This window comes from Somniosus microcephalus, unplaced genomic scaffold (assembly GCF_052327205.1).
Source record: "Somniosus microcephalus isolate GS21.2 unplaced genomic scaffold, FLI_Smic_1.0 scaffold2, whole genome shotgun sequence".
NCBI lineage: Eukaryota > Metazoa > Chordata > Chondrichthyes > Squaliformes > Somniosidae > Somniosus > Somniosus microcephalus.
Genome location: NW_028225189.1, coordinates 1,026,299 through 1,098,387, shown reverse-complemented (window position 1 = coordinate 1,098,387; position 72,089 = coordinate 1,026,299). Strand labels below are relative to the sequence as shown.

General features: G+C 49.4%; 1 protein-coding gene across 1 annotated transcript; it reads right to left on the bottom strand.

Annotated features, from left to right (window-relative positions):
• Positions 1-20,030: 20,030 nt before the first annotated feature.
• Positions 20,031-70,064, bottom strand: LOC147084072 (uncharacterized). Its single transcript, XM_085979891.1, has 6 exons — positions 69,720-70,064; positions 69,527-69,618; positions 64,447-65,295; positions 62,994-62,998; positions 23,409-24,477; positions 20,031-21,069 (listed from the first exon to the last, which is right to left on the bottom strand). The coding sequence occupies exons 3-6, from the start codon at positions 65,184-65,186 to the stop codon at positions 20,577-20,579; spliced, it is 2,307 nt and encodes a 768-aa protein (XP_085836017.1). The 5' UTR covers positions 65,187-65,295; positions 69,527-69,618; positions 69,720-70,064; the 3' UTR covers positions 20,031-20,576.
• Positions 70,065-72,089: the final 2,025 nt, after the last annotated feature.

Genomic DNA, 72,089 nt, shown 5'->3' with positions numbered 1-72,089 from the left:
CTGTGGGTAGCGGAGCAGGCCCAGGGGTCGTGTAGCCTGATCCTGCTCCTATTTCATGTATCTAATTCTGTTAGATTCAGGAGATGGTTCTGTGATAGTAGATTGGCGGTTAGGATCAGATCAGCCATGATCTTATTGAATGGCGGAGCAGGCTCGAGGGGCCGATTGGCCTACTCCTGCTCCTATTTCTTATGTTCTTATGTAATCTCCCATGTGGGACTTTGTCAAAAGCCTTACTGAAGTTGATGTAGACTACATCAACTGCACTACCCTCATCCACACACCTAGTCACCCCCTCTCAAAATTCAATCAAATTGGTTAGACATGATCTCTCCCTGACAAAGCCATGCTGACTATTCTTGATTAATCCTTGCCTCTCCAAGTGGAGACTAATTCTGTCCCTCAGAACTTTTTCCAATAATTTCCCGACCACTGATGTTCGGCTCACTGGCCTGTAATTCCCTGGTTTATCCCTACTACTACCCTTCTTGAATAATGGTACTACGTTAGCTGTTCTCCAGTCCACTGGCACCTCCCCTGTGGCCAGAGAGGTTCTGAAAATTTGTGTCAGAGCCCCTGCAATCTCCTCCCTTGCCTCACCCAGCAGGCTGGGATACATCTCGTCTGGGCCTGGGGGTTTATCCACTTTTAAGCCTGCTAAAACCGCTAGTACCTCCTCCCTCTCGATGCTAATATGTTGAAGTATATCACAGTCCCCCTGCCTGATTTCTATGCCTACATCATCCTTCTCTATAGTGAACACAGATGCAAAATATTCATTTAAAACCTCACCCACATCTTCCGGCTCTACGCACAGATTGCCACTTTGGTCCCTAATGGGCTCTACTCTTTCCCTGGTTATCCTCTTGCCCTTAATATACTTATAAAACACCTTGGGATTTTCCTTTATTTTGCCTGCCAGTGTTTTTTCATGCCCTCTCTTCGCTCTCCTAATTTCTTTTTTAAGTACCCCCCTGCACTTTCTATACTCCTCTAGGGCTTCCACTGTTTTTAGTCCTTTGTATCTGCCAAATGCCTCCCTTTTTTCCTAAACCATTCTTGTATATCCCTTGACATGCAGGGTTCCCTGGGTCTGTTGGTCCCACCCTTGACTTTTACGGGAACATGTTTGTGTTGTCCTCTCACTATTTCCTTTCTGAAAGATTCCCACTGCTCCGATGTGGATTTTCCTACAAGTAGCTGATCCCAGTCCACTTTGGCCAGATCCTGCCTTATCATATTAAAATCGGCCTTCCTCCAATTTAGAACCTTTATTTCCAGTCCATCTCTGTCCTTTTCCATGACTACCTTAAATCTCACCGAATTATGGTCACTGTCACCAAAATGCTCACCTACTGACACTTCCACCACTTGCCCGGCTACATTTCCTAGAATTAGGTCCAGTACCGCCCCCTCTCTTGTAAGACTTTCTACATGCCGCCTCAAAGAGCTCTCCTGGATGCAGTTGATGAGCTGGAGTCCGAGCTTCGGACACTGCGATACATCAGGGAGGGAGAAAGTTACCTGGACACTTTGTTCCAGGAGGCAGTCACACCCCTTAGGTTAAATCCTTCAGATTTGGTCCGTGGTCAGGGACAGGAGGGTGTGACTATGAGTGAGGCAGGAATGGGGATCCAGAAGGTAGCATTGGAGGAGCCTCAGCCCTTGCACTTGTCCAACAGGTACGAGGTTCTTGCAGCCTGGGTGGGCGAGAGCAGGGACTGCAGGGAGGATGAGCAATCTGACCACAGCACCATGGGACAGGGGGCCATTCAAGTTGTGGGAGTAAAAAGGAATGTGGTAGTGGTAGGGGACAGTATAGTTCGGGGGATAGATACTGTTCTCTGTAGCCGAGAGCGTGAGTCCCGAAGTCTGTGTTGCCTGCCCGGTGCCCGGGTTAAGGACATCTCCTCTGGGCTGGAGAGGAACTTGGAGTGGGAGGGGAAGGATCCAGTTGTCGTGGTCCACACAGGTACCAAGGACATAGGTAGGACTAAGAAAGAGGTTCTACTGAGGGAGTACGAGCAGCTAGGGGCTAAATTAAAAAGCAGAACCACAAAGTAATCTCTGGATTACTACGTGAGCCACGAGCAAATTGGCATAGGGTCAATAAGATCAAAGAGTGGCTCACAGATTGGTGTGGGAGAAATGGGTTTCAATTCATGGGGCACTGGCAGCAGTCCTGGATTTGCTGATGATACAAAGATAGGTCGGAAAGTAAATTATGACGAGGACATAAGGGGGCTACAAATGGATACAGATAGTTTATGTGAATGGGTAAAGATCTGGCAAATGGAGTATAATGTGGGAAAATGTGAAATTGTCCATTTTGACAGGAAGAATAAAAAAGAAGCATATTATCTAAATGGTGAGAGATTGCAGAGCTCTGAGATGCAGAAGGATCTGGGTGTCCTAATGCGTGAATCGCTAAAGGTTAGTATTCAGGTACAACAAGTAATCAGGAAAGCTAATAGAATGTTATTGTTTATTGCGAGGGAAACTGAATACAAAAGTAGGGAGGTTATGCTTCAGTTATACAGGGCATTGGTGAGACCACATCTGGAGCACTGTGTACAGTATTGGTCTCCTTATTTAAGGATGGATGTAAATGCGTTGGAAGCAGTTCAGAGAAGGTTTACTAGACTAATACCTGGAATGGGCGGGTTGTCTTATGAGGATAGGTTGGACAGGCTAGGCTTGTATCCGCTGGAGTTTAGAAGAGTAAGAGGTGACTTGATTGAAACATATAAGATCCTGAGGGGTCTGGACAGGGTGGATGTGGAGAGGATGTTTCCTCTTGTGGGAGAATCTAGAACTAGGGGTCACTGTTTAAAAATAAGGGGTCGCCCATTTAAGACAGAGATGAGGAGAAATTTTTTCTTACAGACGGTCGTGAGTATTTCGAACTCTCTTCCTCAGAGGGCGGTGGAAGCAGAGTCTTTGAATATTTTTAAGGCAGAGGTAGATAGATTCTTGATAAGCAAGGAGGTGAAATGTTATCGGGGGTAGGTGGGAATGTGGAGTAATCAGATCAGCCATGATCTTATTGAATGGTGGAGCAGGCTCGAGGGGCCGAGTGGCCTACTCCTGCTCCTAATTCATATGTTCATATGTAACCTGTGCAGCAGCTGGGGCCTGAAAATCAGCTTCACTGCCCCTGGGCTGGGAAAGGGGGACATGAGGCAACATTCTCCCTCTTACCCCTTTCTACACTCCTTTTACAGGGATTTAGAAGTGGAGCATTTACAGACAGGAAGCTCAGACCAAACATCACGTCAAGAACAGACAGAGTCGCTCGATTCATCAGGACCTGATTCAGTCGCTCCTCCAATCTGCTGGCACACCAGCGAGTTCACACTAATGAGAGACCTTTTAAATGTTCTGAGTGTGGGAAGAGCTTCAAAATCTACAAGTACCTGAAGCAACAGCAGTGGCTACACACTGGGGAGAGCCCGTTCACTGGCCCCGTGTTCCAGAAGAGATTCACTCAGTCATCCGCTCCGATGATACACCAGAAAGATCACACTAGGGAGAGGCCTTTAACCCGCTCCGTGTGTGGGAAGGGATTAATTGCACCCTCCGTGCTGCTGAGACACCAGCTTGTCCACACCAATGAGAGACCGTTGACCTGCTCTGTGTTTTTGAAGCGATTCTCTCATTCTGCCACCCTCCTGAGACACCAGCTTGTTCACATTAAATGTTCTGACTGTGGGAAGAGATTTAAAACGTCCCAGAATCTGAAGAGACACCAGCTGGAGAGAGCCGGAGAGATTCTGTTCACCTGCTCCATGTGTGGGAAGAGATTCACTCCGTCATCCCACCTCCTGACACACCAGCGAGTTCACACTGGTGAGAGACTATTTAAATGTTCTGCCTGTGGGAAGAGCTTTAAAACCTCTGGGGATCTGAAGCAACATCAGCGAGTTCACACTGGTGAGAGGGCGTTCAGTGAGAGGGCGTTCACCTGCTCCGTGTGTGGGAAGGGATTCACTCGGTCATCCAACCTGCTGACACACCAGCAATATCACACTGATGAGAGACCATTTAAATGTTCTGACTGTGGGAAGAGCTTTAAAACCTCTGGGGATCTGAAGGGACACCAGTTGGTTCACACCGATGAGAGACCATTTAAATGCTGTGACTGTGGGAAGAGCTTTAAAACCTCTGGCAATCTGAAGGAACACCAGCGAGTTCACACTGGTGAAAGGCCGTTCACCTGCTCCGTGTGTGGGAAGGGATTCACTCGGTCATCCAACCTGCTGACACACCAACGAGTTCACACTGATGAGAGACCATTTAGATGTTCTGACTGTGGGAAGAGCTTTAAAACCTCTGGGACTCTGAAGGAACACCAGCGAGTTCACACTGGTGAGCGGGCATTCACCTGCTCCGTGTGTGGGAAGAGATTCACTCAGTCATCCCACCTCCTGACACACCAACGAGTTCACACTGATGAGAGACCATTTAAATGTTCTGACTGTGGGAAGAGCTTTAAAACCTCTGGGAATCTGAAGGAACACCAGCGAGTTCACACTGGTGAGAGGGCGTTCAGTGAGAGGGCGTTCACCTGCTCCGTGTGTGGGAAGGGATTCACTCGGTCATCCAACCTGCTGACACACCAGCAATATCACACTGATGAGAGACCATTTAGATGTTCTGACTGTGGGAAGAGCTTTAAAACCTCTGGGGATCTGAAGGTACACCAGCGAGTTCACACCGGGGAGAGGCCATTCACCTGCTCCGTGTGTGGGAAGGGATTCACTCGGTCATCCCACCTGCTGACACACCAGCTTGTTCACACTGATGAGAGACCATTTAAATGTCCTGACTGTGCTAAGAGCTTTAAAAGCTCCGGGGAGCTGAAGAGACACCAGCGAGTTCACACTGTTCTGTAGCACAGGGCCCTGAAGACAGCTGGGGTGACATGAACATGGAATGGATGAATGTTTTATAAATTCTTGGACTGCTGTTTAATCTTTCAATCTGTTGTGCTGATGATTCCCTTCGATTGACTGTTGATGGTGTTACATAGAAATGTACAACACAGAAACAGGCCATTCGGCCCAACTGGTCCATGCCGGTGTTTATGCCCCACACCCACCCTACTTCAATTAACCCGATCAACATCTCCTCCCATTCCTTTCTCCCTTGTGTGGCTTCCCCATAAATCCATCTGTGCTGTTCACCTCAACCACTCCCTGTGGTAGTGAGTTCCCCATTCTCACCATTCTCTGGGTAAAGACACTTCTCCTGAATTCATTACTGGATTTATTAGTGACTATTTTAAGTTTGTGGCCTCATAAATATGATGAGATTCTGTTAAGCTGACCAGTATGTTGTTGTACTTTGTCTTTTTCTGATGAATTAAACATTACTGAGCCCTTGTACGCGTGTTATGGGATGAAGTTTTTTTTAATTCGTTCATGGGATGTGGGCGATTATTGCCCATCCCTAATTGCCCTTTAGAAGGTGGTGGTGAGCCACCTTCTTGAACCGCTGCAGTCCGTGTGGTGAAGGTACTCCCACAGTGCTGTCAGGGAGGGAGTTCCAGGACTTTGACCAGCGACGATGAAGGAATGGCAATATACTTCCAAGTTAGAATGGTGTTTGACTTGGAGTTGGTGGTCATAGAGTCATACAGCACAGAAAGAGGCCCTTCGGCCCATCGTGTCTGCACCGGCCATCAAGCCCTGTCTATTCTAATCCCATTTTCCAGCACTTTGTCTGTAGCCTTGTATGCTATGGCGGTTCAAGTGCTCATCTAAATACTTCTTGAATGTTGTGACGGTTCCTGCCTCTACCACCCTTTCAGGCAGTGAGTTCCAGATTCCAACCACCCTCTGGGTGAAAAGTTTTTCCTCAAATCCCCTCTAAACCTCCTGCCCCTACCTTGGTTATTGACCCCTCTACTAAGGGGAAAAGTTCCTTTCTATCTACCCTATCTATGCCCCTCATAATTTTGTACACCTCAATCAGGTCCCCCCTCAGCCTTCTCTGCTCTCAGGAAAACAACCCCAGCCTGTCCAGTCTCTCTTCATAGCTGAAGCGCTCCAGCCCAGGTAACATCCTGGTGAATCTCCTCTGCACCCTCTCCAATGCAATCACATCCTTCCTATAGTGTGGCGAGCAGAACTGCACAGTATTCCAGCTGTGGCCTAACTAGTGTTTTGTACAGCTCCATCATCACCTCCCTGCTCTTATATTCTATGCCTCGGCTAATGAAGGCAAGTATCCCATAAGCCTTTTTAACCACCTTTTCTGCCTGTCCTGCTGCCTTCAGGGATATATGTATTCTATCAGGTGTTCCCATGTGCTTGCTGTCCTTGTTCTTCCAGGTAGAAGAGGTTGTCGGTTTGGGAGGTGCTGCCGAAGAAGCCTTGGCGAGTTGCTGCTGTACATCTTGTAGATGGTACACACTGCAGCCACGGTGCACCAGTGGTGGAGGGAGTGAATGTTTAAGGTGGTGGATGGGATGCCAATCAAGCGGGCTGCTTTGTGTTGGGTGGTGTCGAGCTTCTTGAGTGTTGTTTGAGCTGCACTCATCCAGGCAAGTGGAGAGTATTCCATCACACTCCTGACTTGTGCCTTGTAGATGGTGGAAAGGCTTTGGGGAGTCAGGAGGTGAGACACTCGCCATGAATACCCAGCCTCTGACCTGCTCTTGTTGCCACAGTATTTATGTGGCTGGTCCAGTTAAGTTTCTGGTCAATGGTGACCCCCAGGATGTTGATGGTGGGGGATTCAGTGATGGTAATGCCGTTGTATGTCAAGGGGCGGTGGTTAGACGCTTGCTTGTCGGTGTTAGTCATTGCCTGGCACTTGTGGGGTGCGAATGTTACCTGCCACTTATCAGCCCAAGTGTTGTGTCTCAAGGGGTTTTATACCCTTATCTATATAACAATTAAGAAGGACTCTGGGGTGGAGAGTTTAGTTAAGGGCCATTTTATTTACAATGTGCTTCTTCACTCTATGCACTACATTTCCCATAGTGCATTGCAAATCACCACTACGGTATCCCATGTGGGACAATTCTAATACACATTCAAAATACACAACATATTTCCTCCCCTTAAAATAGAATGTCCACAAAACAGAGTAACTGAAAATGACTATAACTTTGGAAGAGAGGGTAGACTGCCTCTACATTCCGCTAACCCTGGGGATTATTCTGCCCCATACACACAGGTTAGCACTAACTGTAACTAAGGCGCTCTGGAGGCTGCCTTTCTCTTTGGGGGTAACGCCTAGTCTCAGGAGCAGGCTCTGGCTGGCTCTCCCATGACCCTGCAGGCGTGGCTTCCTCCCTCGATGGCACAAGAGTGGATGGTGCCACCGTCTCAGGGTCGGACGACCAGTCCCTGCTGGAGCCCCCAGCAGGTCCTTGATCCTCTGTTTCTTGGGTTACCTGTGGCGACTGTCTTGGCAGTAACTGGTCTACATGCAGTCTCCATGTTCGGTCGTCTCCGGTGCGGACTCGGTATGAAACGTCTTTTGAATGACCGTAGCCGGGACCGACCACTCCGGGGTGGTGTAGTTATGCACGAGGACTTTGCCCCCCACCACAAAGTGTCATTCTTTGGACCTCTGAGCTCGTCTGCTGACTTGATCCTGCTGATTGGCGTGCACCACTGTTTCTGTGGACGTTGGCCTTAGCAGGTCAACGCGTGTCCGTAGCTGCCTTCCCATGAGTAGGTAAGCAGGAGATGCTCCAGTCGTAGCATGAGGCGTGTTTCGGTATTTCAGCAAGAAAGCATTCAGGCGCTGCTTTAGAGGAGCATCACTTCTTGCAGCTTTCAACGCGCATTTCAGCGTTCTGACAAATCTCTTCACCAATCCATTCATGGATGGATGATAAGGCGCGGAGAACATGTGCTGGATTCCATTGCTCTTGAGGAACTCCTCCATCTCCAGAGATGTGAACTGTGTTCCGTTGTCGGTTACGATCTGCTCCGGCAGACCAAATTGCCCGAACATCTCTCTGAGTCTCGAAGGTTTTCTCCATAGTGGCAGTGGACATTACTGCAACCTCCGGCCATTTGGAATGGGAGTCCACCGCGACCAGGAACATCGCTCCTTCCACTGGTCCCGCGAAGTCCAAATGGATCCGTTGCCACGGTGTCGCCGGCCATTCCCATGGATGCAGTGGCGCTGCTCTTGGCGTATCCCTGGTTGTCTCGCATGATGGGCATGATTTCGCTTCAACTTCAATTTCATGATCCAAACCGGACCACCAGAAGTAGCTTCGTGCCAGCTCCTTCATCCGGACAATACCACAATGTCCTGAGTGCAGCTCGTTGAGGACATGTTTCCACAGCTTTGGTGGTATGATCACTCGCATGCCCCAAAGGAGGCATCCTGACATGACAGACAACTCCTTCCTTGACAGGTAAGGTAGGAGCTTAGGTGGTGCGTCTGACACCCGTGATCTGTCTCCTCGTATCACCCGATCCAGCACCTTGGATAGTGTAGGGTCCACTCTGGTCTCTTTCTTGACCTGCCGGGCCATGACAGGGGCATTGCTCACCATGTCAAAGTAGAAAATCTTCTGCTCACAGCCTTCAGAGGGCACAGGCAGCGGAAGTCTTGAAATCCGTCCACATTGCCATGTGCTGCTGACCTCCGGTATTTGATGTTGTAATTGTGAGCGCTTAACATCAGCGCCCAGCGCTGCATCCTGCACGCTGCCAGGGAGGGTATTCCTGTGTGTGGACCAAAGATCGATGTCAGAGGATGATCCGTCAGCAAGGTGAATTTCATTCCGAACAAGTAGTGATGGAACTTTTTGATTCCAAAGATGATGCCCAAAGCTTCTTTTTCGATCTGCGGGTATTTCACCTCTGCCTTGCTCAGGGACCTTGACACGAATGCAATCGGCTTCTCTTCGCCTGAGGGAAAGATGTGGGACACGACCACGCCGATGCCATAAGGCGACGCGTCACAGGCCAGCTGAATCTGCAACGGTGGGTCAAAGTGCGTCAACACTCTGGGGTCAGTCAAAGCTGCTTTGGCTTTCTTGAATGCAGCTTCGCACTCCTTTGTCCACGCCCAGGCCTTGCCCTGACACAGCAACTCATGTAATGGCTTCAACAGTGATGCCAGCTGTGGAATAAACTTTTCATAATAGTTCAGGAGACCTAAGAATGACTGCAGCTGGCCGACATTTGTAGGTGCAGGAGCATCGGCAATGGCTTTCACTTTCGACGGTGCTGTGTGTAGGCTGTCCGCGTCGATGTCATGGCCTAGGTACTCCACTGATGGCTGGAAAAATTCGCATTTTTCCTTGCGAACGCGTAAGCCATATTCTTCAAGTCTTCCCAGTGTCTTCATCAGGTTCTGCAGATGCTCGTTGTCGTCCTTTCCTGTGACAAGGATATCGTCGAGATAACATTGTACCCCTGGAATGCCGCTTAAGATCTGGTCCATAGCCCGCTGAAACAATGCTGGTGCTGACGTTATACCAAAGGGTAGGCGGCAGTACCTGTAGAGGCCCTTGTGGGTGGTGATGATGAGGTACTTCTGTGAGTCCTCTTCTACATGCATCTGCAAGTAGGCTTGGCATAGATCAATCTTGCTAAACTTCTGACCACCTGCTAGACCCGCGAAAAGATCTTCAATGTTGGGGAGGGGGTACTGTTCAGCTGAGAGCTCAGGATTCACTGTTACTTTGAAATCTCCACATAAGCGAACCACGCCATCACTCTTCATCACTGGTACCATGGGCGTGGCCCACTCACTGTGCGAAACCGGCACCAGGACCCCTATCTTGATCAGACGCTCCAGGTCAGCCTCCACGTTTGGTCTGAGGGCGTAGGGAACGTTCCTGGCCTTCAGGAATCGTGGCTGGCTGTCAGGCTTCACCTTGAGTTTGACCGTAATCCCCTTCATACTCCCCAATTCTCCATCAAAGACAGCCGCATGCTTAGTCAACACTGCCGCTAGCCCCGCCTCTTCAACTGACACCGCATTCACTTTTTTCCAATCCAGATGAATTTTCTCCAAACATGGCCTGCCCATCAGGGATGGATAGTCACCCTTGACCACGTAAACTGGCAGCATCACGGTTTGCCCATTAAGCTCCACCTTGACCTCCGTCTTACCCAGCATTGGGACTGTTTCCCCAGTGTAGGTCTTTAAGATGAGCTTGGCCGGCGTCAGTGATAGGTGGTTCAGTTTTTCTTTGAATAGCTTCTCTGAAATTAAGGAGACAGCGGCCCCCATATCCAGCTCCATTTTGACTGGTATTCCCTCTAGTAGTGGAGTGACTCCATAGCCTGATGAGCCTCCATTCACCGTTAACACATGGAGATTCAGCTCCCCATCAGAGTCTGTGTCACTGTCTTCCTGTTCTTGTTTCACCATGTGTAGGTTTTTCTTTTTAGAATGCCAGTTGGATGTGTTTCCTTGTTTGTTTTTGTGTGTCTCTGTGTGGGATTGTTTGCTTTGCCCTTTACACACACGTTCAATGTGTCCTTTCTTTTCACATTTCCGACAGGTCAGGTCTTTACACCAGCAGTCAGATGGCTGATGACCTGACCTTCCACATCTGTAACACTCTCTGGCGCCCCTTGCATGCTTATCTGGTGTAGCTGCTACCCTGTGCACTCTTGTTTCAGCCCCCAACAGCTGTGCATCTTTAGCTGCTAACTCCATAGACACAGCGAGCTCCACTGCTGATTTAAGTGACAGTTTGTCAGTCGTGAGCAAGCGCTTCTGTGTTGCTTCACATCTTAATCCACACACAAACCTATCACGGACAGTGTCATTTAGAGTTTCACCAAACTCAGTGCTCAGTTAGCTTCTTTAGCACTGCAACATATTCGGCTATGGACTCACCCTCCCCTTGGTTTCGTTTGTGAAACCTGAACCTCTCGGCAATCAGCAGCGGCTTGGGTGCGAAATGTGTTTCCAAAACTTCCACAATCTGATCATATGTCTTGGCACCGGGCTTAGCCGAGTGCATCAAACTCCGTAACAAGCCAAATGTTTTTGCTCCGATCACACTGAGGAACGTTGCCACTTTCACGTCATCTTTAATGCAATTTGCAGTCATGAAAAATCCGAAACACTCTGTATAAGCACTCCATTGCTCCGCGGTTTCATCAAATGGTCCAAACGCTCCGCTGGTTAGCATAGCCATTTTTTTTTTACAGTCCTTTTCCTCCACTTCGTTTCACTGTATCGTTACTCTCCCCCTTCTTATTTGTGTAACACACAAACCGCCACCTTTACGAGGCGATTGCATCAGCACTAAACTGCGGGCACGCCATTAAGGAAAGACAGGAACTTCTTACTTTAAACATCACCGATTCCAGTGCAAAGTGATGCGCAAGTCCGTCGTCCTCGTCGCCAGTTTTGTTGTGTCTCAAGGGGTTTTGTACCCTTATCTATATAACAATTATAAGGAGGACTCGGGTGGAGAGTTTAGTTAACAGCCATTTTATTTACAATGTGCTTCTTCACTCTATGCACTACATTTCCCACAGTGCATTGCAAATCACCACTACGGTATCCCATGTGGGACAATTCTAATACACATTCAAAATACACAACACCAAGCCTGAATGTCGTCCAGGTCTTGTTGCATGCGGGCATGGACGGCTTCATTATCTGAGGAGTTGCAAATGGAACTGAATACTGTGCAGTTATCAGCGAACATCCCCACTTCTGACCTTATGTTGGAGGGAAGGTCACTGATGAAGCAGTTGAAGATGGTTGGGCCGAGGACACTGCCCTGAGGAACACCTGCAGTGATATCCTGGGGCTGTGATGATTGACCTCCAACCACCACAACCATCTTCCTTTGTGCTCGGTCTGACTCCAGCCAGTGGAGAGTTTCCCCCAATTGATTAGCATTGGGGTAATAGTGAGAGTAATAAGGGAAGCAAAACAGGACATTAGAACTAAATGAGAGACAAGGAAAGAAAAACTAAAGATCAAAGTAAGAAAGAGACAAACGAAGGAGATGAGAAGAAAAGAATTTGAGGAGAAAGTGAGTGATGATAAGAAACATTGACATTTCAAAAATGAGACAGGAGAGAAGATAAGTACGAAGAAAGAAAGATCTTGAATATGTATCGCACCTTTCACAATTTCAGGACATCTCCAAACGCTGTGCAGCAATTGCAGGACTTCTGACATGTGGTCATGTAGGAATGTAATGTAGCAGCCAATTAGAGAGAGATGTGGAGAGGAAAGGCAAGAAGAGAAAGAGCAGGAAAGGAAAATATACGGACAAAATCAGGGAGTTTGTATTTTTTTTATTCGTTCATGGGATCTGGGCATCGCTGGTAATGCCAGCATTTATTGTCCATCCCTAATTGCCCTTGAGAAAGTGGTGGTGAGTCGCCGCCTTGAACCGCTGCAGTCCGTGTGGTGAAAGTATTCCCGCAGTGCTGTTCGGGAGGGAGTTCCAGGATTTTGACCCAGCGACGATGAAGGATCGGCCGATATACTTCCAAGTCAGGATGGTGTGTGACTTGGAGGGGAACGTGGAGGTGGTGGTGTTCCCATGGGCCTGCTGCCCTTGTCCTTCTAGGTTGGTAGAGGTCATAGAGTCATAATGGCACAGAAGGAGGCCATTCGGCCCATCAAGTTTGTGCCAGCTCTCTGTAGAGCAATCCAGTCAGTCCCATTCCCCCGCTCTATCCCCATAGCCCTGCAAGTTGATTTCCCTCAAGTGCCTATCCAGTCTCCCCTTGAAAACATTGTGTGTCTCCGCTTCCACCACTTCCGTCAGCAGCGAGTTCCAGGTCCTCATCACTCGCTGTGTAAAAAAGTTGTTCCTCACTTCCCTCCTGTATCTCTTGCCCAAAACCTTAAATCTGTGTCCCCTAGTCCTTGTACCATCAACTAGTGGGAACAGCCTTTCCCCATCTAGCCTATCCAAACCCGTCATAATCTTGTACACCTCTATCAAATCACCCCTCTGTGGAGGAGCCACAAGAGACTCGGAGTAACTTAGAATAATCCCCTTAATTGCATTGTTGTGCAGCTGGGGACTGCACCTTTAAACTGATTGTTACCTTTACTGTATGTACTTGCCTGTATCCTGCGTGGTGATGTCATGACGCCGATCACATGACCGCCAGTGGCGCGAAGAGCATGATGACGTCATGACGTCAGCCGAGAGAACTTTCCAAGCAGTCTTTGACTACCTGGCATCCTGAGCAGACGTATATTGAAATCCTCCTTGTATCTTCCAGTTAACTTTGTTATTATTAAATTCCAGTCTTTTGATTCATCGAGTTGAACTCAGTTATTTAGTTAGGAACCTCCGTTCCTACATTGGTGACCCTGATCTCGTCGAACAACCATCAAAGAGAATTCAACATGAGCACAAATCCCATCGCCCTCAAGTTGCCTCAGTTCTGGGACCAGCAGCCAAAAGCTTGGTTCCTCCAGATGGAAGCACAGTTCACCCTGCGGGATATCTCAGCGGATTCGACCCGTTATTTTTATGTGGTCTCTGCTCTCGACAGCGCCATGGCCTCGAGGGTCATCAGCCTCCTGAGCAATCCACCAGACGAGGGCAAGTATGAAGCTCTTAAAGCTCGTTTGCTGCAAATTTTTGGCCTTAATAAGTCGGAGCGCGCACGCAGGCTTATTGCCATGCCAGGCCTCGGGGACTCAAAACCTTCGGAATTAATGAGCCAAACACTCACCCTGCTGGGTTCGGAAGCCCAATGTTTTTTATTCCGGGAACTTTTCCTCTGCCAGCTACCTGAAGCTGTTCAGACAGCCTTGGCCAAGTCTGAGATCACTGATTGTGCTGAGCTCGCGGCAGAGGCAGACAAGATTTTTACGGTTACGCAGCAGTGCTGTGCAGCCACGAGGCACCCTCCTCCTGCGCGTGCAAAGCCCAGCCCTCCTCCAGCAGGCTGGTGCACATACCACGCCCGTTTTGGCACCAAAGCTCGATGCTGCCGGCCCCCCTGCAGTTTCTCCCCCCCCAAAAGAATCCTTCAACAAGCCATCGTTGTTCGAAAGGGATGAAAAGGCCGGAAAAACACGTTCAATTTGCCATGGCGGTCGGTTCAACAGGGAAATTACTTTATGTTGCTGATTCCACAATGGGAAGACGATTTCTGTGCGACACTGGGTCCCAGTGCAGCATTCTGCCAGCTTCCAAGCTGGATCAACAATCCGGCGGTCGCGGTCCTGCACTCGAGGCAGCCAATGGCGCGGCTATCCGCACTTTTGGAAAGCGGACTGTTAATGTAACTTTCGGCGGTCAGCGGTTCCTCTGGCAATTTATCACTGCCACAGTGTCACAGGCCATACTAGGTGCCGACTTCTTTTGTGCAAACGGCTTTCTTGTCGACGTCAAAAATGGCCACCACATTCACACGTCCACTTATCACATGGTGCCCTGCCACCGCAGCACCGCTGTGTCCTGGTCGGTTGCCTGTGCAGTACCAGTGCAAGATGGGTTTACACGCCTATTCGGCGAGTTTCCAGAGCTCACCAGGCCTACCTTCTTGGCAGCAGTCACAAAACATGGTGTGGCACACCATATCACCATGAATAGTTCACCGGTTTACGCCCGGGCGCGAAGGTTAGAACCCGGCAAACTCGCAGCGGCTAAAGCGGAATTCCAAACAATGGAGCACCTCGGGATCATCCGACGCTCCGACAGTCCTTGGTCATCTCCACTGCACATCGTCCCTAAACCAGGCAGAGGGTGGTGGCCTTGCGGTGATTACAGATGACTGAACGATGCCACGACACCAGACAGGTATCCAACACCTCATATCCAAGATTTCTCAGCCCATTTGGCTGGCAACTCAATATTTTCAAAAGTTGATCTCGTCCGCGGGTATCACCAAGTTCCGGTGCACCCCCAAGACGTTCCCAAGACGGTGGTCATCACACCGTTTGGCCTTTTTGAATTTCTCCGAATGCCTTTTGGGTTAAAAAATGCAGCGCAGGCTTTCCAGTGGCTCATGGACTCTGTGCTACGGGATTTACCTTTTCTTTTTGTATATCTAGACGATATCCTCATCGCTAGTAAAGACTCCAAGGAACACTTGGTGCATTTACGCAAGCTCTTCACCCGGTTTAGCCAACATGGCCTCATCGTCAACCCAGCTAAATGCCAATTCGGTCTCACCAGCATCGACTTCCTGGGGCACAGGATCACCTCGGGCGGCGCCGTTACACTAGCCACCAAGGTAGAGGCCATTACAGCTTTTCCACAACCTCTCACGGTCAAGTCCTTGCAGGAGTTCCTGGGGATGGTTCATTTTTACCATCGTTTTGTCCCCAAGGCAGCTCAGTTGATGCAACCACTCTATGAAGCACTGAAAGGGAAATCGGGCAAAGACCTCATCGACTGGACTCCCCAGATGGACCAAGCTTTCCTGGATACCAAATCAGCGTTGGCAGATGCAACCATGCTGGCACACCCCATTCCGGGCACAACCATCGCTCTCACGACAGACGCCTCTGACTACGCCATTGGGGCAGTGCAGGAAAAATGGGTCAACGGGACTTGGCAGCCGCTGGCCTTTTTCAGCCGCCAACTGTGCAAGAACGAGCGCAAGTACAGCACGTTCGATAGGGAGTTGCTGGCCCTGTTTTTGGCCATTCAGCATTTTCGGTTTCTGCTAGAAGGACGCCCGTTCACCGCGTTCGTGGACCACAAACCACTCACTTTTGCAATGGCCAAAACGCCTGAACCTTGGTCAGCTCGGCAACAGCGTCACCTCACCTTCATATCGGAATTCACAACCGATTTACGACACGTCTCGGGCAAGGACAACCTTGTGGCCGATTGCCTCTCCCGCGCTCCTGTCCTGGCTGTTCACCTGGGTATCGATTTTGCTGGCTTAGCGGAAGAGCAGTTAGCAGACCCTGAGGCAAGTTGCCGACGTTAAGTTCCAGTCAGCAGGAACCACCCTCTTGTGTGACACGTCCATGGGAGTGCCTAGGCCCATAGTGCCGGTCGAATGGCACAAGAAAGTCTTTCAGGCAATACACGGGTTGTCGCACCCAGGGATGCGGGCTTCACAACGTCTAATGTCCCGCAAGTTCGTGTGGAAAGGCATGCACTTAGATGTCCGAGATTGGACAAACAATTGTATTGATTGTCAGAAAGCGAAAGTCAACCGGCATGTTAAAGCCCCATTGGCTGAGTTTCCAGTGACAGAATGACGTTTTGACCACGTGCACGTGGACCTAGTGGGTCTTCTCCCCACCTCACGGGGTTTTACGCATCTCCTCACAATAGTGGACCGTACCACCAGGTGGCCAGAGGCGATTCCATTTGTCGCTACCACTGCAGCTGATGTCTCCAGGGCATTCCTGTCGTCGTGGGTGGCTCGCTTCGGCGTCCCATCCGACATTTCATCGGACTGAGGTCCACAATTCACTTCCGAATTATGGAATGCCGTTGCACACAGCTTGGGTACCAAGCTGCACCGTACTACCACCTACCATCCGCAGGCGAATGGCCTCTGTGAAAGGTTCCATCGGTCGCTCAAGGCATCCCTTCGTGCCAGCCTGCGCGGATCCAACTGGGTAGACAGATTACCCTGGGTGCTGTTAGGGCTCCGGACGGCCCCCAAGGAGGACCTGCAGTCTTCATCAGCTGAGTTAGTCTACGGGCAGACCTTGCGGGTACCTGGTGACTTCCTACCTCCACACATAGAACCGTGGTCTGCAGCTCAACAGCTTCTGCAGCATCGCGAGGTGGCCAAGAACTTCCTGCCTATTCCGACCTCGCATCATGGCTTACAGAGGCCTCACATTCCTGTGGACCTCATGTCCGCCGATTATGTCTTCATCAGGCAAGATGCTCACAGAGACCCAGTTAAACCACCGTACGCCGGCTCATTTCATGTCATATCTGCTGGAGAGAAATATTTCACGGTTGACGTGGGCGTCAGGCCTGATACCGTCTCCATCGACCAGCTGAAAGCCGCTCATCTTGATCGCACTGAACCAATAGTTCCTGCCCAGCCACCTCGCCGAGGATGACCACCGTTGAACGCCGAACCAGTGTTACAACAGCCCGCCGTTGAACCGCCTGCAGCTACCTCATCGTTGCCTTCACAGTCAGACACCGTTTTCGACGCACCTGACGCGCCGCCACAACCACAGCCAAGCTCCATCTCGTCTCCCGATGTTCCACTTCTGCCGCCTGAGGGTCGTCGACGCTCAGACAGAATCATCAAGCCTCCTGCTCGTCTGACACTGTCCATTAAAGGGGATTCTGGGGGGGCGCCTGTGGAGGAGCCACAAGAGACTCAGAGTAACTTAGAATAATCCCCTTAATTGCATTGTGGTGCAGCCGGGGACTGCACCTTCAAACTGATTGTTACCTTTACTGTATGTACTTGCCTGTATCCTGCGTGGTGACATCATGACGCCGATCACGTGACCGCCTGAGCAGACGTATATTGAGATCCTCCTTGTATCGTCCAGTTAACTTTGTTATTATTAAATTCCAGTCTTTTGATTCATCGAGTTGAACTCAGTTATTTAGTTAGGAACCTCCGTTCCTACACCTCAACCTCTTTTGCTCTAATGAAAACAAATCCAGCTTCTCCAACCTGTCCTTGTAGCTAAGATCCCCCATCCCCAGAACCATTCTGGTAAATCTACTCTGCACCCACTCAAGAGCCTTCACATCCTTCCTAAAGCGTGGTGACCAGAACTGGATGCAATACTCCAGTTGTGGCCTAACCAGCGCTTTATAAAGTTTCAGCAGAACCTCTCTACTTTTGTACTCAATACCTCTATTTATGAAGCCCAAGATCCCAAATGCTTTGCTAACCACTCTCTCAATATGTCCTGCCACCTTCAGGGACCTACGCACAGTAACTCCCAGGTCCCTCTGTCCCTGCACACTCTTTAAAACTGTGCCATTAAGTGTATATTGCCTGTCCCTGTTCCTTCTGCCAAAATGCATCACCTCACACTTCTCTGAATTAAATTCCATCTGCCACTTGTCTGCCCATTCTGCTAGCCTTTCTATGTCCTGTTGCGGTCGATTGGTATCATCCTCACTGTTTACCACACCCCCAAGTTTGGTGTCATCGGCAAATTTAGAAATTCTACTCTGTATTCCAATATCCAGGTCATTTATATATATCAAAAAAAGCAGTGGCCCCAGCACTGACCCTTGGGGAACACCACTGTCTACAATCCTCCAGTCTGAGAAACAGTCATTTACTACAACTCGCTGTTTTCTGTCCTTAAGCCAACTCCTAATCCAAGCTGCCGCTGACCCACCTATTCCATGAGCCTCAATTTTGATAACCGGCCTTCTATGTGGTACCACAGGAACTTTCAAAGGCAATTGGACATGTACTTGAAGAGGACTAGTTTGGAGGTTATGGGGATAAAGCAGGGGAGTGGGACTAAATTCAACAGCTCTTTCAAAGAGCCGACACATCACAATGGGCCCAAGAACCTTCTGTGCTGTAAGATTCTAGGAACAGTGTGAACTCGCTGGTGTCTCTTCAGGCTCTTCGAGCTTTCAAAGCTCTTCCCACAGTCAGAACATTTAAATGCCTTCTCATCAATGTGGACAGGCTGGTGTCTCAGCAGGTGGGATGAATAAACAAATCCCTTCCCACACACGGAGCAGGTGAACAGACTGTCCCCGGTGTGACTGCACCGATGAACATCCGACGGACGGGGAATTGAATCCCTTCCCACCGTCCCCACCTTTACCCGGTTTCTCCCCGGTGTGACGGTGCACGTGTCTCGCCAGGTCAGGCGATCAGCTGAATCCGAGTCCACACACGGAACACATGTGCGGTTTGTCCGTGCTGTGATCACTGCTCTCTCCTTCCATGTACAAAGGCCGATGATATTCAGGTCCCGATAAATCGAGCGACTCAGATCTTAACGTCAGTACTGCACCAGCCCTGGGAGTGTTTGATGGGACAGTGTAGAGGGAGCTTTACTCTGTATCTAACCCGTGCTGTACCTGCCCTGGGAGTGTTTGATGTGACAGTTTAGAGGGAGCTTTACTCTGTATCTAACCTGTGCTGTACCTGCCCTGGGAGTGTTTGACGGGACAGTGTAGAGGGAGGTTTACTCTGTATCTAACCTGTGCTGTATCTGCCCTGGGAGTGTTTGATGGGACAGTGCAGAGAGAGCTTTACTCTGTATCTAACCCGTGCTGTACCTGCCCTGGGAGTGTCTGATGGGACAGTGTAGAGGGCGCTTTACTCTGTATCTAACCCGTGCTGTACCTGCTCTGGGAGTGTTTGATGGGACAGTGTAGAGTGAGCTTTGCTCTGTTTCTAACCCGTGCTGTACCTGCCCTGGGAGTGTTTGATGGGACAGTGTAGAGGGAGCTTTACTCTGTATCTAAGCCATGCTGTACCTGCCCTGGGAGTGTTTGATGGGACAGTGTAGAGGGAGCTTTACTCCGTATCTAACCCATGCTGTACCTGCCCTGGGAGTGTTTGATGGAACAGTGTAGAGGGAGCTTTACTTTGTATCTAACCCATGCTGTACCTGCCCTGGGAGTGTTGGATGGGACATTGTAGAGGGAGCTTTACTCTGTATCTAACCCGTGCTGTACCTGCCCTGGGAGTGTTTGATGGGACAGTGTAGAGGGAGCTTTACTCTGTATCTAACCCTGTTCTGTACCTGCCCTGGGAGTGTTTGATGGGACAGTGTAGGGGGAGCTTTACTCTGTATCTAACCCGTGCTGTACCTGCCCTGGGAGTGTTTGATAGGACAGTGTAGAGGGAGCTTTACTCTGTATCTAACCCGTGCTGTACCTGCACTGGGAGTGTTTGATGTGACAGTGTAGAGGGAGCTTTACTCTGTATCTAACCCGTGCTGTACCTGCGCTGGGGGTGTTTGATGGGACAGTGTCGAGGGAGCTTTACTCTGTATCTAACCTGTGCTGTACCTGCCCTGGGAGTGTTTGATAGGACAGTGTAGAGGGAGCTTTACTCTGTATCTAACCCGTGCTGTACCTGCCATGGAAGAATCACGCAATACTCTAGAATTGTTTTGAATAATTTTTATTGACATTCAGACCTGACAGTTTTACCAGATAACAAAGTCATACAACCTTATTCTGGGGAGCACCACTCGGAGCTGAGGGTGATCAGGACCGTGTTCTGGGAGAGTTGAGGATGTTCTTGTCCTTCTTGCTTCATTGTGACTCGTGGTTCTCCTGACAGTCGCTGTAATTCTGGATGTTTTGTAGCCTTAGCTTCCTGAGTCTGTTGCTGGGCAGAATATATTATGTAGACTTGTTTTTCCAATAGTTCAACATCCGCCTTATCTCTTCCTTTGTTACGTCTCACACTTTCGTAACTCTCACCAGATTGGATAAGCTTTGACAATGAACAGTCGAGCAGGCCGCAGTCAGTCTGTAATACTGTTCCGTTCTGGGCACCGCACCTCAGGAAGGATATATTGGCACAGATTCACCAGAATGATACCAGGGCTAAAGGGGTTAAATGATGAGGACAGGTTGCACAGACTAGGCTTGTGTTCCCCATGAACCATCAGCTCCAGAGACTGAAAGATTAAACAGCAGTACAAGATTTATGAAAGAATTTCCATGTTCACATTGCCCCAGCTGCCGGCAGGGCCCTGCCCTACAGAGCAGGGTGAACTTGTTGGTGTGTCCGCAGGTGGGGTGACTGAGTGAATCCCTTCCCACACACAGAGCAGGTGAACGGTCTCTCCCCGGTGTGAACTCGCTGGTGTGTCACCAGGTGGGATGAATCAATGAATCCCTTGCCACACACGGAGGTGAACGGTGTCTCTCCGGTGTGGACCCACTGGTGCGTCAGCAGGTGGGATGACTGAGTGAATCCCTTCCCACACACGGAGCAGGTGAATGGTCTCTCCCTGGTGTGAACTCGCTGGTGTATCAGCAGGTGGGATGACTGAGTGACTCCCTTCCCACACACGGAGCAGGTGAACGGTCTCTCCCCAGTGTGAACTCGCTGGTGTCTCAGTAGGTGGGATGACTGAGTGAATCCCTTCCCACACACGGAGCAGGTGAACAGCCTCTCTCCGGTGTGAACTCGCTGGTGTGTCAGCAGGTGGGATGACTGAGTGACTCCCTTCCCACACACGGAGCAGGTTGTTGTGGAGTATTTTAAACCTACACTCGACACAAGGTTTTCAGATCGTTATTCAAATGGTCTTTAATACACCAGTGGGGAGAAAATCTCTAACTGGCGCACCAGTAAGGACTTCTCCAAAATTATACAGTAAGCGTTACATATTTATACGTTCAAATGTCGTGTTAACCTCGTGCATATTCCGTTACATTGTTTTAATTGGCTTAAGGCCCGCGTGCACAGTTGCTGTTTGGCTAATTCCCTATCTCGCGTCACACAATCTTTTGCCTATATGTTATTGTCACATGATCTTTATGATGTCACCTGTAATTGTATTTTGTGACCGTTAGTAAAACCACATGTCTGCATTTCTGTCTTGCTGTGCCCCGTGTGGTTTCACTTCCATAGTTTGTGGTTGGTGTTTCTGAGCTAATTTCATCTAATGTTCAAAAGCATCGAAACTTTGTGGTCAACATGTCTGATCTCTGCCGGTCACTGTCTCAACCGTTTCTAGTGTGTAAGCTGCATTGTTAACCCCTTAATTCCTGAAGGGCGCCGATGCCCCACTTCAGACCCCCCTTTTGGTCCTTGGCTAACTTACCCAAGATGACCAATTACTACTACTACTGCCTTAGGCATCCCGCCCCGCTTGCAGTGGCCAGCTGCTAGGTTGGGGACACCTAGTGCGTTTTAGAGCTCAGTAATTCCTTCATCTTGCACATGTTTGAGCAGCTTACTCTGTTCTTTAACTATTGTCTTTGCCCTGGTTTTGTTTCTACGCTTCGAGCAAGCAGCACAAGTCATTGTAAGCCAACCTAATGCTAATATTAATTGTAGCGCTACCAGTACATGAGAGATGATGCAGATCCAAGGATGGATATCTACATTTAAGCCCCAGTTTCAGGCTGTTTCACATCACGGTATCTTACGGAGTTTGGTTTCAATCTCCTTGTCTAGTTCCTGTAACTCTTGTTTTAGGAGATGGTACCGTTTCATGTTCACAGAATCACAGAAACCCCACAGTGCAGATAGAGGCCATTTCGGCCCATCGAGCCTGCACCGACACATATCCCACCCTATCCCCGTAACCCCACGTATTTAATCCCCTAACACTAAGGGTCAATTTTATCATAGCCAAATCAACCTAACCCGCACATCTTTGGACTGTGGGAGGAAACCGGAGCACCCAGAGGAAACCCACGCAGACACAGGGAGAATGTGCAAACTCCACACAGACAGTCGCCCGAGGCCGGATTTGAACCCGGGTCCCTGGCGCTGTGAGGCAACAGTGCTAACCACTATGCCACCATGTTGAATGGGTTAAAAGGGAGAAAGGGGCTCATTAGCTAAAAATAAAGGAATTGAGGAACCGAGCATATATCCAACCATATAAAGAATTGTTTTGTATATGTCCCAGAGAGAAGTATGGTGTAATGTGGTCAAATGGTCAAACTGTCAGTTACAAATTGAGTAAGGTACACAAACCGTTAGTTACTAATTAAGGAATGAGGTGAAGATAACGTATGGGGTCACAAGACTAATGTAAACGGTCAGAATGTACACACGGGTCGCAAGAATTTGCATCCGAAGCCAACTGTTTGATGTAAGCCACGACTTAGAGCAAAAACTGTATAAAAGGCAATGGATTGTAACAATCGGGGAACATCTGTCCACGGATAGGTGTTCCCCTGTTAACGTGTAATAAAATTGTGTTGAAGGTACTTTCCGGACTCTGAGTGGGCTTTTGTGTTGCATGACACACGGGCACCCACGGCTCCCCGTAACAACCTGTTGCAGAGGTGAGTAAAGGGGATTTAGTCCATCTGTGACCAGACCATAACCACAAGCCCGTCTGGGTATCACACCTATACGGTCCGTGAGGTTATTATTAGATTTACAGCCAGACGTTGTGCCTTCACTTGTCGACCTATTCTATGTGATAACATGAACAGTCCACCGGCGTGTTTCAGGCCTTCCACGACCGGTGGGTACCGGAGGGACTGGCATGCATCATCACCCCCGAAAATAGAATTTTAATTTAATTTAAGTTTCCTTTAAACTTTTTTGGGGTATGTTACATGTTTTATTGGTTGTGCCCCTTTAAGGGGCACATGGTTGACTTTTAACAGGCAATTGCCTATGATAAGGGAAAAAAATATGAACAGTCAAATCAAGGGAATCATCAGCACAACAGATTAAAAGATTAAACAATAGTACAGGAATTTATAAAACATTCATCCATTCCATGTTCATGTCACCCCAGTTGTCAACAGGGCCCTGCGCTACAGAACAGTGTGAACAAGCTGGTGTTTCAGCAGGGCATTGTAGCTTTTAAAGTTCTTCCCACAGCCAGAACATGTAAACGGTCTCTCATCGGTGTGAACAAGCTGGTGTCTCAGCAGGCTGGAGGACAGCAAGAATCCCTTTCCACACACACAGCAGGTGAATGGCCTCTCCCCGGTGTGAACTCGCTGGTGTGTAGTCAGAGCCCAGGATCTTTTAAAGCTCTTCCCACAGTCAGAACATTTAAAGGGTCTCTCATCAGTGTGAACAAGCTGGTGCATCAGCAAGTTAGATGAATCAGTGAATTGCTTCCCACACACAGAGCAGGGAAATGGCCTCTCCCCAGTGTGAACTCGCTGGTGTCTGATCAGAACCTCGGAGCCTTTAAAGCTCTTCCCACAGTCGGAACATTTAAATGGCCTCTCATCAGTGTGAACTTGGTGGTGTGCCTGCAGGTTGGATAACTGTGTAAATCGCTTCCCACACATGGAGCAGGTGAATGGCCTCTCCCCAGTGTGAATTCGCTGGTGAATCTGCAAGCTGGATGACCCAGTGAAACCCTTCCCACACACAGAGCAGGTGAACGGCCTCTCCCCAGTGTGATCTCGCTGGTGTATCTGCAAGTGGGATGGCTGAGTGAAACCCTTCCCACACACAGAGCAGCTGAACAGTCTCTCTCCAGTGTGAGACCGCTGGTGTGTCATCAGATTCGTGGAACTTTTAAACTTCTTCCCACAGTCGGAACATTTAAACGGTCTCTCACCAGTGTGGACAAGCTGGTGTCTCAGCAGGTGGGATGTGCAAGTGAATCCTTTCCCACACACGGAGCAGGTGAGTGAACTGTCCCCAGGTTGACTGTGCAGATTAAATTTCAACACAGACGGGGAACTGAATCCATTCCCACCATCCCCACCTTTACCCGGTTTCTCCCCGGTGTGACGGTGCATGTGTCTCGCCAAGGCAGGCAATCGGCTGAAGGTGAGTCCACACATGGAGCACGTGTGCAGTTTGTCCGTGCTGTGATCACTGCTCTCTCCTTCCATGTGCAAAGGCCAATGATATAAATTGAGTGACTCTGTCAGATCTTGATGTGATGTTGGTTTGAGCTTCCTCTCTGTAAATGCTCCGCTTCTAAGAAAAAACCCTGTGAAAGGAGTGTAGAAAGTGGTAAGAGGGAGAATGTCATCTCATGTTGCTCTTTCGCAGCCAGGGGCAGTGAAGCTGATTTTCAGGCCCCAGCTGCTGCACAACTTGGTTGAAAGAATCAATAGTAATGGTGGCTGCAATTCCCACAAGCCCCCGCGCTCCAGAAAGCGCTCCGGCCGCTGCGCTGAGTTGTGGCTGACACCGCGCATGCGCCCCATGGCCCCGCCCTCTCCTGCTCCACAGGCGCCCAGCCCGCACCGCGTATGCTCAGCACACACCCTGCTCCCCTGTCAATCATCCTCCTGCGCGCTGGGCCCCTGAGCTCCAGGCTGCCGCGCGGGGCTTTCTTTGTAAAGTCGGTGTTGGTTATGAGCCGCAATCAGTGAGGGAAAGTGAGTTTTCCCCCAGATCCAATTGAGATCAGCGGAGGGGAGAGAATAAAGGGGAATCCTAACCTGAGAGTCCACGGATCCAGGCCCCGAGCGGAGCTTCTTCAGTTTGCCGGAGCGCGCTCCAGGGACACGTGACCCAGGCCTGATTGACGGGAGCTTCCGACCAATAGGGAGCGAGCGGGGCGGGGCTAGAGGAGCAAGCCAGCGGCGGGTCCTCCAACCAATCGGGGAGCCTGAGGGGCGGGACTTGCGCCAGCTGATTGTCTGATCCACAGGGCAGCGAGTTTCTCCAGTCCTTTATTCAGGGCCTGGGGCCAGAGGAGGCTGTGGGCCTTTATTCCCCTCACTGGACACAAGGCTCTTTGGCTCACAACACACGGGCTCAGATTGCAATACAGTCTTTTTAAATTCAGGAATCAAAGGGACAGGATCTCTAATTGTGTTTTGCGACAGTTCCTGGGACAGACTTAGATTTTCGGAAGGCGTTTGACAAAGTACCACATGGAAGGCTGGTTAGCAAAATTGAGGCTCATGGAATAGGTGGGTCAGTGGCAGCTTGGATAAGGAATTGGCTTAAGGACAGAAAACAGCGAGTTGTGGTAAATGGGTGTTTTTCAGACTGGAGGATGGTAGCGGTGTTCCCCCAGGGTCAGTGCTGGGTCCACTGCTTTTTTTGGATAGAGACACACAGAACAGAAAGAGGCCCTTCGGCCCATCGTGTCTGCACCAGCCATCAAGCCCTGTCTATTCTAATCCCATTTTCCAGCACTGGGTCCGTAGCCTTGTATGCTATGGTGTTTCAAGTGCTCATCTAAATGCTTCTTGAATGTTGTGAGGGTTCCTGCCTCTATCACCCTTTCAGGCAGTGAGTTCCAGATTCCAACCACCCTCTGGGTGAAAAAGTTTTTCCTCAAATCCCCTCTAAACCTCCTGCCCCTTACCTTGAAACTATGCCCCCTGGTTATTGACCCCTTTACTAAGGGGAAAAGTTCCTTTCTATCTACCCTATTTATGCCCCTCATAATTTTGTACACCTCAATCAGGTCCCCCCTCAGCCTTCTCTGCTCCAAGGAAAACAACCCCAGCCTGTCCAGTCTCTCCTCATAGCTGAAGCGCTCCAGCCCAGGTAACATCCTGGTGAATCTCCTCTGCACCCTCTCCAATGCAATCAAATCCATCCTATAGTGTGGCGACCAGAACTGCACACAGTATTCCAGCTGTGGCCTAACTAGCGTTTTGTACAGCTCCATCATAACATCCCTGCTCTTATATTCTATGCCTCAGCTAATGAAGGCAAGTATCCCATATGCCTTTTTAATCACCTTATCTACCTGTCCTGCTGCCTTCAGGGATCTATGTACATGCACACCAAGGTCCCTCTGATCCTCTGTCCTTCCTAGGGTCCTACCACTCATTGTGTATTCCCTTGCCTTGGTAGTCCTCCCAAAATGCATCACCTCACACTTTTCAGGGTTAAATTCCATTTGCCTCTGTTCTGCCCATCTAACTAACCCATCTATATCGTCCTGTAGCCTGAGGCTTCCCTCCTCGCTATTTACCACTCCACCAATTTTCGTGTCATCTGCGAACTTACTGATCATACCTCCTACATTCATATCTAAATCATGAATGTACACTACAAACAGCAAGGGGACCAGCACCGATCCCTGCGGTACACCACTGGACACAGGCTTCCAGTCACAAAAACAACCTTCGACCATCACCCTCTGCCTCCTGCCACTAAGCCAATTTTGGATCCAATGTGCCAATTTGCCCTGGATCCCATGGGTTCTTACCTTCTTGACCAGACTCCCATGTGAGACTTTGTCAAAAGCCTTACTGAAGTCCATGTAGACTACATCAACTGCACTACCCTGATCCACACACCTAATCACCCCCTCAAAAAATTCAATAAAATTGGTTAGACTTGATCTCCCCTTGACAAAGCCATGCTGACTATCCTTGATTAATCCTTGCCTCTCCAAGTGGAGACTAATTCTGTCCCTCAGAAGTTTTTCCAATAATTTCCCTACCACTGATGTTAGGCTCACTGGCCTGTAATTCCCTGGTTTATCTCTGCTACCCTTCTTGAATAATGGTACTACGTTAGCTGTTCTCCAGTCCTCTCACCAGAGGTTCTGAAAATTTGTGTCAGAGCCCCTGCAATCTCCTCCCTTGCCTCACAAAGCAGCCTGGGATACATCTCGTCTGGGCCTGGGGATTTATCCACTTTTAAGCCTGCTAAAACCACTAGTACCTCCTCCCTCTCAATACTAATTTCTTCCAAGTGTATCACAATCCCCCTGCCTGATTTCTATGTCTACATCGTCCTTCTCCATAGTGAACACAGATGCAAAATATTCATTTAAAACCTCACCTACATCTTCCGGCTCTACGCACAGATTGCCACTTTGGTCCCTAATGGGCCTTACTCTTTCCCTGGTTATCCTCTTGCCCTTAATATACTTATAAAACACCTTGGGATTTTCCTTTATTTTGCCTGCCAGTGTTTTTTCATGCCCCCTCTTCGCTCTCCTAATTTATTTTTTTAAGTACCCCCCTGCACTTTCTATACTCCTCTAGGGTTTCCACTGTTTTTAGTCCTTCGTATCTGCCTTAAAGCCTCCCTTTTTTTCCTAATCCATTCTTGTATATCCCTTGACATCCAAGGTTCCCTGGGCTTGTTGGTCCCACCCTTGACTTCTATGGGAACATGATGGCGTTGTACTCTCTCTATTTCCTTTCTGAAAGACTCCCACTGCTCTGATGTGGATTTTCCTACAAGTAGCTGATCCCAGTCCACTTTGGCCAGATCCTGCCTTATCATATTAAAATCAGCCTTCCCCCAATTTAGAACCTTTATTTCCGGTCCAACTTTGTCCTTCTCCATGACTACCTTAAATCTCAGTGAATTATGGTCACTGTCACCAAAATGCTCTCCTACTGACACTTCTACCACTTGCCCGGCTACATTCCCTAGAATTAGGTCCAGTACCGCCCCCTCTCTTGTAGGACTTTCTACATGCTGGCTCAAAAAGCTCTCCTGGATGCACTTTAAGAATTCCGCACCCTCTAAGCCTTTCACACTCTGGCTAGCCCAGTTAATATTGGGGAAGTTGAAATCCCCTACTTTTATTACCCTATTCTTTCTACACTTCTCTGAGATTTGCCGACATATCTGTTCCTCTATCTCCCCATGACTGTTTGGAGGCCTACAGTACACACCCAGCAAAGTGCATGCCCCCTTTTTGTTTTTAAGTTCTACCCATATGGACTCATTAGAGGAACCTACTAAGATATCATCCCTCCTTACTGCAGTAATTGACTTCTTGATTAATATTGCAACACCCCCTCCTCTTTTACACCCCCCTGTCTCGCCCAGAATATTGAGCTGCCAGTACTGCCCCTCCCTCAACCATGTCTCTGTGATAGCAACAATATCATACTCCCATGTGTTCATCAACACCTTCAATTCATCTGCCTTACTCGCAAGACTCCTTGCATTAAAATAAATGCCATCCAGCCTTGCCATACTCCCTTGTGCCATTACATATTTATTCTGCCTTCCAGACTGACGTGTTTTTTCCTCTATATTTAGCGGTGCATCACCCTCTACTATAGCTCCACTCCGCATCCCATCTCACTACCAAGCTGGTGAGGCCACAGCTGGAGTACTGTGTGCAGTTCTGGTCACCTCACTATAGGAAGGATGTGATTGCTTTGGAGAGGGTGCAGAGAAGATTCACCAGGATGTTACCTGGGATGGAGCGCCTCAGCTATGAAGAAAGACTAAACAGGCTGGGGTTGTTTTCCTTGGAGCAAAGAAGGCTGAGGGGGGACCTGATTGAGGTGTACAAAATGATGAGGGGCATAGATAGGGTAGACAAAGAGGAACTTTTCCCCTTAGTAGGGGGGTCAATAACAAGGGGGCATAGATTCAGGGTAAGGGGCAGGAGATTTAGAGGGGATTTGAGGAGGAACTTTTTCATCCAGAGGGTGGTTGGAGTCTGGAACTCAATGCCTAAAAGGGTGGTAGAGGCAGGAACCCTCACAACATTCAAGAAGCATTTGGATGAGCACTTGAAATGCCATTGCATACAGAGCTATGGACCAAATGCTGGAAAATGGGATTAGACTGAACAGGGATGGATGGGCGGCGCAGACACGATGGGCCGAAGGGCCTCTTTCTGTGCTGTAAAACTCTATGACTCTATGACTATGAGAATCATCGGACTGAACCACAGGGTTACAAATGCTGCAATAAACTCAAAATGTTCTGGTCAACAGAAAGACCTGATGTTGCAAAATAACGTATCGGTGCAGAGGGGGAACCGCAACAGGAACCACATGACTTAGGCAGCTGGCAATGGGTCGGGCCACAATAGAGCTGGAGTTAACAATTCTCAGAATTAGGGCAAGGGTGCGCTGACAGCCACCTGGTATTATCAGGAACTGTGACAAACCACGTTGTAACACCGAGTGTTTTAGACAAGAGGCGGGAACAATGTATAAAGCACCATTTGGATGTATAAATATCTGACCACCGCTGTAACAATCTGGAGAAGCTTGGCTCAGACAGAAGCAGGCTGTCTGCCCACGCATGCCAATAAAGACTGCTTGAGCTCTCGATATCAGACTTGTGTTGAGAATTTAAAATTACTCCACAACATTTTCCAATCCGCTGGGACCTGTCCAGAGTATGTTGGGATATTGCAATCAAGTCCGGATCACCGGCGGAGTGAGTTTTCTCAGGGTTTTTTATATATATAGCGGAGAGAAGCGCGGGCGGGGAGATAAATAAAAAGAAAATACAAACCGGACCGTCCCAGCGCCCTCCCGGCACCGAGCGGAGCGGATTGAGCGGCCGCAGCCCCTTGTCTTCTGCAGGGAGCCGGACTGGGGCACGTCATCAACTCCACGGCGGTGACTGACGGGAGCTCCGACCAATAGGGAGAGAGCGGGCGGAGCTTGGAGGACTGAGGTGGCGGCGGGTCCTCCAACCAATCGGGGTGTCCGAGGGGCGGGACTTCCGCCGCCTGCTTCTCCCGCTGCTGAGACAAGTGGAATGCAGCAGAGGGCGCTCTTCTGAGTTTGGGGCTCAGGCCTGTTAGTGGAGCAGTGCAGAGGGAACTTTACTCTGCACTGGGCTTCACTCCCTCAGCACTGCACTGGAGGGGCAGCACAGAGTTTTAGACTCGAGTCTCTAGAGTGGAACTTCAACCCACAACCTTCTGACTCAGAGGAGAGAGTGCTGCCGCCTGAGCCACGGCTGACACTCTGTATCTAACCCGTGCTGCACCTGCCCTGGGAGTGTTTGATGGGACACTGTAGAGGGAGCTTCACTCTGTATCTAACCTGTGCTGTACCTGCCCTGGGAGTATATAAAAAGTAAAAGGGTGGCTAAAGTGAGTGTTGGTCCCTTAGAGGACGAGACCGGGAAATTAGTAGTGGGGAACATGGAGATGGCAAAAACGCTCAACAAATATTTTGTATCAGTCTTTACAGTAGAGGACACTAAAAATATCCCAACACTGGACAAACAGGGGGCTATGGGGGGGGGGGGGGGGTGGAGGAGATAAACATGATTAAAATCACTAAGGAGATGGTACTCGGTAAGATAATGGGACTTAAGGCGGATAAATCCCCTCGACCTGATGGCTTACATCCTAGGGTCTTGAGAGAGGTAGCGGTGGGGATTGCGGATGCATTGGTGGTAATTTTCCAAAACTCCCTGGATTCAGGCAAGGTCCCAGCAGATTGGAAAACTGCTAATGAAACGCCCTTATTTAAAAAGGGAGGTAGACAAAAGGCTGGAAACCATAGACCAGTTAGCCTAACATCTGTGGTTGGTAAAATGTTGGAGTCCATTATTAAGGAAGCAGTAACAGGACATTTGGATAAGCATAATTTAATCCAATAGAGTCAGCATGGTTTTATAAAGGGGAAGTCATGTTTGACAAATTTGCAATGTGGTAAACCACTGTTATACCTGCCTGTGTGGGTGTTTGTATTCCACTGTGTACATGTCTCAGCTGACTCCTCCCACAAGTCCAGGTATAAAGGTGACTGCTCCACAGTCCCTCTGTATTCTGGACTGGTTGACCACTCGAGGCACACCTTCATTCTCTTGTTAATAAAAGCCTGTTAGTTACTCGCTTAACCTCAGTCTTTTCAGTAATTGATAGCGCATCAATTTTATTAACAAGATTTTTTTATAATGGAGAAGATCCTCACACCAGCATGCCTGGACTTAGACCATCGGGAGGCGGACGCATCCACCAAGTTTGCTCACTGGCTTAGGTGCTTTGAAAGATCCTGATCGCCTCCGCTGCAACGGTCAAATCGGATGAGGACAAACTGGATGTCCTGACCTCCAAAGTGAACCACCGAGCATACTCGGTCATCCAGGACGCGACCTCGTACATGGCTGCTCTCAAGCTCCTCAAGGACCAGTACACGCGCCCAGTGAACGAGGTGTACGCCAGGCACCTCCTGGGGAGTCGTAAACAACAACCTGGGGAATCGACCGAGGAATACCTTCAGGCACTGTCTGTGCTTGGCCGGGCCTGTGGTTGTAAGGATGTAAAGGCTGCCGTGTACACAGAGGAACTTATCCGGGACGCTTTTGTAGTGGGCCACAGGTCCAATTGCACCCGACAGCGACTGTTGGAGCAGAGTGACCTCAACAAGGCCTCTGAACTCGCACTATCATTGGACGCAGCCTACCGGGGCATGGATGGCTACTCCTCTGCACCGTGGACGCCGCGGGGAACGACAGCCTGGGACACGGTAGGACCGTCTCATAGCGCCGTGCCACCCCAGCCACATCCCAGCAACGGCCCAACTACCGCAGCAGTGTCCCAAGGCCAGAAATGCTACTTCTGTGGCCAGGCCAAACACCCCAGAGCGCGCTGCCTGGCGAAAAATGCGATCTGCTCGGGCTGCGGGAAGAAGGGACACTACGCCAGCATCTGCAGGGCCAAAGCCACCCCGAACCTCAGCAGCGCCGCGTGTGGGCCGTGCGGGCCACCATCTTGGGCCTCCCCAGCCATGTGCGAACCACCGGAACAGCAGCCATTTTGGACACCTCCAGCCACATGGGGATCATGGACGCCGCCATCTTGGACACCAGCCGGGACGCAGCAGTCCCCCAACACCGCCTCATCTGATACCCACAGCGACACACCGACCCCTACGCTGGCCTTCGTTACGCTGGACCAAGCGAGACCGCACCAACTGGCCCGGTCCACAATGGACATTAAGGTAAATGGTCACGAAACAACCTGCCTTTTTGACTCTGGGAGCACGGAGAGCTTCATCCACCCCGACACGGTGTGGCGTTGCTCTCTCCCAGTCCTGCCTGCGCACCAGCGGATTTCTATGGCCTCCGAGTCCCAGTCGGCGGACATTGGCGGCTACTGCGTGGTGACACTCTTAGTAGACGGGACTGTGTACGATAATTTTAAACTTCTGGTCCTGCCCCACCTCTGCGCTGCCGTTCTACTGGGGTTAGATTTTCAGTGTCACCTTAAAAGTGTTACGATGGCGTACGGTGGACCCCTCCCCCCACTCACAGTCCGCAGCCAGCAGCTTCCAAACTGCCCGCCGCGCACCAGGTGCAACCTCTCCACACTCAGTCGTCCCCCCCACTGTTTGCTAACCTCACCCCCGACTGTAAGCCCATCGCCACAAAGAGCAGGTGATACAGTGCCGGGGACAGGGTTTTCATTAAAACCGAAGTGGAGCGGCTCCTGAAGGAGGGGATTATTGAGGGCAGCACCAGCCCCTGGCGAGCCCAGGTTGTGGTCGTTAAGACCGGCGAGAAGCAGCGCCTGGTCATCGACTACAGCCAGACAATAAATCGCTACACCCTGCTGGACGCTTACCCACTCCCCCGCATAGCTGATATGGTCAACCAGATCGCACAGTACCGCGTCTTCTCGACCATTGACCAGAAATCAGCGTACCACCAGCTCCCTATCCACCCTGAGGACCGCCAGTATACTGCCTTTGAGGCAAACGGCCGCCTCTATCACTTCCTTAGGGTTCCCTTTGGCGTCACCAATGGGGTCTCCGTCTTCCAAAGGGAGATGGACCGGATGGTCGATCAAAATGCGTTGCAGGCCACTTTCCCATATCTGGACAATGTGACCATCTGCGGCTATGACTTGCAGGACCATGACGCAAACCTCGAAAAATTCCTCTGCACCGCCCAACTCCTAAACCTGACATATAACAAGGAGAAGTGCATATTCCGCACAACCCGCCTCACCATCCTTGGCTGTGTTGTGGAACACGGAGTCATCGGTCCCATCCCCGACCGGATGCGTCCCCTTATGGAACTCCCACTGCCCCACTGCCTCAAGGCCTTGAAGAGGTGCCTAGGGTTTTTCTCCTATTACGCCCAGTGGGTCCCCTACTATGCGGACAAGGCCCGTCCGCTGATCAAGTCCACCTCTTTTCCCTTGATGGCAGAGGCCCGCTTAGCCTTCCACCGTATCAAGGAAGACATTGCCAAAGCCACCATGCACGCAGTGGACGAATCCATCCCCTTCCAGGTGGAAAGCGGCGCGTCCGACTTTGCCCTGGCCGCTACCCTTAATCAGGCGGGGAGACCCGTGGCCTTCTTTTCACGAACCCTCCAGGACCCGGAGACCAGACAGTCAGCTGTTGAGAAGGAGGCCCAGGCTATTGTGGAGGCTGTGCGTCATTGGAGGCACTACCTGGCCGGAAAACGATTTACCCTGCTCACTGACCAGCGTTCAGTTGCTTTTATGTTTAACAACAAGCAGAGGGGCAAAATCAAAAACGACAAGATCTTGAGGTGGAGAATCGAACTTTCTACCTACAATTACGAGATCTTGTACCGGCCCGGGAAGCTCAATGAACCCCCGGATGCTCTATCGCGTGGCACCTGCGCCAGCGCGCAGATCGATAGACTGCGGGCCCTCCACAATGACCTCTGCCACCCGGGGGTCACCAGGTTCTTCCACTACATCAAGGCCCGCAACCTGCCTTACTCCATTGAGGTCAGGACCATGACCAGGAACTGCCAAGTCTGTGCTGAGTGCAAACTGCACTTTTATAGACCAGACAGGGCTCACCTGATAAAAGCCACTCGCCCCTTCCAGCGCCTGCGCGTTGATTTTAAAGGGCCTCTCCCCTCCTCCGACCGCAATGTGTACTTCCTCAACATTATTGATGAGTACTCCCGTTTCCCGTTCGCCATCCCCTGCCCGGACATGACCAGTGCCACGGTCATTAAATGTCTGAACGACCTCTTCACCCTGTTCGGTTTCCCCAGCGAAGAGCGTCGTTCCAGACCATCTTAATGACCGTCGGCACTCGGTCATGTCCGGCGCAGGGGATGGCCGACACGGGAAACGGCTAGTGTACTCACTCAATAATGCTTGAGGAACTTACACCATTGCAGGTCGGAGCGAGGGGAGAGGCCGCCCTGCTAGACTTAAAGTCTAGGGGCCTTCCGACCTCCCCGCTGGCAGGATGTGCTCCCTGATGCGCTCCACTCGATTCGGTCACTGCTCTGCACTGCCACTAACGCCACCCCTCATGAGAAAATGTTTGTCTTCCCAAGGAAGTCCACATCGGGGACATCGCTACCGCCATGGCTGACGTCCCCAGGGCCGCTCCTACTGAGAAGACATGTGAGGACACATAAAACAGACCCCCTGGTCGAGAGGGTCGACCTCGTCCACGCCAACCCCCAGTATGCTTACATTGCGTTACCGGACGGGTGGGAGGACACAGTCTCCATACGAGACCTCGCACCCTCGGGGGCCCCAGTAACCCACTACCACCACCCCCCACGATCCAATATCCAACCCCAGCAGACGGCACGCCTGGGCCCCGCGACCTGCCCGACACCCACGAGGACTACACACCAGTGCCCCAGCCTACGCGGGACTCGACGCCGGAAGCTTTACTACCCCTGCCGTCGCCACGTCGATCACAGCGGCAGACAAGACCTCCGGAGAGACTCCAATACACAAACTTTTAATACACTTCACCCCGCCGGAGTCATTTTTAAACAAGGGGTGAATGTGGTAAACCACTGTTATACCTGCCTGTGTGGGTGTTTGTATTCCACTGTGTACATGTCTGTACATGCCTCGGCTGACTCCTCCCACGAGTCCAGGTATAAAGGTGACTGCTCCACAGTCCCTCTGTATTCTGGACTGGTCGACCACTCGAGGCACACTTTCATTCTCTTGTTAATAAAAGCCTGTTAGTTACTCGCTTAACCTCAGTCTTTTGAGTAATTGATAGCGCATCACCTAACATCTGTGGTTGGTAAAATGTTGGAGTCCATTATTAAGGAAGCAGTAACAGGACATTTGGATAAGCATAATTTAATCCGACAGAGTCAGCATGGTTTTATAAAGGGGAAGTCATGTTTGACAAATTTGCTCGAATTCTTTGAGGATGTAACAAACAGGGTGGATAAAGGGGAACCAGTGGATGTGGTGCATTTGGACTTCCAAAAGGCATTCGACAAGGTGCCACACAAAAGATTACTGCACAAGATAAAAAATCACGGGATTGGGGGTAATATACTGGCATGGGTGGAAGATTGGCTATCTAACAGAAAACAGAGAGTGGGGATAAATGGTTCATTCTCGGGTTGGCAATCAGTAACTAGTGGTGTTCCGCAGGGGTCAGTGCTGGGACCCCAACTCTTTACAATCTATATTAACGATTTGGAGGAGGGGACCGAGTGCAACATATCCAAGTTTGCCGACGATACAAAGATGGGAGGGAAAGCAGTGAGTGAGGAGGACATAAAAAACCTGCAAAAGGACATAGAAAGGCTAAGTGAGTGGGCAGATGGAATATAATGTTGGAAAGTGTGAGGTTATGCACTTTGGCAGAAAAAATCAAAGAGCAAGTTATTATCTAAATGGAGAGAAACTGCAAAGTGCTGCAGTACAAAGGGATCTGGGGGTCCTGGTGCATGAAACACAGAAGGTTAGTATGCAGGTACAGCAGGTGATCAGGAAGGCCAATGGAATCTTGGCTTTTATTGCAAGGGGGATGGAGTATAAAAGCAGGGAAGTCTTGCTTCAGTTATACAGGGGACTGGTGAGGCCACACCTGGAATATTGCGTATAGTTTTGGTTTCCATATTTAAGAAAAGATATACTTGCTCTTGAGGCAGTTCAGAAAAGGTTCGCTCGGTTGATTCCGGAGATGAGGGGGTTGACTTATGAGGAAAGGTCGAGTAGGTTGGGCCTCTACTCATTGGAATTCAGAAGAATGAGAGGCGATCTTATCGAAACATATAAGATTGTGAGGGGGCTTGATCGGGTGGATGCGGTGAGAATGTTTCCACTGATGGGTGAGACTAGAACTAGGGGGCATAATCTTAGAATAAGGGGCTGCGCTTTCAAAACTGAGATGAGGAGAAACTTCTTCACTCAGAGGGTGGTAAATCTATGGAATTTGCTACCTCAGATAGCTGTGGAAGCAGCGACATTAAATAAATTTAAAACACAGATAGACAGTTTCCTAACTGATAAGGGAATTAGGGGTTACAGGGAGAGGGCAGGGAAGTGGACGTGAGTCTAGGTTCGGATCAGCCATGATCCTATTGAATGGCGGAGCAGGCCCGAGGGGCCGTATGGCCGACTTCTGCTCCTACTTGTTATGTTCTTTTTCTCTTCACATATCTATAAAAGCTTTTACAGTCAGTTTTTATGTTCCCTGCAAGCTTACTCCCATATTCTATTTTCCCCTTCTTAATTAATCTCTGTCCTCCTTTGTTGAATCCTAAACTGCTCCCAATCCTCAGGTTTACTGCTTTTTCTGGCCAATTTATATGTCCTCTCCTTGGATCTTATGCTATCCCTAATTTCCCTTGTTAGCCACGGTTGAGTCACCTTTTTTGTTTTATTTTTATGCCAAACTGGGATGAACAAATTCTGTAGTTCATCCATGCGGTCTTTGAATGTTTGCCATTGCCTATCCACTGTCAACACTTTGAGTGACATTCTCCAATCAACCCTACCCAACTCGCTCCTCAGACCATCGTAGTTTCCTTTATTTAAATTTAGGACCCTAGTCTCTGAGTCAACAACTTCATTCTCCATCTTAATGAAGAATTCGATCATATTATGATCGCTCCGACCCAAGGGGCCTCGTACAACAAGATTGCTAATTAATCCTTTCTCGTTACATAATACCCAGTCTAAGATGGCCTGATCTCTGGTTGGTTCCTCGACATATTGGTCCAGGAAACCATCCTGTAAACACTCCAGGAATTCCTCCTCCAGAGTAGAAGACATGAGAGGGGGGAGGGAGTCCCTTTAAATGTGGAGGTGGCTGTCCCTTTAAATGTGGAGGGGGTGGACGTCCCTTTAAATGTGGAGGTGGTGGACGTCCCTTTAAATGTGGAGGGGGTGGGTGTCCCTTTAAATCTGCAGGGAGTGGGTGTCCCTTTAAATCGGCAGGGAGTGGGTGTCCCTTTAAATGTGAAGGGGGTGGGTGTCCCTTTAAATGTGGAGTGGTGGGTGTCATAGAAACAGATATACATAGAAGATAGGAGCAGGAGTAGGCCATTCGGCCCTTCGAGCCTGCTCTGCCATTCAATGAGATCATGGCTGATCATCCAAATTCAGTACCCTGTCCCTGCCTTCTCCCCATATCCCTTGATCCCTTTAGCCTTAAGAAACATATCCAACTCTTTCTTGAATATATTTAATGAGCTGGCCTCCACCGCCCTCTGTGGCAGAGAATTCCACAGGTTCACCACTCTCTGGGTGAAGAAATTCCTCCTCATCTCAATCCTAAATGGCCTACCCCTTATCCTTAGACTGTGACCCCTGGTTCTGGACTCCCCGGTCATCGGGAACATCCTTCCTGCATCCAGTCTGTCCAGCCCTGTTAGAATTTTATAAGTTTCAATGAGACCCCCTCTCATTCTTCTAAACTCCAGCGAGTACAAGCCCAATCGACCCAATCTCTCCTCATACTTCATTCCTGCCATCCCAAGTATCAGTCTGCTGAATCTTCGCTGTACTCCTTCCATGGCAAGAACATCCTTCCTCAGATAAGACGACCAAAACTGCCCACAATACTCAAGATGTGGTCTCACCAAGGCCCTGTACAACTGCAGCAAGACATCCTTGTTCCTGTACTCAAACCCTCTCGCTACGAAGGTCAACATACCATTTGCCTTCTTAACCGCCTGCTGCACCTGCATGCTTACCTTCAGCGACTGGTGCACAAGGACACCCAGGTCTCGTTGCACTTCCCCTTCTCCCAATCTATTGCCATTCAGATAATAATCTGCCTTCCTGTTTTTGACACCAAAGTGCATAACCTCGCATTTATCCACGTTATATTGCATCTGCCATGTTTCTACCCAATCACCCAACCTGTCCAAATCATACTGGAGTTTCTCGGCATCCTCCTCACAGCACACACGCCCACCCAGCTTTGTGTCGTCTGCAATCTTGGAGATATTACATCTAGTTCCCTCGTCCAGATCATTAATATATATTGTGAATAGCTGGGGTCCAAGGACTGATCCCTGCGGTAACCCACTAGTCCCTGCCTGCCACTCGGAAAAAGACCCATTTATTCCAACTCTTTGCTTTCTGTCTGCCAACCAGTTCTCTATCCAAGTCAATACCTTGCCCCCAATCCCATGTGCCTTAACTTTACACGCTAATCTCTTATGCGGGACCTTATCAAAAGCCTTTTGAAAGTCCAAATACACCACATCCACTGGTTCTCCCTTATCTATTTTACCAGTTACATCTGCTGGCTCAGATGGGATTCCAGCAGAAATCCTTAAAAAAAGGTGGCCCTGAGCTCCTGACACACATACATGCCTTCCTCCTAAAAATATGGCAGCAGGAAGAAATTCCACAAGAGCTCAGAGACGCTTTGATTGTTACTATCTTTAAAAAGGGGGAAAAGTCGGTGTGTGGTAACTACCGAGGTATCTCCCTTCTTTCTTCCACAGGAAAAGTGCTTGCCCGTGTCCTTGCTAACAGACTTTTGCCGTTATCTGAGGAGGTGCTTCCGGAGTCGCAGTGTGGTTTCCGACCATCCAGAGGAACAGCTGATATGATCTTCACAGCATGTCAATTACAGGAGAAATGTCGTGAACAAAAGCAACCACTGTTCATAGCTTTCATAGACTTAACTAAAGCTTTTGACACCGTCCACCGCCAGACTTTATGGCATATCTTGGCTAAGCTTGGTTGCCCCGACAAATTCATCTTAGTCCCGAGGCTGCTACATGACAACATGTCCGCAGCAGTTCTCAGCAGCAGCGGTTCTATTTCAGAGCCCTTTACAGTTGACACTGGAGTAAAACAGGGCTGCATCATTGCTCCAACGCTTTTTGCAGTGTTAATCTCAGTTATCCTCCATCTCATCGGCAATGATCTGCCCACCGGAATTCAAATCCTTTACCGTTCTGATGGCCGAATTTTCAATCTCAACAGGCTTAAGGCCAAGAGCAAAGTCTCCATCACTATCATTATGGAGTTACAGTATGCAGATGATAATGCCATCGCAGCTCTTTCTGAGCATGATCTACAAAACACCTTGAATGCTTTTTCCAGAGCCTACAAACTTCTGGGCCTCACCAGGAACATAAAGAAAACCCAGGTGCTCCACCAGCCATCACCTAATCAGCTTGCAACTCCTCCCTCTATAAAGATTGATAATAACACCCTTGAAAATGTCAACACCTTTCCATATCTTGGTAGCCATTTATCCTCCAAAGCTGACATTGATTCTGAAATCCATCACCGCCTGAGTTGTGCAAGTGCAGCCTTTTCTAAACTGAGGAGAGTCTTTGAAAATCATGACCTCCAAGTCCAAACTAAAATTCTTGTATACAAAGCCATCATCCTTCCCACCCTTTTATATGGAGCTGAAACCTGGACTACGTACAGTCGACATCTCAAAGCCTTAGAGCAATACCACCAACGCTCTCTACGCAAAATCTTGAGGGTCAGCTGGGAAGGACAAGCGTACCAACTGGAGTATACTTGAAGAGGCCAATATCTACAGCATCACTACGCTCATCATGCAGCATCAACTCCGTTGGATTGGACATGTCATTCGCATGTCAGACTCACGTCTCCCAGTTGAAGGAAGGGCAGAGGTCTCCTGGTGGTCAAAAGAAGCGTTACAAAGATAACATCAAAGTAATCCTTAAAAAGTTTCATATCGATATTAATAACTGGGAGGAAATCGCACTGGATAGAGACAATTGGAGAAAATGCATCCACAACGGTGCCGCACTACATGAAAAGAATCTCCAGCGTGCCGCTGAGGATAAACGCCAGCGCCGTAAGGAGAGACAACAACTTAAGAAGACCCATACTCCAGTCACTACCAATAGTCTTACATGCCCACACTGTAGTAGTCTGTGGATCTCGGATTGGCCTCCACAGCCACCTGAAGACCCACAAGTAGATGACTGATGAAGGGCATACCATACTCGAATTCGAGTGGTCGCCGATGATGATGATGATTTTACCAGTTACATCCTCAAAAAATTCCAGTAGATTAGTCAAGCACGATTTACCTTTTGTAAATCCATGTTGACTTTTTCCGATCCTGTCACTGTTTTCCAAGTGCTCTGCTATTACATCTTTTATAATGGACTCTAGCATTTTCCCCACAACCGATGTCTGTAATTCCCCATTTTCTCTCTACCACCCTTTTTGAACAGTGGGGTAACATTAGCTACCCTCCAATCCATGGGTTCTGTTCCAGAGTCTATCGAATTTTGGAAGATGACCAGCAATGCATCTACTATTTCTAGGGCCACTTCCTTAAGTACCCTAGGATGTAGATTATCTTCTATGTTTCTATGTATTCAATCTTTCCTTGTAGCTGAAATTCTCTAGTCCTGGCAACATCCTCGTAAATCTCCTGTGTCGAGCAGTCACATCTTTCCTGGAATGGGGCGACCAGAACTGCACGCAGCACTCTAGCCGGTGGCTTAACTGGTGTTCTGTACAGTTCAAGCAGAACCTCCCTGCTCTTACAGGATAGAGAGAGAGGCAATGCCCCTTTAAATACCTGGGGGGCACCCATTCCCCTTTAAATGGCCATGCAATTTTTTTTTTGTTGAAAAGGGGCCGCAGTCCCCTTTGACTCACCCGCCCCCCCCCTCTCACCCACCACAAATACTCACAAGAGAGAGAGAGGAGGAAGAATGCTGGTCTTTGTCCCTTTAAAAGTGGCTACCCACCAAAATGTTCACAGCACCAGGGCTCTTTGTTCTGGATAAAAGTCAAAAAGAGAAAAGGTTCACTTATTTTTAAATGAATGCAATTGATGAATAGCCTTGCAATAAAGGTAATGCAAAGGAATAAACACTCACAAGCTGGGGTTTTTTCCACCCCCTCCTCCCCTTCCCTTTAGCAGCTCCTGCAGACAATGAAAGCAGGAAAGCGGCCTGCAGCCCACCGAGGTCCCGCGCCGCCATTGGTTGGAGGACCGTCAGGCGTCCGGTCCTCCCAGCGTTTTCCGCGCTCCTGATTGACGCGAGGCGCCCACCAATCAACACCCCCTCCGCTTACGCGCTGACGCCAGCAGGCAACGCCCAGTGGTCGCCACCGCAAGGTAAAAAAAAGACACCCTACACAAATGAGGAAAAACAAAAATAATCGCACTTCAGAGGGGAGCTTGTATTGTGAAGCTTGTGCCCCTTTGCCAGATTCCAGCCCCAGCTCTTTGTGCTGACTGAGCTGCTCTCACCTGGGGACAGTGCGTCACAATCGGCCCCAGCGCACCTGAGCTGGGATGCCCCGCCCCTTTGCCGGGCCGCCATTGGTTGGCGGGCACGGCCCGCCCTCGTCCTATTGGTTAGAGATCCCGTCAGTCACAGGCCGGGCTGGCCTCCATCCCTCAATGGCCTCTTCCTGTGATGACGTCACAAACGGGCCCCAGCCTCAGAGCCGGGGAGGAAGGTCCCGCCCCCTAGCCGCGCCGCCATTGGTTGGAGGACCAGGCCGCCCAGTTCAGTCCTCCGAGCTCAGCCCTCTTCCTATTGGTCAGCGCTCCCGTCAGTCAGAATGACATTGCTCCAGCTCACTCCGCCACCCCGCGCGGGTCAACCGCTCCGTTCGGTGTCCGCGGAGATCGATCCCGCCCGAATCTCAGGTTTGGTTTTTCTCGTATTTTACTTTATAATCTCGCTCTCTCCCCCTCGATTTAAATCGCTTCCCAAACACTTTATTTTGCCCCGGCCGCTGATTCCGCCTCTTCCCCGGGCCTGGCCTTCCGCCTTCTAACCGGAAGTCCCGCGCAGGTGCACTGGCAGCCTCGTTTTGTGGTGAGCGGGCCGAATGAGCATGCGCGGCCCCACCTCTCCACATTTAAAATGACACCCACCCCCTCCACATTTAAAGGGACACCCACCACCTCCACATTTAATGGGACACCCACCCGCTCCACATTTAAAGGGCAGACACCCCTCCACATTTAAAGGGACACCACACCCTCCACATTTAAAGGGATACCCACCCGCTCCACATTTAAAGGGACACCCACCACCTCCACATTTAATGGGACATCCACCCCCTCCACATTTAAAGGGACTCACTCCCCCCCTCTCATGTCCTCTACTGTGGAGGAGGAATTCCTGAAGTGTTTACGGGATGGTTTCCTGGACCAATATGTCGAGGAACCAACCAGAGATCAGGCCATCTTAGACTGGGTATTATGTAACGAGAAAGGATTAATTAACAATCTTGTTGTACGAGGCCCCTTGGGTCAGAGTGATAATAATATGATCGAATTCTTCATTAAGATGGAGAATGAAGTTGTTGACTCAGAGACGAGGGTCCTAAATTTAATTAAAGGAAACTACGATGGTCTGAGGAGCGAGTTGGGTAGGATTGATTGAGGAATGTCACTCAAAGGGTTGATGGTGGATAGGCAATGGCAAACATTCAAAGACCACATGGATGAACTACAGAATTTGTTCATCCCAGTTTGGCATAAAAATAAAACAAAAAGGGTGACTCAACCGTGGCTAACAAGGGAAATTAGGGATAGCATAAGATCCAAGGAGAGGACATATAAATTGGCCAGAAAAAGCAGTAAAACTGAGGATTGGGAGCAGTTTAGGATTCAACAAAGGAGGACAAAGGGATTAATTAAGAAGGGGAAAATAGAATATGAGAGTAAGTTTGTGGGGAACATAAAAACTGAATGTAAAAGCTTTTATAGATATGTGAAGAGAATAAGAACATAAGAAGTAGGAGCATAAGTAGGCCGTACGGCCCCTCGGGCCTGCTCCGCCATTCAATAGGATCATGGCTGATCTGAACCTAGACTCACGTCCACTTCCCTGCCAGCTCCCCGTAACCCCTAATTCCCTTATCAGTTAGGAAACTGTCTATCTCCGTTTTAAATGTATTTAATGTCGCAGCTTCCACAGCTATCTGAGGTAGCAAATTCCATAGATTTACCACCCTCTGAGTGAAGAAGTTTCTCATCTCAGTTTTGAAACGGCAGCCCCTTATTCCAAGATTATGCCCCCTAGTTCTAGTCTCACCCATCAGTGGAAACATCCTCCCCACATCCACCCGATCAAGCCCCCTCACAATCTTATATGTTTCAATAAGATCTCCTCTCATTCTTCTGAATTCCAATGAGTAGAGGCCCAACCTACTCAACCTTTCCTCATAAGTCAACCCCCTCATCTCCGGAATCAACTGAGTGAACCTTCTCTGAACTGCCTCAAGAGCGAGTATATATTTTCTTAAATATGGAAACCAAAACTGTACGCAATATTCCAGGCGTGGCCTCACCAGTACCCTGTATAACTGAAGCAAGACTTCCCTGCTTTTATACTCCATCCCCCTTGCAATAAAAGCCAAGATTCCATTGGCCTTCCTGATCACCTGCTGTACCTGCATACTAACCTTCTGTGTTTCATGCACCAGGACCCCCAGATCCCTTTGTACTGTAGCACTTTGCAGTTTCTCTCCGTTTAGATAATAACTTGCACTTTGATTTTTTCTGCCAAGGTGCATAACCTCACACTTGCCAACATTATATTCCATCTGCCAAATTTCTGCCCACTGACTTAGCCTGTCTATGTCCTTTTGCAGGTTTTTTATGTCCTCACTCACTGCTTTCCCTCCCATCTTTGTATCGTCGGCAAACTTGGATATGTTGCACTCGGTCCCCTCCTCCAAATCGTTAATATAGATTGTAAAGAGTTGGTGTCCCAGCACTGACCCCTGTGGAACACCACTAGTTACTGATTGCCAACCCGAGAATGAACCATTTATCCCAACTCTCTGTTTTCTGTTAGATAGCCAATCTTCCACCCATGCCAGTATATTACCCCCAATCCTGTGATTTTTTTATATTTTGCAGTAATCTTTTGTGTGGCACCTTGTCAAATGCCTTATGGAAGTCTAAATACACCACATCCACTGGTTCCCCTTTATCCACCCTGTTACATCCTCAAAGAATTCGAGCAAATTTGTCAAACATGACTTCCCCTTTATAAAACCATGCTGACTCTGTCCGATTAAATTATGCTGATCCAAATGTCCTGTTACTGCTTCCTTAATAATGTACTCCAACATTTTACCAACCACAGATGTTAGGCTAACTGGTCAATAGTTTCCAGCCTTTTCTCTACCTCCCTTTTTAAATAAGGGCGTTACATTAGCAGTTTTCCAATCTGCTGGGACCTTCTCTGAATCCAGGGAGTTTTCGAAAATTACCACCAATGCATCCGCAATCCCCACCGCTACACCTCTCAAGACCCTAGGATGTAAGCCATCAGGTCCAGGGGATTTATCCGCCTTAAGTCCCAGTATCTTACTGAGTACCATCTCCTTAGTGATTTTAATCGTGTTTAGCTCCTCCCCCCCCCCCCTGTTTGTCCAGTGTTGGGATATTTTTAGTGTCCTCTACTGTAAAGACTGATACAAAATATTTGTTCAGCGTTTTTGCCATCTCCATGTTCCCCACTACTAATTTCCCGGTCTTGTCCTCTAAGAGAGCAACATTCACTTTAGCCACCCTTTTTCTTTTTATAAAACTGTAGAAACTCTTGCTATCTGTTTTTATATTTTTTGCTAGTTTACTTTCATAATCTATCTTCCCTTTCTTAATTAATCATTTAGTTATTCTTTGCTGGCTTTTAAATGCTTCCCAATCTTCTATCCTCCCACTAGATTTGGCTACTTTATATGCCCTTGTTTTCAGTCGGATACTATCCTTTATTATTTACTTTGCCATGGATGGCTGTCTTTTCCTTTACGCCCCTTTTTCCTCATTTACCGTCTTACACCTTAATCTATTTTCCCAGTCCACTTTAGTCAACTCTGCTCTCATACCTTCATAGTCTCCTTTATTTAAGCTCAGTACGCTGGTTTGAGATCCAACTCTCTCACCCTCCAACTGAATTTGGAATTCAACCATATTATGGTCACTCATTCCAAGGGGATCCTTTACTAGGACATATTTTATTAATCCTGTCTCATTACGCAGGACCAGATCTAAGATTGCCTGCCCCCTGGTTGGTTCAGTAACATACTGCTCAAGGAACCCGTCCCTATTGCACTCTATGAACTCTTCCTCAAGGCTGCCCTGCCCAATTTGATTTGTCCAGTCAATATGAAAGTTAAAATCTCCCATGATTATAGCTGTTCCCTTATTACAAGCCCCAACTATTTCCTGATTTATACTCCGACCAATAGAGTTGCAACTGTTAGGAGGCCTATAGACTACGCCCACTAGTGACTTTTTCCTCTTATTCCTTATTTCCACCCAAACCGTTTCACTATCCTGATCCTTTGACCCAATATCATTTCTCACTATTGCAGTGATTCCATCCTTTATTAACACAGCCACCCCACCTCCTTTTCCTTCCTGTCTGTCCTTCCTAATAGTCAAATACCCCTGGATGTTTAGTTCCCAGTCATGGTCACCCTGCAGCCATGTCTCCGTAATGGCCACCAGATCATACCCATGTGTAGTTATTTGTACCGTCAACTCGTCTATTTTGTTACGAATGCTGTGTGCATTCAGATAAAGAACTTTTAAATATGTTTTGTGACAATTTATTCCTGCTTTTACCCCCTTTACTACTTTACCTTTATCGTTATATCTTCTGTCCCTGACACGCTCTGGTTTTTAATTCCCCCACTGCTACCTTGCTCTATTGCCTTCTCCGCTGACATTTCTATTTTTCGCTCTCTTGCAACCTCCCCCCCACTAATTAGTTTAAAGCCCTCTCAACAGCCCTAGTTATTCGATTCGCCAGGATTCTAGTCCCAGCACTGGCCAAGTGAAGTCCGTCCCAACGGAACAGCTCTCCCCTGTCCCAGTACTGGTGCCAGTGTCCCAAGAAGCAAAACCCATTTCTCCCACACCAGTCTTTGAGCCACGCCTTTAACTCTCTAATTTTATTTATCCTAGCCAAATTTGCTCGTGAGGGCAGGTACAGCACGGGTTAGAAACAGAGTAAAGCTCCCTGTAGACTGTCCCATCAAACACTCCCAGGGCAGGTACAGCACGGGTTAGATACAGAGTAAAGATCCCTCTACACTGTCCCATCAAACACTCCCAGGGCAGGTACAGCACGGGTTAGGTACAGAGTAAAGCTCACTCTACACTGCCCCATCAAACACTCCCAGGGTAGATACAGCACGGGTTAGATACAGAGTAAAGCTCCCTCTACACTGTCCCATTAAACACTCCCAGGGCAGGTACAGCACGGGTTAGATACAGAGTAAAGCTCCCTCTACACTGTCCCATCAAACACTCACAGGGCAGGTACAGCATGGGTTAGATACAGAGTAAAGCTCCCTCTACACTGTCCCATCAAACACTCACAGGGCAGGTACAGGAAGGGTTAGATACAAAGTAAAGCTCCCTCTACACTGCCCCATCAAACACTCCGAGGGCAGGTACAGAGTAAAGCTCCCTCTACACTGTCCCATCAAACACTCCCAGGGCAGGTACAGCACGGGTTAGATACAGAGTAAAGCTCCCTCTACACTGTCCCATCAAACACTCCCAGGGCAGGTACAGCACGGGTTAGATACAGAGTGTCAGCCGTGGCTCAGGCGGCAGCACTCTCTCCTCTGAGTCAGAAGGTTGTGGGTTGAAGTCCCACTCCAGAGACTCGAGTCTAAAACTCTGTGCTGCCCCTCCAGTGCCGTGCTGAGGGAGTAAAGCCCAGTGCAGAGTAAAGTTCACTCTGCACTGCTCCACTAACAGGCCTGAGCCCCAAACTCAGAACAGCACCCTCTGCTGCATTCCACTTGTCTCAGCAGCGGGAGAAGCAGGCGGCGGAAGTCCCGCCCCCTAGGACACCCCGATTGGTTGGCGGACCCGCCGCCACCTCAGTCCTCCGAGCTCCGCCTGCTCTCTCCCTATTGGTCGGAGCTCCCGTCAGTCACCGCCGTGGAGTTGATCACGTGCCCCAGTCCGGCTCCCTGCAGAAGACAGGGGGCTGCGGCCGCTCAATCCGCTGTGCTCGGTGCCGGGAGGGCGCTGGGACGGTGCGGTTTGTATTTTCTTTTTATTTATCTCCCCGCCCGCGCATCTCTTCGCTATATATAAAAAACCCTGATAAAACTCACTTTCCGCCGGTGATCCGGACACTGGCGGTTGCCCGGGCCGACCCAGAATGCGGGGTCTGTGTGCAGGCATGGTGCCGGCTGATCCTCGGGAGCCAGTGTCCTGCCAAGCATGCGCAGTGTGGCGGCGGGCAGCGCATGCGGAGTAGGGGGAGTGGGCGGGGTCACAGCACGGGCAGTTTTGGATGAGCTCAAGGTGACGTGGGCTGGAATGTGGGAGGCCAGCCAGGAGTGTGTTGGAATAGTCAAGTCTAAAGGTGACAAAGGGCCGGGGGAGGGTTTCAGCAGCGGATGAGCTGAGGCAGGGGGCCGAGACGGGCGATGTTACCCAGGTGGAAGGAGCCGCTCTTAGTGATGCTGCGGATATGGGGTCGGAACCTCATTTCAGGGTCAGATGTGACACCGAGGTTGCGAACGGTCTGGTTCAGCTTCAGACAGATGTTAGTGAGAGGGATGGAGCCAGTTGGTCTGCCTGATATTTAATTGGAGAACATCTCTGCTCATCCAGAACTGGATATCGGACAAGCAGTCTGACAGTTTAGACACTGTGGAGGGGTCGAGAGAAGTGGTGGGGAGGTCGACCTGGGTGTCATCAGCGTACATGTGGAAACTGACGCTGTGTTTTCAGATGATGTTGCCAAGGGGCAGCATTTAGATGAGAAATAGGAGGGGCCCAAGCATAGATCCTTGGGGGACACCAGAGGTAACAATGCGGGAGCAGGAAGAGAAGCTGTTGCAGGTGATTCTGTGGCTACGATTAGATAGATAAGAATGGAACCAGGTGAGTGCAGTCCCACCCAGCTGGACGACGGTGGAGAGGTGTTGGGAGAAGGATGGAGTGGTCAACCGTGTCAAAGGCTGCAGACAAGTCAGGAAGGACGAGGAGAGATAGTTTATCTTTGTCACAGTCACAAAGGATGTCATTTGATCAGACTTTGATGAGACTTGATTTGACTTCAGGGCCAAGTCACTGAGGTGGATTGGGCTGTTTCTGGCCCGCTGGTTATTGTGGGCACGGCTGGACACCAGTGGGACCGGCTCTACCCTGTTTGTTCTTTGAGGCAAAATTAGCCCAAAAAAACGCGGTTAAGAAGGCAAATGGCATGTTGGCCTTCATAGCGAGAGGGTTTGCGTACAGGAACAAGGATGTCCTGCTGCAGTTGTACAGGGCCTTGGTGAGACCACATCTTGAGTATTGTGTGCAGTTTTGGTCGCCTTATCTGAGGAAGGATGTTCTTGCCATGGAAGGAGTTCAGCGAAGATTCACCAGGCTGATACCTGGGATGGCAGGAATGATGTATGAGGAGAGATTGGGATGATTGGGCTTGTACTCACTGGAGTTTAGAAGAATGAGAGGGGATCTTATTGAAACTTATAAAATTCAGACAGGACAGGACAGACTAGATGCAGGAAGGATGTTCCCGATGGTCGGGGAGTCCAGAACCAGGGGTCACAGTCTAAGGATAAGGCCATTTAGGACAGAAATTAGGAGGAATTTCTTCACCCAGACAGAGGAGAACCTGTGGAATTCTCTACCACAGAAGGCAGTAGAGGCCAATTCATTAAATATATTCAAGAAGGAGTTGGATATATTTCTTAAGGCTAAAGGGATCAAGGGGTATGGGGAGAAAGCAGGGACTTGGTACTGAAATTGGATGATCAGCCATGATCGCATTGAATGGTGGAGCAGGCTCGGGGAGCCGGATGGCCTATTCCTGCTCCTATCTTCTATGGTTCTATATTTCTATGTTTCTAACCCTGCTTCCCCCCTTACCCTTTCTACACTCCTTTTACAGGGTTTTAGAAGTGGAGCATTTACAGACAGGAAGCTGAAACCAAACATCACGTCAAGATCTGACAGAGTTACGTGATTCCTCAGGACCTGATTCAGTCGCTCCTCCAATCTGCTGGCACACCCGTGAGTTCACACTGATGAGAGACCTTTTAAATGTTCTGAAAGAGCTTCAAGATCTACAAATACCTGAAGCAACACCAGTGGCCACACACTGGGGAAAACCCGGGCCCCCGTGTGTGGGAAGGGATTCACTCAGCCATCCGCTCCAATGATACACCAGCAATTTCACACGAGGGAGGGACCTTTAACCCGCTCAGTGTGTGGGCAGCGATTAATTGCACCCTCCATGCTGAAGAGACACCAGCTTGTCCACACCGATGAGAGACCGTTGACCTGCTCCGTGTTTTTGAAGCGATTCTCTGATTCGGCCACCCTCCTGAGACACCAGCTTGTTCACAGTGATGAGAGACCAATTAAATGTTCTGACTGTGGGAAGAGATTTGAAAGGTCCCAGGAGCTGAAGGGACACCAGCTGGAGAGAGCAGGAAAGAGGCCGTTCACCTCATCCATGTGTGGGAAGGGATTCACTCAGTCATCCGCTCCAATGATACACCAGCAAATTCACACGAGGGAGAGACCTTTTACCCGCTCTGTGTGTGGGAAGGGATTCATTGCACCATCCATGCTGAAGAGACACCAGCTTGTCCACACCAATGAGAGACCGTTGACCTGCTCCGTGTTTTTGAAGCGATTCTCTGATTCGACCACCCTCCTGAGACACCAGCTTGTTCACAGCGATAAGAGACCGATTAAATGTTCTGACTGTGGGAAGAGATTTAAAAGGTCCCAGGATCTGAAGAGACACCAGCTGGAGAGAGCAGGAGAGATTCTGTTCACCTGCTCCGTGTGTGGGAAGAGATTCACTCGGCCCTCGAATCTGCTGGCACACCAGCGAGTTCACACTGGGGAGAGGCCGGTGAAACATTCCGACTGTGGGAAAAGCTTTCAAATGTCCCAGGAGCTGAAGGGACACCAGCTGGAGAGAGCAGGAAAGAGACCGTTCACCTGCTCCGTGTGTGGGAAGGGATTCACTCGACCATCCCACCTGGTGAGACACCAGCGAGTTCACACTGGGGAGAGACCATTCACCTGCTCCGTGTGTGGGATGGGATTCACTCTGTCATCCCACCTGGTGAGACACCAGCGAGTTCACACTGATGAGAGACCATTTAAATGTTCTGACTGTGGGAAGAGCTTTAAAAGCACTGGGGATCTGAAGGTACACCAGCGAGTTCACACTGATAAGAGACCATTTAAATGTTCGGACTGTGGGAAGAGCTTTAAAACCTCTGGGGATCTGAAGGTACACCAGCGAGTTCACACTGATGAGAGACCATTTACATGTTCTGTCTGTGGGAAGAGCTTTAAAAGCTCCGGGGAGATGAAGAGACACCAGCGATTTCACACTGGGAAGAAGCCGTTCACCTGTTCCGTGTGTGGGAAGGGATTCACACAGTCCTCGACTCTGATCGAACACCAGCGAGTTCACACTGATGAGAGACCATTTACATGTTCTGTCTGTGGGAAGAGCTTTAAAAGCTCCGCGAACCTGAAGAGACACCATCGAGCTCACACTGGGGAGAGGCCGTTCACCTGCTCCATGTGTGGGAAGGGATTCACTCTGTCCTCGACTCTGCTCAATCACCAGCGAGTTCACACTGATGAGAGACCTTTTCACTGTTCTGACTGTGGGAAGAGCTTTAAAAGCTCCGGGAACCTGAAGAGACACCAGCGAGTTCACACTGTTCTGTAGAGCAGGGCCCTCGAGACAGCTGGGGTGACATGAACATGGAATGGATGAATGTTTTAGAAATTCTTGTACTGCTGTTTAATCTTTAAGACTGTTGTGCTGACGGTTCCCTTCGATTGACAGAGGTGTACAAGATTATGCTGGGTTTGAATAGGCTAGACGGGGAAAGGCTGTTCCCACTAGTTGATGGTACAAGGACTAGGGGACACAGATTTAAGGTTTTGGGCAAGAGATACAGGGGGGATGTGAAGAAAAACTTTTTTACGCAGCGAGTGGTGAGGACCTGGAACTCGCTGCCGACGGAAGTGGTGGAAGCGGAGACACTCAATGTTTTCAAGGGGAGACTGGATAGGCACTTGAGGGAAATAAACTTGCAGGGCTACGGGGATAGAGCGGGGGAATGGGATTGACTGGATTGCTCTACAGAGAGCCGGCACGGACTCGATTGGCCAAATGGCCTCCTTCTGTGTCGTGATGACTCTATGAGACTGTATCATGAGCAGAGAATACAGTTTACTAAATTGCAAGAAGTACAAGTAAATCGCTGTTTCACCTGGAAGGAGTGTTTGGGGCCCTGGACAGTGGGAAGGGAGGAGGTAAAAGGGCAAGTGTTGCATCTCCTGTGCTTGCACGGGAAGGTGCTGGGCGAAGGGGAAGGGGTGTTGGGGGTGATAGAGGAGTGGACCAGGGTGTCGCGGAGGGAGCGGTCCCTTCGGAATGTTGAAAGGGGAGGTGAGGGGAAGATGCGTTTGGTGGTGGGATCACGCTGGAGGTGGCGGAAATGGCGGAGGATGATCCGTTAAATGTGGAGGCTGGTGGAGTGAAAGGTGAGCACAAGGGGAACCCTATCGTGGTTCTGGGAGGGAGGGGAAGGGGTGAGAGCAGAAGTGAGGGAAATAGAACGGACTACACTACATCTACTGGTTCCTCTTTATCCACCCTGCTCCTTACATCCTCTAATAAATTTGTCAAACACGATTTCCCTTTCATAAAACCATGTTGACTCTGCTTGATTGTCTTATGATTTTCTAAATGTCCTGCTACTACTTCCTGAATCATGGATTCCAGCATCTTCCCAATGACAGATGTTAGGCTAACTGGCCTATAGTTTCCTGCTATCTGTCTCCCTCCTTTCTTGAATATGGGCGTTACAGTTGCAGTTTTCCAATCTGCTGGAACCTTTCCAGAGTCTAGGGAATTTTGGAAGATTACAACCAATGTATCCACTATCTCTGCAGCCACTTCTTTTAAGACCCCAGGATGCAGGCCATCAGGTCCAGGGAACTTGTCAGCCTGTAGTCCCATTAGTTTGCCTAGTGCTTTCTCTCTAGTGATAGTGATTGTTTTAAGTTCCTCCCTCCCTTTTGCCCCTTGATTTTCCACTATTATTGGGATGCTTTTAGTGTCTTCTCCCATGAAGGCAGATACAAAATATTTGTTCAAAGTCTCTGCCATTTCCTTGTTTCCCATTATTAATTCCCTAGTCTCATCCTCTAAGGGATCAACATTTACTTTAGCTACTCTCTTCCTTTTTATATACTTGTAGAAGCTCTTACTGTCTGTTTTTATATTTCTTGCCAGTTTACTCTCATAATTCATCTTCTCTCACTTTTTTTATTTTTTTGTCATCCTTTCCAAGTTTGTAAAAATCTCCCAATCTGCTGGCCTACCACTAATCTTCACAACATTGTACGCCTTTTCCTTCAATTTGATACCCTTCTTAACTTCCTTAGTTCATCCTTCTCAGAGTCTTTCTCAATGGAATATATCTTTGCTGAGTGTTATGAAATATCTCCTTAAAAGTCTGCCACTGCTTATCTACCATCTTACCTTTTAATCTATTTTCCCAGTCCACTTTACCCAACTCTGTCTCCATACCCTTGTAATTGCCTTTATTTAAGTTTAAGACACTAGTTTCAGACCCAAGTTTCTCACCCTCAAACTGAATGTGAAATTCTATCATGTTATGAGCAGGTTCCCTAGAGGATCCTTTACTATGAGATCATTAATTAATCCTGTCTCATTACACATTATCAGATCTAAAATAGCCTGTTCCCTGGTGGGTTCCACAACATATTGTTCCAAGAATCTGTCCTGAATACACTCTATGAACTCGTCCTCAAGGCTACCTTTGCCAATTTGATTTGTCCAATCTATATGAAGATTAAAATCGCCCACGATTATTGCAGTACCTTTCTTACAAGCCCCCATTATTTTTTGATTTATACTGTGTCCTACAGTGTAGCTACTGTTAGGGGGCCTACAGACCACTCCCACCAGTGACTTCTTTCCCTTATTATTTCTTATCTCAAACTGATTCTACATCTTGATCTTCCGAGCCAAGATCATTTCTCACCACTGTACTGATCTCATCCTTTATTAACAGAGCTACCCCACCTCCTTTTCCTTTCTGCCTATCCTTCCAAAATGTCAAATACTCCTGAATATTCAGTTCCCAGCCTTGGTCACCTTGTAACGGCGATCAGATTATAACCATTTATTTCTATTTGTTCTGTCAACTCATCGATCTTGTTACGAATGCTGCGTGCATTCAGATAAAGAGCCTTTAATTTTGTCTTTTTACCACTTTTCCCTACTCTGACCTTATTTGCTGGTACACGCTTATGCTTGTACGCTCTGTCCCTTCCTGTCACACTCTGGTTATCATTACCCCTATCGCTACCCTGCACTATTGCCTTGTCCTTTCTCTTTAACTTTCTAGGTTTCCCCTCACCTGAACCCCCCCCCCACTATTTAGTTTAAAGCCCTATCTACAGCCCTAGTTATTTGATTCGCCAGGACACTGGTCCCCGCACGCTTCAAGTGAAGCCCGCCCCAACGGAACAGCTCCCTCTTTCCCAGTACTGCTGCCAGTGCCCCATGAATTGAAACCCATTTCTCCCACACCAATCCTTGAGCCACACATTCAACTCTCTGATCTTATTGACCCTATGCCAATTTGCTCATGGCTCATGTAGTAATCCAGAGATTACTTTGTGGTTCTGCTTTTTAATTTAGCCCCTAGCTGCTCGTACTCCCTCAGTAGAACCTCTTTCTTAGTCCTACCTATGTCCTTGGTACCTGTGTGGACCACGACAACTGGATCCTTCCCCTCCCACTCCAAGTTCCTCTCCAGCCCAGAGGAGATGTCCTTAACCCTGGCACTGGGCAGGCAACATAGCCTTCGGGACTCACGCTCTCGGCTACAGAGAACAGTATCTATCCCCCTGACTATACTGACCACTACCACTACCACATTCCTTTTTACTCCCCCAACTTGAATGGCCCCCTGTACCACAGTGCTGTGGTCAGTTTGCTCCTCCTCCCTGCAGTCCCTGCTCTCACCCACCCAGGCTGCAAGAACCTCATACCTGTTGGACAAGTGCAAGGGCTGAGGCTCCTCCAATGCTACCTTCTGGATCCCCATACCTGCCTCACTCATAGTCACACCCTCCTGTCCCTGACCACGGACCAAATCTGAAGGATTTAACCTAAGGGGTGTGACTGCCTCCTGGATCAAAGAGTCCAGGTAACTTTCTCCCTCCCTGATGTATCGCAGTGTCCGAAGCTCGGACTCCAGCTCATCAACTCTGAGCCGAAGTTCCTCGAGCTGCAGACACTTCTGGTCGCCACACTTTAGGAAGGATGTGAAGGCCCTTGAGAGGGTGCAGAGGAGATTTACCAGAATGGTTCCGGGGATGGGGGATCTTAGCTACAAGGACAGGTTGGAGAAGCTGGATTTGTTTTCATTAGAGCAAAGGAGGTTAAGGGGTGATTTGACAGAGGTGTACAGGATTATGACCAGTTTGGATAGGTTAGGCAGGGAAAGGCTGTTCCCACTAGTTGATGGTACAAGGACTAGGGGACACAGATTTAAGGTTCTGGGTGAGAGATACAGGGGGGATGTGAGGAAAAACTTTTTTACGCAGCGAGTGGTGATGACCTGGAACTCACTGCCGACGGAAGTGGTGGAAGCGGAGACACTCGATGTTTTCAAGGGGAGACTGGATAGGCACTTGAGGGAAATAAACTTGCAGGGCTACGGGGATAGAGCGGGGGAATGGGACTGACTGGATTGCTCTACAGAGAGCCGGCTCAGACTCGATGGGCCGAATGGCCTCCTTCTGTGCCTCTATGACTATGTGGTTGCTGTGGATCACACTGGGGTCCACCAGCTCCCACATGCTACAGCTGCAACACATCACCTGCCCGGCCATCTCTATTGTATTTTATTTAACTAATTAAGTTTCCAAGTTTTGAAATACCCAATTGTCTATTAATAGTTTTTAATCTAGTAACCTTGTTTAATTTATTAAATTTAGTTATATGCTTTAGGTCTTTACTGTAACTTAGCCCACAGTCCTAATTAAACCCTTGTTGTTTATTTTTTTCACGTATCAAGCAGCAACTCTTACCCCCACCTCATCGAATTCGCTCACTCACCCAATTCCCGAGTTAAGTACTCTGTAGAAGCAGTACTCCGTAGAACTGGACTCCGTGCTACTTACCTCCCAAACATTTCCCCTTCCGCACTCAAAAGGCCGATGAATTTCAGGTCCTGATGAATGGAGTGACTCTCTGAGATCTTGATGTGAAGTTTGGTTTGAGTTTCCCCGTCTGTCAATCCTGCCCTTCTCACAGCCGGTGAAAGGAGTTTACAAAAGCGATCACTGAGAGTCCAGGACAGAAATTGACAACATTCTCTCCTCCTGCACCCTGGCCCAAGGGGGCCGCGCATGCGCCCCACTGCACACTCGGCCTCTCAAGATGGCGGCCGTTGAGCCGGGCCTGTCACCGGGAGAAATCCCCGCAGTCGCCGACCCACTCGGCAAATGCGGGACCCGTAGGTTCTTATTCGGGGGCTTGAGGCCTACACCGGGTGTTTATAAAGCCTCCCCGCCGGTTCCATTGCTCCCCTGCGCCCCTCCGCCTCCCCACTCCGGAATCTTCTCTCCGCCTTCCGCCGCCATCACCCGACTGGTGGCACTGACTGCGCACGCGTGGGACCCACCCCACCTCAAGCCGCGCCTGCGCACCAGGCCACTGCAGCATTGATAGGGCCTATTTTACCGCGCGGAGCATTCTGGGTAACAACCACCGCCACTGTCTCGGCCGGCTGAGGAGCGCAGAGATACATTTAGAGCAAGCAATAGGAGGAGGATGAGAAGATCAATGAAAGTTGATTCCTGTGATTTCAGACACTGGGATGAGCCGTGCGGCGTCCATTGGAGCAATGCTCGGATAAACTCAGCGCATGGGCAACTAGCACAATTTTTGAAAGGGTTAGAAGATGAGATTAAATTGTTATAGTTTATTATTCTATTAAAAAATGAAGTGGATGATTAGCATGGGTTAGATACAGATTAAGACTCCCTCCGCACTGTCCCATTAAACACTCCCAGGACAGGTACAGCAGGGATGAGATACAGAATACAGATACAGAATACAGCTCCCTCTACATTCATGGGATGTGGGTGTCACTGGCAAGGCCAGCATATATTGCCCATCCCTAATTGCCCTTGAGCAGATGGTGGTGAGCCACCTTCTTGAACCGCTGCAGTCCTTGTGGTGAAGGTCTCCCACAGTGCTGTTAGGGAGGAAGTTCCAGGATTTTGATCCAGTGACGATGAAGGATCGGCGATATATTTCCAAGTCAGGATGGTGTGTGACTTGGAGGGGAACTTACAGGTGGTGGTGTTCCCATGCGCCTGCTGCCCTTGTCCTTCTAAGTGGAAGAGGTCGCGGGTTTGGGAGGTGCTGCCGAAGAAGCCTTAGCGAGTTGCTGCAGTGCATCTTGTAGATGGTACACACTGCAGCCACTGTGCGCTGGTGGTGCAGCGAGTGGATATTTAAGGTGGTGGATGGGGTGCCAATCAAGTGGGCTGCTTTGTCCTGGATGGTGTCAAGCTTCTTGAGTGCTGTTGGAGCTGCACTCATCCAGGCAAGTGGAGAGTATTCTATCACAATTCTTACTTGTGCCTTGTAAATGGTGGAAAGGCTTTGGGGAGTCAGGAGGTGAGACACTTGCCACAGGATACCCAGCCTCTGACCTTTGGAATTCTCTTCCCCAGAGAGCTGTGGAGGCTGGGTCATTGAGTGTGTTTAAGGTGGAGATAGACAGATTTTTGAACGATAAGGGAGTCAAGGGTTATGGGGAGCGGGCAGGGGTGTGGAGTTGTGGCCAAGATCAGATCAGCCATGATCTTATTGAATGACAGAGCAGGCTCGAGGGGCTAAGTGACCTACTCCTGCTCCTACGTCTTATGTTCTTGTGTCTCTCATCAGCTCCGGCCGCCATGCTGAGCTGTGGCTGACACCGTGCATGCGCCCCATGGCCCCGCCCTCTCCTGCTCCACAGGCGCCCGGCCCACACCGCGCATGCTCAGCGCACACCCTGGGCCCCTGTCAATCATTCTACCGCGCACCTGCGCGCTGGGCCCCTGAGCTCCAGGCTGCCGCGCGGGGCTTTCTTTGCAAAGTCGGTGTTGGTGAAGAGCTGCAATCAGTGAGGGACAGTGAGTTTTGCGAGGGGGCGGAGTGAACCGCAGCATGTGATCGCGGGGCCTGTGACTGACGGGAGCTCTGACCAATAGGAAGAGAGCGGGCGGAGCCGGCTGGCGGCGGGTCCTCCAACCAATGGCGGTGTGGCACGGGGGTGGGGCCTCCTCTCCAGCTCAGGTGCACTGGGGCTGATTGTGATGTGCTGTCCCCAGGTGAGAGCAGCTCAGTCAGCACAGAGCTGGGGCCGGAATCTGGGAGAGGGGCCGCGGGCCTGGCAAAGGGACAATCACTGATTGAATAATAAACAGGGGTAAGGGGTTCCCCCCCAGTCACTCGCTCTCTCTTCCCCCCAGTCACTCTCTCTCTTCCCCCCGAGTCGCTCTCTCTTCCCCCCGAGTCGCTCTCTCTCTCTTCCCCCCCGAGTCGCTCTCTCTCTCTTCCCCCCCCGTCGCTCTCTCTCTCTTCCCCCCGAGTCGCTCTCTCTCTCTTCCCCCCGAGTCGCTCTCTCTCTCTTCCCCCCCAGTCGCTCTCTCTTCCCCCCCAGTCGCTCTCTCTTCCCCCCCAGTCGCTCTCTCTCTTCCCCCCCCACTCGCTCTCTCTCTTCCCCCCCAGTCGCTCTCTCTCTTCCCCCCCCAGTCGCTCTCTCTCTTCCCCCCCCCAGTCGCTCTCTCTCTTCCAACAACAACATGCCCTCGAAAAAGCCTCGGCACCGCCGGGCACTCCAGCTAGTATATATAAATAAAGCAGTTGGTTTGTCTGTCTGTCTATCTGTCTGTCTGTCCGCTATACACTCAAAGTTATAGAGCGTACCTACACATATGTTATATCAAAAGGGTATGATCAGGGGAGTGTCATAGGCATATTTACATTTTGGTCAGACAAAAATTGTTCGGACAGTAGACCAAAAATGTTCAAAAAACATTTAAAAATCCGCTCATTAGCGGTTGACCAATCCTACCGCTCATTAGCGTTGAGTGACGTGATGGTTGACCAATCGTACAGGGGATAGTGTTGACTGATGTGATGGTTGACCAATCCTACACTTCAGTGACCTGATGGTTGACCAATCAGTGCGTCACAGGGGGCGTTTCATTCCGTGTGTGGGCGGGCCTAATCCTGCAGCCTCCCGAAACTTTGCCGCCATTTTTTTTATACCGACAGCGACAGCACCAGCACAACAAACCCCCACATTGTGGCTCCAGCACAGTATCCCGCTCCCGGCCCGCCAGAGCGGCAGGTGAGTTGGGGTCACTCGGGCCGGGCCTGACAACCGCTCGGTCCCAGACACAGAGTGGGGGAGCGGCAGTGGCCGGCCGTAAACCGCGTGGCCCAAAAACGCCCTGGCAACGCCGGGCCCCCACAGCTAGTCATATATATATTAATGAATACTTTACCTCTGTTTTCACAAAAGAGAGGGACGATGCTGACATCACAATCAGGGAGGAGGAGTGTGAAATATTAGATGAAATAAACACAGTGAAAGAGGAAGTATTAAGGGGTTTAGCATCTTTGAAAGTGGTTCAATCCCCAGGCCCGGATGAAATGTATCCCAGACTGTTAAGAGAAGCAAGAGAGGAAATAGCAGAGGCTCTGACCATCATTTTCCAATCCTCTCTGGCTACAGGGGTGGTGCCGGAGGACTGGAGGACTGCTAACGTGGTACCGTTGTTTAAAAAGGGAGAAAGGGATAGACTGAGTAATTACAGGCCAGTCAGCCTAACCTTGGTGGTGGGAAAATTATTGGAAAAGATTCTGAGGGACAGGATAAATCTTCATTTAGAAAGATGCAGATTAATCAGGGACAGTCAGCATAGATTTGTTAAGGGAAGGTCATGTCTGACTAACCTGATTGCATTTTTTGAGGAGGTAAGAAGGAGGGTCGATGAGGGTAGTGTGTTTGATGTAGTCTATATGGATTTTAGCAAGGCTTTTGATAAGGTCCCACATGGCAGACTGGTCACGACAGTAAAAGCCCATGGGATCCAAGGCAAAGTGACAAGTTGGATCCAAAATGGGCTCAGAGGCAGGAAACAAAGGGTAAAGGTCGAAGGGTGTTTGTGACTGGAAGGCTGTTTCCAGTGGGGTTCCACAGGGCTCAGTACTGGGCCCTTTGCTTTTTGTGGTATAAATCAATGATTTGGACTTGAATGTAGGAAGTATGATTAAGAAGTTTGCAGATGATGCAAAAGTTGGCCGTGTGGTTGATAATGAAGAAGAAAGCTGCAGACTGCAGGAAGATATCAATGGACTGGTCAGGTGGGCAGGACAGTGGCAAATGGAATTCAATCTGGAGAAGTGTGAGGTAATGTATTTGGGGAGGGCTAACAAGGCAAGAGAATAGACTATAAATGGTAGGACACTGAGAAGTGCAGAGGATCAGAGGGACCTCGGAGTGCATGTCCACAGATCCCTGAAGGTAGCAGGACAGGTAGATAAGGTGGTTAAGAAGGCACACGGGATACTTGCCTTTATTAGCCGAGGCATAGAATATAAGAGCAGGGAGGTTATGCTTGAACTGTATAAAACACTAGTTAGGCCGCAGCTAGAACACTGCGTGCAGTTCTGGTCACCACATTACAGGAAGGATGTGATTGTACTAGAGGGGGTGCAGAGGAGATTTACGAGGATGTTGCCTGGGCTGGGGAATTTTATACATAAGCAGAGATGGCTGGGGTTGTTTTCTTTGGAACAGAGGAGGCTGAGGGGAGACCTAATTGAGGTGTATAAAATTATGAGGGGCCTAGATAAAGTGGATAGAAAGGACATTTTTCCCTTAGCAGATGGGTCAATAACCAGGGGGCATAGATTTAAAGTAATTGGTCGGAAGTTTAGAGGGGATTTGAGGAGAAATTTTTTTCACCCAGAGGGTGGTGGGGGTCTGAAACTCACTGCCTGACAGGGTGGGAGAGGCAGAAACCCTCATCACATTTAAAAAGCACTTGGATTTGCACTTGAAGTGCTGTAACCTACAAGGCTACGGACCAAGTGCTGGAAAGTGGGATTAGGGTGGATAGCTCTTTGTCGGCCGGCACGGACACGATGGGCCAAATGGCCTCCTTCTGTGCTGTAAATTTCTATGATTCTATGATTCATTGATCATCCCATTCCCAAGCTGACTCTGTGTTAACACCCCAGACGAGCCGTCCCACGTAGAGTGACTCCCTCAACCTGTTCTCCCGGTTACAGAACCAGTTTGTCTCTCTCAGGAATGCCCAAGGCTCTGTTGTCTGTGCACCAACTCACTCGTGACCTCACATGTTGCAACAACTCTGCTGCCTGAGCAGTTTGCAGTGTTATTAGGTCTGTGGGTCTCTTAGCAACCACCTCCCTTATCTAGGCAAAAGGCTTATCTCCTGACTTTGGGTGTTTTCATTCCAAACTTCAGCATTCTCTGTCTTTTAGCTTCAATCTGTCTGTGTCCACCCAGTGACAACACTGAGCTCCTCCCTCCAACCACTGACACTCGCCGTCTTGCTGAGAAAGAAAGACTTGCATTTATATAGCGCCTTTCACAACCTCAGGATGTCCCAGAGCGCTTTACAGCCAATGAAGAACTTCTGAAGTGTAGTCACTGTTGTAATGTAGGAAACACGGCAGCCAATTGGCGCACAGCAAGCTCCCACAAACAGCAATGTGACAATGACCAGATAATCTATTTCAGTGATGTTGATTGAGGGATAAATATTGGCCCCAGGACACCGGGGAGAACTCCCCTGCTCTTCTTCAATGTAGTGCCATGGGATCTTTTATGTCCACCTGAAAGAGCAGACGGGGGCCTCGGTTTAACATCTCATCCGAAAGACGGCACCTCTGACAGAGCAGCACTCTCTCAGTACTGGAGTGTCAGCCTAGATTTTTATGCTCAAGTCTCTGGACTGGGACTTGAACCCACGACCTTCTGACTCAGAGGTGAGAGTGCTGCCCACTGAGCTAAAGTGCCTGGAGCTAAGCCAGCTGGGATACTTGACATAGGATTACATCGGATATACGGCACAGAAACAGGCCATTCGGCCCAACCAGTCCATGCCGGTGTTTATGCTCCACTCGAGCCTCCTCCCGTCTTTCTTCATCTAAATCTATCAGCATAACCCTCGATTCCCTTCTCCCTCATATGCTTGTCTAGCCTCCCCTTAAATGCATCGATACTATTCGCTTCAACCACTCCCTGTGGCAGCGAGTTCCACATTCTCACCCCTCTCTGGGTAAAGAAGTTTCTTCTGAATTCCCTATTGGATTTCTTGGTGACTATCTTATATTGAGGCCTCTAGTTATGCTCTTCCCCACACGTGGAAACATTCTCTCTGTATCCACTCTATCAACATTTTTCATAATTTTAAAGACCTCTATTAGGTCACCCCTCAGCCTTCTGTTTTCAAGAGAAAAGAGACCCAGCCTGTTCATCCTTTCCTGATATGTATACCCTCGCATTTCTGGTATCATCCTTGTAAATCTTCTCTGCACCCTCTCCAGTGCCTCTATATCCTTTTTATAATATGGTGACCAGAACTGTACGCAGTACTCCAAGTGTGGTCTAACCAAGGTTCGATACAGGTTTAGCATAACTTCACAACTTTTCAATTCTATCCCTCTAGAAATAACCCCTAGTGCTTGGTTTGCTTTTTTTATGGCCTTGCTAACCTGTGGCGCAACTTTTAGTGATTTGTGTATTTGTACTCCGAGATCCCTTTGTTCCTCTACCCCACCTAGACTCGCACCCTCCCAGTATAAGTGACCTCCCCATTCTTCCTACCAAAATGTAATACCTCACATTTATCTGTTCAGCCTTGGTCACTCTGCAAAAACTCTGAAATGTTTAATAATGAAATCAGGGAGTCAAAAAGCTCAGGTGAGGCAGTTTAAAAAGACAGTCCCTGACCAGAGATTGCTGGATGCTGACACTCGGTGCTCACGAGGATAGAATATCCCATTCCCCAGGCACGGACATCCAGCACCTCGATCACAGCAACAATTCACAAAACACTGGCAATATAACTTGGAGCAGAGACGGTTAAGTGGAGCTGTGATTGAGGTGCTCAAAATTATGAGGGGATTTGATCGAGCAAACAAGGAGAAGCTGTTGTCACTGGCAGGAGGGTCGGTAACGAGAGGACACAGATTTCAGATCATTGGCAAAAGAATCGAGAGAGGAAATGAGGAGACTTTTTTTATACAGCGAATTGTGGTGATCTGGAATGCACTGCCTGAATGGGAGGTGGAAGCAGATTCAATAGTAACTTTCAAAAGGGAATTGGATATATACTAAAAGCAGAAATTTGCAGGGCTGTGGGGAAAGAGCAGGGCAGTGGGACTAATTGCATCGCTCTTTCAAAGAGCCGGCACCAGAACGATGGGCCGAAAGGCATCCTACTGTGCTCTATGATTCTATAACATCAGCTTCTCTCTGCTCACTAGTACTGAGAACAGGGAAAAATCTTTAAATCCAGCCCAGTTATTGGGGTTTTAACATTAACAAGCCCCAGTTGCCTGAATTAACATGGTTCAGTCCTGGATGTGATTAAAGGCATCGGAAACAGTGGAATCGACCCACCGCAGTCACACTGTGGACACTCTGGTGTGTCAGCGGGTGGGATACACCAGGGAATCCCTTTCCACACACTGAGGTTGACTCTAATGATCGGGAGTCCCAGGGTTTCGGACACCAGATAATCAAGCTCACAAGAACACAGATTGTCTCTCCAGGCTTTATTAAGAGCGCTGCATAACACAGATCGGGTGATAATTCCCTCAATCTGGAGAATAGAAGTACAGTGGATTCGCGCGCGATCTTCTCGAGTCTGTTCTAATTGACAATGGCTTAAGTGGCCTGTTCTTGTACACAAGCTTGGTTACCGCTCAGGAAATGGGATTGTTTGGACCTGTCTGTTGACCGCCTCCTGAACTCCTGCTAATTCAGGGAATTTAGTCCATCTGTGACCAGACTATAACCACAAGCCCGTCTGGTTATCACACCTATACGGTCCGTGAGGTTATTATTAGATTCACACCCAGACGTTGTGCCTTCACTTGTCTGGCACTTCATCCTATAACACGGGTACAGGGGCTCAGTAATGTTTCATTCATCAGAAAAAGACAAAGTACAACAACATACTGGGCAGCTTAACAGAATCTCATCATATTTATGGGGCCATAAATATAAGTCATTAATAAATCCAGGAGGGAATTCAGGAGAAACTTCTTTACCCAGAGAGTGATGAGAATGGGGAACTCGCTACCACAGGGAGTAGTTGAGGTGAACAACATAGATGTATTTAAGGAGAAGCCAGATAAACATCGGAGGATATGTTGGAGGATGCTCGCGTGGAGCATAAACCCCGGCATGGACCAGTTGGGCCGAATGGCCTGTTTCTGTGCTGTACATTCAATGTAATAACATGAACAGTCCACCGGCGCGCTCGAGGCCTTCCGTGACCGGTGGGTACCGGAGGGACTGGCGTGCATCATCACCACCGAAAATAGAATTTTAATTTCATTTAAGTTTCCTTTAAACTTTTTTTTGTTATGTTACATGTTTTATTGGTTGTGATGGTTGACTTTTAATAGGCAATTGCCTGTGATAAGGAGAAAAACAAAAATAACATTAACAGTCAAATCAAGGGAATCATCAGCACAACAGATTGAAAGATTAAACAGCAGTACAAGAATTTATAAAACATTCATCCATTCCACGTTCATGTCTCCCCAGCTGTCTGCAGGGCCCTGCGCTACAGAACAGTGTGAACTCGCTGGTGTCTCAGCAGGTCATTGGAGCTTTTAAAGCTCTCCCCACAGTCAGAACATGTAAACGCTCTCTCATCAGTGTGAACAAGCTGGTGTCGCTTCAGGACCCTGGAGCTTTTAAAGCTCTTTTGGCACAGAACATTTAAACACTCTCTCATCAGTGTGAACAAGCTGGTGTCTCAGCAGGTGGGATGTGTAAGTGAATCCCTTCCCACACACTGAGCAGGGGCAGGGAAATGGCCTCTCCCCGGTGTGAACTCGCTGGTGTCTGGTCAGAGTCCCGGAGCATTTAAAACTCTTCCCACAGTCAGAACATGTAAATGGTCTCTCATCGGTGTGAACAAGCTGGTGTTGCTTCAGATACCTGGAGCATTTGAAGCTCTTCCCACAGTCGGAACATGTAAACGGTCTCTCATCGGTGTGAACAAGTTGGTGTTCCTTCAGATCCCTGGAGTGTTTGAAGCTCTTCCCGCAGTCGGAACATTTAAATGGTTTCTCATCGGTGTGAACATGCTGGTGTTCCTTCACATGCCCGGAGTATTTGAAGCTCTTCCCGCAGTCAGAACATTTAAATGGTTTCTCATCAGAGTGAACAAGCTTGTGTCTCAGCAGGTGGGATGAATAAATAAATCCCTTCCCACACACGGAGCAGGTGAACGGACTGTCTCCGGGGTGACTGCGCCAATGAACTTCTGACGTAGACGGGGAACTGAATCCCTTCCCACCATCCCCACCTTTACCCGGTTTCTCCCCGGTGTGACGGAGCACGTGTATCGCCAAGGCAGGCAATCGGCTGAAGGCGAGTCCACACAGGGAACATGTGTGCAGTTTGTCTGCGCTGCGATCGCTGCTCTCTCCTTCCATGTGCAAAGGCCGATGATATTCAGGTCCTGATGAATCGAGCGACTCTGTCAGATCTTGTGGTGATGTTTGGTTTGAGCTTCCTGTCTGTAAATGCTCCACTTCTAAAACTCTGTAAAAGGAGTTTAGAAAGGGGTAAGAGGGAGAATGTTGTCTCATGTCCCCCTTTCCCAGCCCAGGGGCAGTGAAGCTGATTTTCAGGCCCCAGCTGCTGCACAAGTTGGTTGAAAAGATCAACAGTAATGGCGGCCGCAATCCCGACAAGGCCCCGCGCTCCAGAAAGCACTCCGGCCGCCGCACTGAGTTGTGGCTGACCCCGCGCATGCACCCCATGGCCCCGCCCTCTCCTGCTCCACAGGCGCCCGGCCTGCACCGCGCATGCTCAGCACACGCCTTCGGTCCCTGTCAATCATCCTCCCCCGCGCCTGCACGCTGGGCCCCTGAGCTCCAGGCTGCCACGCGGGGCTTTCTTTGTAAAGTCGGTGTTGGTGAAGAGCCGCAATCAGTGAGGGAAACATAGAGTAGGAGTAGGCCATTCGGCCCCTTGAGCCTGCTCCACCATTTAATGCGATCATCGCTGATCATCCAAATTCAGTACCCTGTCCCTGCCTTCTCCCCATATCCCTTGATCCCTTTAACCTTAAGAAATATATCTAACTGCTTCTTGAATATATTTAATGAATTGGCCTCCACTGCCCTCTGTGGTAGAGAATTCCACAGGTTCACCACTCTCTGGGTGAAGAAATTCCTCCTCATCTCTGTCCTAAATGGCTTACCCCTTATCCTGAGACTGTGACCCCTGGTTCTGGACTCCCCGGCCATCGGGAACATCCTTCCTGCATCTAGTCTGTCCAGTCCTGTCAGAATTTTATAAGTTTCAATGAGATCCCCTCTCATTCTTCTAAACTCCAGCAAGTACAAGCCAAATTGACCCAATCTCTCCTCATACATCATTCCTGCCATCCCAGGTATCAGCCTGGTGAATCTTCGCTGCACTCCTTTCATGGCAAGAACATCCTTCCTCAGATAAGGCGACCAAAACTGCCACAATACTCAAGATGTGGTCTCACCAAGGCACTGTACAACTGCAGCAAGACATCCTTGTTCCTGCACTCAAACCCTCTCGCTACGAAGGCCAACATAACATTTGCCTTCTGAACCGCCTGCTGCACCAGCATGCTTAGCTTCAGTGACTGGTGCACAAGGACACCCAGGTCTCATTGCACTTCCCCTTCTCCCAATCTATTGCCATTCAGATAATAATCTGCCTTCCTGTTTTTGACACCAAAGTGGATAACCTCGCATTTATCCACGTTATATTGCATCTGCCATGCTTCTGCCCAATCACCCAACCTGTCCAAATCATACTGGAGTTTCTCAGCATCCTCCTCACAGCACACACGCCCACCCAGCTTTGTGTCGTCTGCAAACTTGGATATATTACATCTAGTTCCCTCGTCCAGATCATTAATATATATTGTGAATAGCTGGGGTCCAAGGACCGATCCCTGTGGTACCCCACTAGTCACTGCCTGCCACTCAGAAAAAGACCCGTTTCTTCCAACTCTTGGCTTTCTGTCTGCTAACCAGTTCTCTATCCAAGTCAATACCTTGCCCCCAATCCCATGTGCCTTAACTTTACACGCTATCGAACGCCTTTTGGAAATCCATGTAAACCACATTAACCGCATTGCCCTCATCAACCCTCTCTGTTACCTCATCAAAAACCTCAATCAGAATCAGAGCGGTTGGGCCCGGCGGACGTGCGGCCAGGGCCCTGGCACCAGGAAATCCAGGGTGCAGCACCTCCCCCATCCGAGCCGCCGCTTCCCGGTTTCTTCAGCTGGCTCCACCGAGTCCGACTCGGGACAAAAGACAGGAGCCAGGCTCCCAGAATGGCCCGCGGCCCCGGGCAGCATGCGCACTCTCAGCGGGGAAATCAGCGCCTTGGATAGAGCGGTTTCTGGGGCGCGGGAAATTGTGGGTGCTGCGGCCGCCATTAGTCAGCGGCTGTCGGGAAGAGTTTTATTGCAGGTGACGGAAGTCGGTCCCTGGCCGCCTGTGTAGGTCTTTTTGTTGCAGCAGTTTGAACTAGAGTGGAGATGGAGGAGAAGCTGCTGGGTTTTCGATGGAATCTGGAACAGTACCCATGGATTGGAGGGTAGCTAATGTTACCCCACTATTCAAAAAAGGTGGTAGAGAGAAAATGGGGAATTATAGACCGGTAAGCCTGACATCGGTAGTGGGGAAATGCTAGAGTCCATTATAAAAGATGTAATAGCAGAGCACTTGGAAAACAGTGACAGGATTGGACAAATTCAACATGGATTTACAAAAGGTAAATCGTGCTGTACTAATCTACTGGAATTTTTTGAGGATGTAACTAGTAAAATAGATAAGGGCGAACCAGTGGATGTGGTGTATTTGGACTTTCAGAAGGCTTTCGATAAGGTCCCACATAAGAGATTAGCATGTAAAGTTAAGGCACACGGGATTGGGGGGCAAGGTATTCACTTGGATAGAGAACTGGTTGGCAGATAGAAAGCAAATAGTTGGAATAAACGGGTCTTTTTCCGAGTGGCAGGCAGTGACTAGTGGGGTACCGCAGGGATCGGTCCTTGGACCCCAGCTATTCACAATATATATTCATGATCTAGACAAGGGAACTAGATGTAATATCTCCAAATTTGCAGACGACACAAAGCTGGGTGGGCGTGTGTGCTGTGAGGAGGATGCCGAGAAACTACAGGATGATTTGGACAGGTTGGATGATTGGGCAGAAGCATGGCAGATGCAATATAATGTGGATAAATGCGAGGTTATTCACTTTGGTGTCAAAAACAGGAAGGCAGATTATTATCTGAATGGCAATAGATTGGGAGAAGGGGAAGTGCAACGAGACCTGGGTGTCCTTGTGCACCAGTCGCTGAAGGTAAGCATGCAGGTGCAGCAGGTGGTTAAGAAGGCAAATGGTATGTTGGCCTTCGTAGCGAGAGGGTTTGAGTACAGGAACAAGGGTGTCTTGCTGCAGTTGTACAGGGCCTTGGTGAGACCACACCTTGAGTATTGTGTGCAGTTTTGGTCGCCTTATCTGTGGAAGGATGTTCTTGCCATGGAAGGAGTCCAGCCAAGATTCACCAGGCTGATACCTGGGATGGCAGGAATGATGTATGAGGAGAGATTGGGTCGATTGGGCTTGTACTCGCTGGAGTTTAGAAGAATAAGAGGGGATCTCATTGAAACTTATAAAATTCTGGCAGGACTGGATACACTAGATGCAGGGAGGATGTTCCTGATGGTCGGGGAATCCAGAACCAGGGATCACAGTCTGAGGATAAGGGGTAGGCCTTTTAGGACAGAAATTAGGAGGAATTTCTTCACCCAGAGAGTGGTGAACCTGTGGAATTCTCTACCACAGAAGGCAGTAGAGGCCAATTCATTAAATATATTCAAGGATGAGTTGGATATATTTGTTAAGGCTAAAGGGATCAAGGGGTATGGGGAGAAAGCAGGGACCGGGTACTGAACTTGGATGATCAGCTATGATCGCATTGAATGGTGGAGCAGGCTTGAGGGGCCGAATGGCCTACTCCTATTCCTATCTTCTATATTTCTATCTCTTATGCGGGACCTTATGGAAAGCCTTTTGAAAGTCCAAATACAGCACATCCACTGGTTCTCCCTTATCTATTATACCAGTTACATCCTCAAAAAATTCCAGATTAGTCAAGCACGATTTACCTTTTGTAAATCCATGTTGACTTTGTCCAATCCGGTCACTGTTATTTGCGTCTTTTATAATGGACTCTAGCATTTTCCCCACTACCAATGTCAGGCTTACCAGTCTGGAATTCCCCGTTTTCTCTCTACCACCTTTTTTGAACAGTGGGGTAACATTAGCTACCCGCCAATCCATGGGTACTGTTCCAGAGTCTATTGAATTTTGGAAGATGACCAGCAATGCATCGACTATTTCTAGGGCCACTTCCTTAAGTACCCTAGGATGTAGATTATCTTCTATGTTTCTATGTATTCAATCTTTCCTTGTAGCTGAAATTCTCTAGTCCTGGCAACATCCTCGTAAATCTCCCATCTCGAGCAGTCACATCTTTCCTGCAATGGGGCGAGCAGAACTGCACGCAGCACTCTAGCCGGTGGCCTAACTGGTGTTTCTGTACAGTTCAAGCAGAACCTCCCTGCTCTTACATGATACAGAGAGAGGTACTGCCCCTTTAAATACCTGGGGGGCACCCATTCCCCTTTAAATGGCCAAGCAATTTTTTTTGTTGAAAAGGGGCCGCAGTCCCCTTTGACTCACCCCCCCACCCACCACAAATACTCACAAGAGAGAGAGAGAGAGGAGGAAGAATGCTGGTCTTTGTCCCTTTAAAAGTGGCTGCACACCAAAATGTTCACAGCACCAGGGCTCTTTGTTCTGGATCAAAGTCAAAAAGAGAAAAGGTTGACTTATTTTTAAATGAATGCAACTGATGAATAGCCTTGCAGTAAAGGTAATGCAAAGGAATAAACACTCACAAGCTGGGTTTTTTTCCACCTCCCTCTCCCCTTCCCTTTAACAGCTCCTGCAGACAAGGAAAGCGGCCTGCAGCCCACCGAGGTCCCGCGCCGCCATTGGTTGGAGGACCGTCAGCCCAACCGGGCCTCCCAGCGTTTTCCGCGCTCCTGATTGGCGGGCGCCTCGCGTCAATCACCCCCTCCGATTACGCGCTGACGCCAGCACGCAACACCCAGGGGTCGGTTGGATCGGCGCACGCCACCGCAAGGTAAAACAAAGACACCCCACACAAATGAGGAAAAACAAAAATAATAATAATCGCACTTTAGAGGGGAGGAGGTTGGGGAAATTAATGAGTGTTTTCAATTTGTTTCGCAAAAAAAAAATTTGAAAAGCTTCCAACGGTGCGAGGCGGGCTGCGCATGCGCTCCAGCCAGCCTTTGTCTCCCCCACGTGGGCCGGGGGCCGGACACGCCCACTTGCCTTCCCCTGCACCAATCACAGCGCGGGCAGGCGCAACACGAGGCTGCCAGTGCGCCTGCGCGGGGCCTCCGGGGAGCGAACGGAAGGCCGGGCCCGGGGAAGAGGCGGAATCAGCGGCCGGAGTAAATTGTTGGGGAATCGATTTAAATCGAGGTGAGGGGGGAGCGGAGAGCGAGATTATAAAGTAAAATACGAGAAAAACCAAACCTGAGAGTCGGGCGGGCGGCACCTCCGCGGACGCCGAACGGATCGGATTGAGCCGCGCGGGGTGGCGGAGTGAGCCGGAGCATTGTGATTCTGACTGACGGGAGCGCGGACCAATAGGACGAGGGCTGAGCTGGGAGGACTGAACTGGGCGGCCTCGTCCTCCAACCAATGGCGGCGCGGCAAGGGGGCGGGGCCTCCTCTCCAGCTCAGGTGCGCTGGGGCCGATTGTGACGCGCTGTCCCCAGGTGAGAGCAGCTCAGTCAGCACAGAGCTGGGGCTGGAATCTGGGAGAGAAGCCGCAGGCAGCGGGCCTGGCAAAGGGGCACAAGCTTCACAATACAAGCTGCTTTCAAATGCACAAATGTTTCCTACAGACAGCCTTGGTCACTCTGCAAAAAAAACTGTTTAACAATTCATCATAACTCCCCAGCTTTAGGAGAGGCGTAGAGTGCAAAAGCAAGGAAGTTATGATGAAACTGTGTAAAAGACTGGAGTCAGCTGTGGCTCAGTGGATAGCAGAGTCAGAAGGTTGTGGGTTCAAATCCCGCTCCAGGGACTTGAGCATGTAAAGCGAGGCTGACAATCCAGTGTGGTGCTGAGGGAGCGCCGCACTGTCGGAGGGTCAGTGCTGAGGGAGCGCTGCACTGTCGGAGGGTCAGTACTGAGGGAGCGCCGCACTGTCGGAGAGTCAGTACTGAGGGAGCGCCGCACTGTCGGAGGGGCAGTACTGAGGGAGCGCCGCACTGTCGGAGGGGCAGTACTGAGGGAGCGCCGCACTGTCGGAGGGGCAGTACTGAGGGAGCGCCGCACTGTCGGAGGGGCAGTACTGAGGGAGCGCCGCACTGTCGGAGGGGCAGTACTGAGGGAGCGCCGCACTGTCGGAGGAGCAGTACTGAAGGAGCGCCGCACTGTCGGAGGCGCTGTACTGAGGGTCTGCTGCACTGTCGGAGGGGCAGTACTGAGGGAGCGCCGCACTGTCGGAGGGGGAATACTGAGGGAGCGATGCACTGTCGGAGGGGCAGTGCTGAGTAGCACGGAGTCCAGTTCTACGGAGTACTGCTTCTACAGAGTACTTAACTCGGAGATTGGGTGAGTGAGCGATTTCGATGAGGTGGGGGTAAGAGGTGCTGCTTGATACGTAAAAAAAATAAACAACCAGAATTTAATTAGGACTGTGGGCTAAGTTACAGTAAAGATCTAAAGCATATAACTAAATGTAGTAAATTAAAGAAGGTTATTACCTAGTTTAAAAACTATTAATAGACAGTTGGGTATTTCATAACTTGAAAATCTAATTAGTTAAATAAAATACAATAGAGATGGCAGGGCAGGTGATGTGTTGCAGCTGTAGCATGTGGAAGCTGGTGGACCCCAGTGTGATCCACAGCAACCACTTAGAGTGATAGAGGCACAGAAGGAGGCCCATCGAGTCCGTGCCGGCTCTCTGTAGAGGCATCCAGTCAGTCCCACTCCCCCGCTCTATCCCCGTAGCCCTGCAAGTTTATTTCCCTCAAGTGCCTATCCAGTCTCCCCTTGAAAACATTGAGTGTCTCCGCTTCCACCACTTCCGTCGGCAGTGAGTTCCAGGTCCTCACTAGTGGCTGCGTAAAAAAGTTTTTCCTCACATCCCCCCTGTATCTCTTGCCCAAGACCTTAAATCTGTGTCCCCTAGTCCTTGTACCATCAACTAGTGGGAACAG

What these genes read in the sequence shown, in the direction of transcription:
- LOC147084072 (XM_085979891.1), bottom strand. Translation starts at nt 65,186, where the DNA reads ATGGAAGGAGAGAGCAGCGATCGCAGCGCAGACAAACTGCACACATGT. An exon ending in ACCGATGAGAGACCGTTTAC is followed by an intron (nt 21,070 to 23,408) that starts ATGTTCTGGCTG and finishes CTCCACAACAAC; the next exon opens with CTGCTCCGTGTGTGGGAAGG.